This window comes from Temnothorax americanus, unplaced genomic scaffold, assembly GCF_048541705.1.
Source record: "Temnothorax americanus isolate GAGA-0224 unplaced genomic scaffold, ASM4854170v1 Scaffold41, whole genome shotgun sequence".
Lineage (NCBI taxonomy): Eukaryota > Metazoa > Arthropoda > Insecta > Hymenoptera > Formicidae > Temnothorax > Temnothorax americanus.
The window spans coordinates 140,966-213,054 of record NW_027509559.1 but is presented as its reverse complement, the minus strand read 5'-3'; the positions used below and the strand labels follow the sequence as shown (position 1 = coordinate 213,054).

At 38.6% G+C, this 72,089-nt stretch overlaps 4 protein-coding genes and 1 long non-coding RNA gene across 6 annotated transcripts in view; 3 read left to right on the top strand and 2 right to left on the bottom strand.

The window, feature by feature from the left end:
- Positions 1–3,664, bottom strand: part of LOC143902886 (uncharacterized) — a 25,902-nt gene extending 22,238 nt beyond the window's left edge. Inside the window, exon 1 of the mRNA XM_077416097.1 lies at positions 723–3,664. Within this exon, the coding sequence (XP_077272223.1) occupies positions 723–2,399 (1,677 nt within the window). The 5' untranslated portion in view covers positions 2,400–3,664. The remainder of the gene's footprint in view (positions 1–722) is intronic.
- Positions 3,665–5,881: 2,217 nt separating this feature from the next.
- On the bottom strand, positions 5,882–17,251 carry Gycbeta100b (guanylate cyclase soluble subunit beta-1-like). The gene is made up of 14 exons (XM_077416100.1): positions 17,075–17,251; positions 16,742–16,815; positions 15,113–15,213; positions 14,901–15,019; positions 13,495–13,650; positions 13,087–13,240; positions 12,767–12,921; positions 11,905–12,033; positions 11,736–11,818; positions 11,135–11,305; positions 10,449–10,686; positions 10,065–10,205; positions 9,167–9,324; positions 5,882–6,381 (listed from the first exon to the last, which is right to left on the bottom strand). Exons 1-14 carry the CDS (start codon positions 17,075–17,077, stop codon positions 6,252–6,254), a joined length of 1,812 nt encoding a protein of 603 aa, XP_077272226.1. The 5' UTR covers positions 17,078–17,251; the 3' UTR covers positions 5,882–6,251.
- Positions 6,439–9,140, top strand: Stops (SOCS domain-containing protein stops). Its single transcript, XM_077416112.1, has 2 exons — positions 6,439–6,949; positions 7,492–9,140. Exons 1-2 carry the CDS (start codon positions 6,820–6,822, stop codon positions 8,394–8,396), a joined length of 1,035 nt encoding a protein of 344 aa, XP_077272238.1. The 5' UTR covers positions 6,439–6,819; the 3' UTR covers positions 8,397–9,140.
- A 9,782-nt stretch (positions 17,252–27,033) lies between the features above and the next one.
- On the top strand, positions 27,034–57,467 carry Gycalpha99b (guanylate cyclase 1 soluble subunit alpha 2). Of its 2 annotated transcripts, none has more exons than XM_077416099.1 (11): positions 27,034–27,155; positions 40,604–40,683; positions 41,223–41,305; positions 51,692–52,043; positions 53,573–53,942; positions 54,172–54,351; positions 54,563–54,701; positions 54,999–55,165; positions 55,754–55,897; positions 56,750–56,904; positions 56,993–57,467. In XM_077416099.1, the coding sequence occupies exons 1-11, from the start codon at positions 27,042–27,044 to the stop codon at positions 57,186–57,188; spliced, it is 1,980 nt and encodes a 659-aa protein (XP_077272225.1). In that variant the 5' UTR covers positions 27,034–27,041; the 3' UTR covers positions 57,189–57,467. The 2 variants fall into 2 exon arrangements, with proteins under 2 accessions (XP_077272225.1, XP_077272224.1); XM_077416098.1 differs by lacking the exon at positions 27,034–27,155 and adding an exon at positions 27,385–28,387.
- Positions 57,468–65,599: 8,132 nt separating this feature from the next.
- LOC143902876 (uncharacterized) overlaps positions 65,600–72,089 on the top strand; it is a 113,140-nt gene continuing 106,650 nt past the window's right edge. The window contains exon 1 of the long non-coding RNA XR_013258521.1: positions 65,600–66,478. This is a non-coding gene — a long non-coding RNA (uncharacterized LOC143902876). The remainder of the gene's footprint in view (positions 66,479–72,089) is intronic.

The following is a 72,089-nucleotide window of genomic DNA, read 5'->3' as shown; positions in this document are numbered from 1 at the left end:
CCCGTCTCGCAGCTCGATACCGATTCCGACTCGTCAATACGCACCTCAAGTACTTGCCAGCGCCTGATTTGCATAACAAGTCGACCCATCGTTTACGGGGCTCAGCTCTACTGCCGTGTCGATTGGTCGATATTTTAAGTGCGTGGTACCGCAAACGCGGAGAGGAATGTTACACAGCCCATAAATAAAACATTATTATTTGTTAGTTACCTTCTTATACGGATTAGGTCTAACGTGCATGTATATTCACTGACACGCACATTATTAATACAGTATAACATTTTCTAAATTATAATTCCCATCGACAGCCTTCATTGGAAATTTACGCACTGTTCCTTTAATCTCTATACATTTATACATGTATACGTTTGAAAACGGATATTACTCTGTAAATTGAATATGCTCTTTAGATTTAAATGATTTAGCTCTTTACTGGAGTATACCCGGAAATAAATCGTGTTTTCTTCTTTTGTCGCTTCGTATATGCGTGAAAACTCGCAAATACGCAGTAAACTATTTTCCACTCTTTGAAGTTAAATTATTAATTTAGCTTTTTGTTGAATGGATATTCCTAAAATAGGTCACGTTCCGTTTTTTTTTTACCATGTTCCGTGCATATGTGAGAACTTACGAATCTAAAATTAAGCCGCTAACTGATTCGCGCTCTGTAAAATTAAATCTCGAGAGTATCGAAAGCAAAATTATTCTGTCCCGATTCAAACCTTGGAGGTAGGCGACTGCAGGAATGTTGCGATGCCCGCTCGTACTCTGTTCTTCACACCGCGCACGGTCCCTTTGGCACTTCGTATGGCTTCCTTCTCGTGGATTTTGTAACCGGCGAAACACTCGTCGTTCTCGGCCACCCCGTGTTCGCCGTTCGAGTTCTTATTATTATCGCGCAGCTCGTTCACGTGGAAATTGTAGTACCTGTCGTCCTCGTACAGGTATTTGTGACCGGTCGACCGATTCCGAGCGGCATTGACCACCTCCTGCTCTATCCTCTCCTGTTCCCGTTGTTTCCTCTCCTCGTATGTGCACGCTTTAATTACCGGCGACTGGCCGTTCTGCTCGATCGCGGGATCGGGACTCCTCACCCGCGGCGTCGAGGAGGCTTTCGACAGGGACGACGTTCCGGATGGCGACGGCGAGACGCTGGCCGACGACACCGGCGAGCGTGGCGCGCAACCGAGTTCCGTTATCGAGACCTGATGATGGACGCCGCTCGGCTCCTCGATCGCTTCATCAACGCCGTTCGCCGTTAGCGCGATTCGACCTAATTTCTCAACTACGCCTACCGTTTCCTCGACGTCCTTCGACGTTTCGTGCATTCGATATTCGCTCGCGTCGCCGTTCACCTCGGCACCGTTCAAGGAGTCGCAGCTGATGTTGCTCTCATTGTCGTCGCTGTCGACTTCGGCGCCGCTGCTGGTCAGGCTACCAGTCCGGTTGTGCGTGCTGTTGGACAGTATCACCGTGCTGGAGTTCTTCTTCTTTGGCAGTGGCGGCGGCGTTCCGTCGAGATCGCTGCAAGTGCCGCTGTCCAAAGTGTCGCTGGGCGAGCATTGTCCGCTTGACATCACCATGCTGCTCAACGGGCTCTGATGATAAGAGTTGTAGTAGAAACAGGCGCTCGAACGGCCGCCACCGAGGGTGGACGAGTTCAGGGTTTCCGCGGTACCGCGATGCACCATGTCTCTGTTGTCGCTCCTGATGTCGTTGTCCTCCTGGCCACGCTCGTCGCTGTCGTTGCTGTTATTATTGTTGTTGTTGTTGTTGTTGTTGTTGTTGCGCTCCTGATTGTCGGACTCGGTCGGCGGATCGCCGCTGAAGACACTGATCCTCACACAGCCCTCACCGACACCGGCACTCGCGCAGCGTCGCTCGTTCACCAAGTTTGTCGCACTCACCACCACCGCACCGTCCGAACGTTCGCGCGCGGTACTGTTTTCGATCTCGCGATTCCGGTCGTTCTCGTCCAGGGTCAACCGTACCGTCGATATCACCCTACTGTTCTTGTCGCCGCCATCCGGATTGATCTTGATCTTGACTATGTGCGCGGCCTGCTGATGATGCGCGGGATGCTGCGATGATTGCTGCCACCGTTGTTGCTGCCGCGACTCGACGACGTTGCTCCGCTCCTCGCAGCCGCCGTTCGCCGATTGCACTTCCGGGATTCTTCTCCCGCAGGTTGTCACGGAATCGGCGGTAGGAGCGCTAACTCCGACAAATACCGTTGCTCCGGGCCCGGCGGCGAGAGGCGGCGTGACGGAAGGGGAAACGGTCCGGATTGACACAGTCTGCCGTGCGGCCTGGCTCGCATCCCGAACCTGTGTCTTCGCAGGTAGCGGCGGCGGCACGGTCATCGTGACGGTCTCATCCATACGTGCATACAAAGTCATCGGTGGCTCACTCGATAGGCTTCACCTTGACGGTGGAATTTGGAAAGTCAAAGATTAAGTTGAAGCCCCTCTCCTCACGGGTTTCTCTTTCTCTTTTCTTTCGCGGCCTCCTTCTCATTACGAGATCGAATCGTATTAATGATAACGCTTATACTGTTCTCGAGGGTACGATAAATTTACACGTTATTGATCCAATAGTCGTTAAATAAGAACTTCAATCGCGCGGATAGGACCTGCTTCCCGAAATGGCCGCGTGCGTTTTAAACGGTGCATCTATCGTGAGTTACAGTGATATTAATTCACCATCAAACGCAACGTAGACCGTTCGTCCTGAAACAACTGGCAATTCGGTACAATATAACACTCGATCAAAGTCGAGTGCCGTTGGAACGGACCGCTTTTCATCGACATGTTCGCGAGCACGTTCGCTCACTCGTGCGCTCATAGGGTATACATTGAAATTGAAGCATTGAACTAATATTATTTCTTCGATATTGCCAATTTAAACAGTTAACTAGAAAAATTAATATATACCTTTAACCGACTCTCTTCGAATCGCAGACTTCACATGGCGCAATTAAATCATATAGAATTAATTTAGCAAATTTTGATCGGTACTATTACGTGTCGGTGAGGTTTCCACGATTTTCAGGCTTTCGGCGAAATTAAAACTGTTTTTGTTCGATCGCGGTAAATCACGTTGCACTGCAACTGCACTGCAATTACTACGCAAAAAAAAAATAATTAATTTGTATGCTGAATTGCTGAGATTCACAACTATGACTGCGCGTAACTCCGTGCACGGGCAATCACCGATCGCTCCGCAAAATTGCCCAAATTCCATCAATCGAATGTGACTCGTCGATCGCGTTCTAGGTCCAATCGCGCGCAAGGACGATCGAGTACGGGAGAGCCTGACGAATTGCGCCGCGCGCCGCTCGAATCAGGTCGATCGGCCGAGCAACATGAGGCCCCGCGGCTCCGTTCGTCGAGAAAACGTTAGCACACCTTGCGCACACCTGTGGCCATGCGAGATCGCCGGACTACCTGCCGCGCGCGTGAAAGAGGGAGAGAGAGAGAGACCGATGGAACGTACGGGACTGGCACATGCAAAAAGAGAAAGAGAAAATCGTCCGTGAGATGAAGAGGAGAGGGAGACCGGATCGCGACCGGGACCGTGGAGAAGAAGATATTAGCACCACTTACAGGACCGCATATGTGTATCAAGAGCGGCGCATAGTAAAACTCGATTGCACTTGACTCAAAACGTTAAAGCCGATGACGAGCGACAACGATCAACGACGGACGATCGTTCACAACACGGAACGTCAGTAACTGTACTGAGTGCCGCTGACACTCACTCATGCAGTTTCGCGGTCCGGGTGGGGACTGAAGTCGGGCCCCGGGCACCAGGATCATGGGCACGGCGAAAGCCGGGGAGTGGGAAAACCGTCTACGAAGGTGTGCGGAGCCGGTAAGGAAGGGGAGGGGGAGAGAAAGGCGAGAACCGTGGAAGGACGAGAACGTCGAGAACGGGTTCTCGTCGAGTCGGCCCGTAGTCGCCAGACAGGTACCTGCCTGGAGTGCCTGGTCTAAGGTCTAAGTGGTGGTCGTGGCGTCCTCTACCGAGCCACCCGCCGGATCGACCATCCGGTTCCTTATTTAAATACCTGACTCTTTACCGTTCACCGCCTTTCACGTGGAAACAAGCCGTTTCGCGGCGCGTAGCGCGTAGGTGTGCGTGCGCGCACGATCGTCGGTGTGCACCTGCCGAAATTTCACCGCCGCGCGCCGTCACCCGCCGATGTTGCAGAATGCGCTTCCTCTCCTCTCCCGACGTCTTCGCCGGACCGTTTTCGCCGTAACCCGCGCACGCCTGTACCCTGTAGTGAATGACCGTGTGAATGGAAAGTGCGGTCGCCCGCCCCGTCCACGCTTAAATATCTATCAAACATCTCTTCACGGATAATCGATATTAACAATGTTGCAATATTCATTGTGCGTAGACACTGATGGTAAATGTCGTGAATAAAAAAAAATATTGAAAGCTTGGTTGATTTTACAATAACATTTAATGTTGCCGACTATTTGAACTGTAGCCAATATAGTCCTCTCATTTCCTTATCATTTAGCATAAATGCGTCTTGTAGGTCTAATATTTTATCTTCTAAGAATTATCGTTGTACATATCGCACCCCGAAAGGAATACTATCACAATTCAAAAAAAATTTCGATTTTGAATTAAACCCATAAAAAGTATGTCTAAGGTGTTCCACATATGCTATAATAGTGTTACAAGTCTATGTGCAAAATTCGGGAGTGGAAGTGTCGTTATTCTTTTATAAACCGATTAAGTTACGATGGATGAATAATGTCATAAGTGAATTAACAAGTAAATCAGAGCAGTCTTCAAAAAATTGAATTGTTTCTCTCTCTTTTGAAAATTGAGAATTTTTGAGTTGTGACAGTATTCTTCTCGGAGTGTGATACGCAAAATTTTTTATATCTGTATAGATTTATACATAAATTTATATATAACGCAGGCAAGTTTCAATAGATGCTTTGAGAAGTTAGAGAAAATTATTTCCATGACACGGAGGTAGCTAAAGAAAGTTAAGAAAATCGCACGCAAATTAAGGACACCTCAGAACGTCATATCATTTGGTGATAATAACGGTGCATTCTGCCTACTCATTAGATCATGCTCGTCACGCACTAAAATTGATCACATTGTGCAATGATTAGACATCGGATTTTTAATATGCATGCAGATTAGTGGAAAGAAGCAATTAATAACTAAGATTATGTTATTTATAATATCCAACCATCTTTATACTGCAACATATGTTAGGTATAAATATATGTTGGACATTATAATTAACGTAATCTTAGTTATTAATTGCTCCTTTCCACCTTAATCTGCATATAAAATATCCAATGTCTAGTTATAATTATTCATTTATTGGTTAATATTAAGATACAGCTGTATGTATTAGTTTTAAAAAATCATTTTTATTATCACGCTTGTGATCAAATGCTAATAAAAGCAACAATTTCAAGATCGAACGCAATAGTTATGATCATAATTACTAGAAACTAAGTAATTTTGTAGGAATATAAATGGAATCATTTACAAAAATATTTTAATACTCCATTTTTTAAATTTTATATAAAGTGTTGCATAATAAAGAAATACGCATCGCTAACGCCTCTAAGACTAAATAGAATGTATTGTATAATCAATTAGATCGACCTTGCGACGTGTATATAAGGCTTAAATGGGACTAGAACAAGTTCCGTTATACCTTCTACCTGCGAGTATAGCGTGGGCTATCCATCTGGTTATTCTTGTTCATTTTTTTTCCTAACTAAGAGGGCAGGACATTTCGCGTCTGTGACCTCCTCGCTGGAAGCGGTTATCGATGACCCGTCGGGTGACGTGGGTCGCGCGAAACGGGAAAGGAAATTTTACCGCCGTAATGTCGCCAAATAAATAACGATTATATATTTGATTGCCTTGTACACTCATGATTGCGGAACAGCCGGTCGAGCTCGAAGACGAAGTGTCGACGCTCGATTTTACACTTTGCTTGAAAACGATCGTGGGGAACATCGATGTTCCGATACACAATGAACTCTTTATAAACTTTTTTACATATAATTAAACATATGGTACACGGTCATAAAAGTGTCTTGAACAAAATACATTCATTGCTAAAACGTTCATTGTTAGCTACCTTTTCTTGAATGTATATACGAATTTCATTACTTCGTGGTACATTTAGCCTAATCCTCAAACTGATTTCTCGAAATTATTGCTGCAAAACTGTAAAATTCATTGCCAATAATAATTTACGATGTCAGCTCCCTTTCTCTGGACAGGAACCACACGTTCATAGGCTCGGATTTTCCCTTCATGGAAACAGGACCTCTGTACTCCAAAAGAAACTGCGGGTCTTGATTTTCGGGCATACAGAGATACCTGCAACAAATTGTATAAGCGCATTTGTAAAAATCTTGACGCTAATATAATAGCCATCTTTAAAAGAAAAAAGTAATATGCAAGAAGTATATGTCATCACTCCTTGCGTTTTTCACGAAATATTTGTTATATTTAAATAAATCTTGACTCCCTTCTCTTGTACATATATAAAGTATGAGAAGCCTGCAGCAGCCTTTTCTAACATGGTTGTATAGCTTGTCTCAGGAAGGGTGGATCGCGAAGAAGCCTACAAAATGCGTGTTTTACGTCTAATCGAATTAGGCCTGTCGTGCGCTGGCTTGTTTCTTCTGCTGATAATCATTAAAATGTGAACGTTTGCGACGACCGTTACGCGATATTTACCCGTCATTGAAATTACGTGCACCGTCGAATTCTCTAGACATTGCGTTGCCTTTTAATTAAAGTCACTCGCAAACCATGGAGGTATTGATAGATTGTTATTTCGACAGGCTATTCTCGGAAATGGAACGCAGTTGCTTAGCCTCGCGATACAAACGTCGCGAGTTGGTCAATTATTTTACGGATGTAATAAACAGTTGTGCAGAAGGTAACGAGATTTATGATATCCGCGTTCACATATATTATGCCCATATTTACGCGTGACTAGCGTAAAGTGACAAATGGACCGCCGCCGCGCCGTCGGGAATCGATAACCATTAGTATGACAACGTTATTTTATATTATCCGTGTATCTCCGACAGAAAATTCCTAAATTTCCCTATAGACGATACGCTCTTCGACGATATTAACGACGCGCATAGTTTTAATCCGTTAAATTCTCATCTGTCCTCGCGGCGCTACGAGAATGCCTGAAACACGCCTGAAAGATATCGCCGCCCATTATGATCTTACCGTTACATTAAACCGTGCCTAATCCTTTCTATTTGTCTTTGTTGTTTCGCCAATGCCCCGTTGCAGTAACGGTGAAAAATACCACGCGCCACAAACGCATCACCACGAATTCCAGAATTAATTTGCATCTCCGTCTCGCGCCCGCGTTCTACGCGGAGAAATTCCATGACTTTTTTCACTCGCCCGTTTTACAACCGATGGGGACTATGATTCACGCCCGATGCTTGGTGCTTCCAGCGGAAAATCTCGACAAACAGGATGTGTGCGAGAGGATCGTCTTTTCGGCTCTGCGTTATCACAATATCACGATGATGGAGAACGGGTCGATCTGCCTGCTCGGCAAATTCCACAACGTTCTGTACGTAGCGGCGAAGCTCTGCTACGACTGGAATATCGACAACAACGTGATCGTCAGCCGACTGCTAAACGACATATTCTACTGCGAGAAGACGTTCGAGCGATTGTTGGTCGGGGCGATTTTCGGTACGCGCGTAACGCATTTTCTGTCCGGCTGGAAGTGCGACTTCGACGATCGCGAGGAAAACATCCGGGCACTGGTGTACTTCTTGGATCACGCGATTAGCGGCCGGCTCGAGTACCGTTGCGAGTCCTCGCCGATAAAGAGACGTTTCATCGACGTGCCCATGGAGTCGTACGGACAGGTTCTGCCTCTGAGGGTCGCGATCCAACACGGCGCGCCGGACATCTTGTTGATTATGTTGCGCTACGGCGCGTCGGTCGAGTCCGACAACCTGGCCCCGTCGCCGATGGAGATCATTCTAACGAAACTCAGCGAGTTCGAGGCACATCCCGGCGAGGAGGAAGTGGTTTACCCGGAACACTTGCTGACATGTCTGAAACTGCTACTGCGAACCGTCACCTCCGCCTGTGTCAGAACTCCCGATCACATCGCCGCTCACAGCGGGATCTTCAGCGTACCTTTGTACGAGCAATATCCCAATCTAACGAATCAAAATCTAGTACCTCCGGAACGTAGCGGAATTCGTCCGGCGGAACTCCGGCATCTGTGCCGTTGCCGAATCCGCGAGGCCCTCCATAGCAATTGGGCGCTACCTCATGGAATCAAGAAACTGCAGATTCCAGAGTCTCTGAGAAGTTATCTGGATCTGCTGCAGGATTGATGGAAACTCTCGCTCGCGGCGGTCATAAAACGATCGGCATCGACCGTTTATTTTTGTTCCGGCAGTGAATTTCAGAAGTATTTTATCATACATTCATACGTAGGTATGTTTTAGAAATTCACTGGTGATTCGATAAAATGCGCTTTCTACCGGATTCGGCTGCAGAATTCAGCAAATGCGCGCGGCGAAGTCTTTTAAAGTCACCGTATAAGTTCGAATCTTCGATATTGAAGTTCGGCGAAATATATAGAGAGAAAGTGAAGCGAAACTATATGACGGAGACTTTGATAGATGTGAATCCTATATGTAAATGTATGTCGGACTTTAAGCGGAATTTTTGATGTACGAGAGCGAAATCGCGCGAGACATTCAAGTAGGTCTAAGGTCTAAAGTTTAAGAAAAAGTCAGGTCAAAAGGTCGGGTGACGGTGCCTTATAATAGCACTGTGTTAATGAATCTTGGGAATTAGAGAGATACTTTGTCAGGGACACGAGTACACTCGTGAGTGTGCGAGTATCAGAAACATTCAAGAATAACGGAAAGTATGTCGTGAGACAACGTAATATGTACACGTTCGGGAAACCAAAGTTGCGATCCATTAACAACTTTCTTCAATTTGAGAAGAACCGAATGAAAGAGAGAGTACGGTAGAAACATTTGTATAAAACATAATTATAAAAATAAGAAACCGAATTTTGAATATATTTTATCGTATAAAATAATTTGTATATACACATATTTAAATATTAGCAATATTTTAAGTAAGTTACCTGTAAGCGTCTTCCGAAACATTGATTTTTCCTGGTTGGCCGGTGGTCTCCGTTCGACTCGTAAGATTCACAGTATTTCCGAATAAACAGTAACGAGGCATACGATGGCCGATTACACCGGTAACAACTTCTCCACTGTGTATACCAATTGTAATTTTCTGTAAGATAATAATTAATCAACATAGTATTACTTTTAAGAGGTATAAAAAAGGAATATATGTTTTTCTCTTTTTCCCGTGACACGTATAGTATTTTCTATAAACACGTTTTGTTATCAAAAAGTATTAATTATTTAAATCATAAAAAAGATTGGACACTTTTAATACAAGCGTAAAATATCTTGCAATGATTGTCTTTTTTTATCTATATCACGTGTCTGCAGCACTGAAGTTTAAATTCATTAAAATTGCACCAATCCTTTTTCTCTTGAAAATTGAATCGCGAATTGCACGGAGTAAATTCCAACTGTGATCCGTTGTTAAATATTTAAGTAACGTGAGAATTCCATGGCACTCGACAAGAAAGAAGTTAGTTCTCTTTGCAAAAAGGTACAAAAATAGTAGTGAGACCCTCGAGTCTGTCCCTCGAGAAATTGTAGACGGTTCGCGCACACAAAATATATATATATATATATATATATATATATATATACATACATACATCTAACTATATAAAGGTACGAAGAAAATTTCAAATTTCTACAAAAGTCGACGGATGGACTGTCTCGATAACTCCTTTAACGGCGATTCTTTCGATGTAGCCGTTAGAGCGTGATGCGCAACGTTTAACGTCCAATCATAAATTGATTTATACTGTCAACTCTTCTCAGATCAAAGCGTTTCGCTCCATGGTCATGTAACAAAGTACAGCCAGCTGAGTGCGGACAGCTTGTACGTACCACGGGTTCCCCATCGATCTGCACTTCATCCGCCGCGAGATCCATCATGTCCAACGCTAGACGAGCGATGCATCGTGCATGACAACGACAGGGTTCCGGCAATCCACTCACCGCCATATATTTATCACCCACGGTCTCCACCTAGATCGAAAAGCAGTATTAATGATGGAAACCTGAGATATATCCGAGAGAGGTGTTATCGATATGTATATACCGCGTATTTATTTCCTCTTTTTAAAGGGTTTTATTATAAAGATTCATAAATGTCTTTTTTATGTATAAAAAATTATGTACGATAATTTATTTTATATTGTATCTAGCAGTCTGTTTTCAAGCTACATACTTAATAGCAAAAATGAAATTTATCGCAGATGTTTACCTTACCTTATAAGCGTTAGGATTCTTTTTCGGGTCAGTCAACACGTCGAAAGCCGTGTACAGCTCGTTGAGCATGTTAACGATCTTCATAGCGCCGTTAGAATCTGTGTGAGCGGCGCAATAAGCCCCGAAACCGACTATCCCGGAGAACAGAAGAGTAACGCAATCATACTTTTTCGCCGGTACTGGTCGTGAATGCCTGAGCTCGTTCGCCACCGAAATAGGAAGCACCGAGTAAAGCAACCTACAGTGAATACAAATGATCTTTTATTCAACGTCGCGCGTCGCGCAACTTCCTTCCCGTCGCGCACGCTAGTTTTGCCTAATCGGATTAACATTCGCGAACAGTTCTCGGGGAAATTTCCGCAAGTCGGCGCCGACGGGAGAAATTGAATTTGGATAGTTTCGACGAGGGAGTCTCAATTGCGGGAAATCTCAGGAATGGATTTCTGCTCGCCTCCGAACGCAAGCGGAAGTCGAGTCCCTCCCGTCTCGCGCGGTATCGCGTCCCGTTATAAATCCATTTCCGTTAATTTCTCATCGGAAGGTATTCCCGAAGCGCGCTCCGCGGCGCGGAAAAGAAGTCGCAGATCTCGCGTATAATCGTGTTATCTAACCGATAAACGACGAACAAGCCCGGCGGCAAGGATTCGCTGGATAACGAGGAAACGCCGCGGGCGGAAATCCCCTACCTATCGGTCTTCTGCTTCTCCCCGTCGAGTTCGCGATACGTCTGCTGCAGCTTATCGGTGAGCAATTCCAAGTTGCGCGTCAGTTTGTAATCCGCCTCAAATTGTTCCGACATCAGGACCAGATCTCGAGTGGCGTCGTGAAGAGGGACGTCGCTCAAGTACAGACCCCGCCTGGAACCGAAAGAATAACACGGGGGCGATATAATGCGATATCGGCGGCGGAGATGTTCGTCACGCGCGGTAGCGAAAAACCACTCCTCTCGCCGTATCAAGTGGTACGTCACGTATAAAACTTTTAGTAATGTCAACACAAAACTTTTACCAATTATGCTTAACACGGACGAACGAAAGATTCCAAAGTTGACCGAGGGAAACGAGATTATCGAGACGCATTCCGCAAAAGCGGGAAAAGAAGAAGTTTAAGTCTTATATTGCTACAACGAGGTTGCGCAGAGAAGTTTATGCTAATAAACTATATACTTTTCTATCCTTATCTTCCTGTGTTATATAGTTACCTTATTTATTGCGCGATAAAAGAGCGATAAATAGATTATATAATGATGATTATAATAATAATAAAAGAATCTTACGTAAATCTTACCTAGTTAAATCGTCCAGGTTCATAACACTTGGATAACATAGAAAGATAACCACATCGGTCTCACGTATATACAACATTTGACCCTGGAATAGTTATTAAAAATTAAAAACTGTGAGGAGTTCTCTATTGATTCCATCTCATTCTTGATTCATTTTTATAAATTACTGACCTTTAAACGTAAGTATGAATATTCCTCGGCAGCGGCAACCCGCATAACTCCCTTTTTCGTTCTCAATACATATACTGTATTAATATGAGACAATATATTCTCAAATGTTAATTCCAGATGCGGTCTGACCTATAAAGATCCGAAATGACAGTTAATTAACCCAATTGCATGTAATAATTTATTAAATTGATTTACATAATATATATATCAAAATCTATTGGATACTGCGGTTGTTTTAAACAAAATTACGTGACGCAATATTCGCAGTAATGGCACCACTCAATGTGCCTACGATTTTTTTAATTGCGGGATTATAATGGTAAGCTAATTGACAACGTTACCTTTCGTACGCATAAACAATAACGCAAATTATGTTAAATGGTTAGCTCGGTCAACACGCTCTGTGTCCATCACAATAAGCTGCATTTTGATATACATTCACATGCTTATGGGCATGCATGTAACGGCAGGCGCAATGCGTTATGCGCACTAATGCAATTCCTTTGACAAGGAACAATTAGGCAGGTTTATTGAAAATTATATAGTAATCGATATCGGGCACAGACAATACTTCGCGCAGCGCTGAAATGCTGAAGCGATATTATCGAACAAATTTTCTCTTATTCATAATCCGTAAATATCATAAATTTTTAAGCTGTAACAGTCAGGAGCACGTCTTTAAATAGATCTACGATTAATGATTAATTAGTCTACAAGATGCAAAATGAAAAAAAATATGTGTCACGTACATACAAAATACGTCCGCAAGTACAAAATCATGAATTTGCGACGAAGCGAACAAGAGGCGAAAAATGTTATAGATTCTAACGAACACATTGTAGTTTGATGCTCGTCAACTCACAGTTAAGAGAATGTCGCTTAGTTTGCAATGACCGCTGGAAACCTCCGGTATAACGCGTGTTATGGTACATCCGGTTTGAACGATTGTAAGGTCCCGATTGAACATCAGGTGGAACGGAAAAACTCGACAGAACGTCGTTGGGCTGACCTTCGGCTCTACGGCAATTCGTTAAATATATCTATTATTTCTTTTTTATCATATTAAGATATATCTTCACAGTTTTTTTGACACGTAATATTTCGTGATTTGTGATTTTACTGTCAAATGATTTCTTCATGCCGATGTTTTTTATTGGAAACGAACAGTGATAAACCACTCACCGACAGACAACGTTTCCAGTTCAGCGATCATAGGGTTTGATACGACTCCTGGCCCTGATGTGTCAGTTATGAGGAATTGCACATGATCGCATTCGCTTTTGGTCTTCACTATTTGCATGTCAACGTCCGTGCCGTGCAGTTTTTTTGCGACGGTCTATTTCAAAAATAAATTCGGAATGTCTCCCATTACTTCCATCCAATTCGTTAAGACATTCCCGTTAAATAAAATCATCGCTGCGCTCTTTCTCGTGAAACTTTACGGAGCCGAGAGTTTTTACAGCGTTCAGCGTTGAATATATTTTCAGAAATAAAATAATATTCAAGAATAATTAAATTTCGTTCCGCGAGATTTCGATCTCTCGAGTCTTGCATAACGAATCGCATTTTTACCAGCAGTAAATAGAATACCTTAACAATTCCAATAACGATGTATTCCAAACCAGGTCGATCTGAATAATAATGTAAAATAAGCGCTCCATCCTCGGGTCTCTCGGTACATCTAAATGACGGTGCCCTCATGCCCGGATATAACGTACCCAAATGATCGTGAAGCGCGTCCAAATTCTGCAACGTGACACCGACGTATAATACGTCTATAACCGATATGTGCGCGCGCACATGTATTTTGTTTCCAATATCGAATATGAATTTAAAATGTATATATCTCCGATAAAAATATTCTCGCGATGCTGCAACAATAATATAATCCGTGTAAGTAATATTTGAATAGATTTCCGTTTTTATTAAATACAAGGCAATAAATATTATACAGTTAACGTATTAAAATGAACAAAAAATTAAAGTGTGGGTAATATAAAATGTAAATGTGCAACAGCTGATATTAAAGTTTGAGCACTTTTATGCGACATGATAATTCTCAGTATTGTACTGCAAACGTGTAAACGAAATAATGTGAATAAATTTCTGCAGGAAGTAGAAAAACCATGCTATATTTAATCGCGCTGTTCTCTCTGTTACACGGGATGAATATTTGAGATAAATTGAATATACGTTAATAAAATTCAGCGCATCGCTGTTCAGCGATATAAATCAAAATTTTACTCAGTGTCAAAAAATAATCGTAATATCTATATGTTTATTTTTTATAATGTTACTAATAATTTATCCTAATTTATCAATAATAATTATTAATTTAATTCTATATATTTATTCTTTTTTCTAGAACACATATACAAAATTATATAAACGTAATTCTAACGATAAGGCTTTCTAATTTATTCATATATATTTACCCATGTGTGTGTGTGTGTGTGTGTGTGTGTGTGTGTGTGTGTGTGTGTGTGTGTGTGTGTGTGTGTGTGTGTGTGTGTGTGTGTGTGTGTGTGTGTGTGTGTGTGTGTGTGTGTGTGTGTGTGTGTGTGTGTGTGTGTAGGTATGTGTGTGTGTGTGTGTGTGTGTGTGTGTGTGTGTGTGTGTGTGTGTGTGTGTGTGTGTGTGTGTGTGTGTGTGTGTGTGTGTGTGTGTGTGTGTGTGTGTGTGTGTGTGTGTGTGTGTGTGTGTGTGTGTGTGTGTGTGTGTGTGTGTGTGTGTGTATTCTGCATGTTCTATCTGTGACTGGTTTAGCAAACGGTTTAGCGATAAATTAACGATATACGTACTAGGCGCGGAAAACGTACAATTTAACGAGTATTAAAACTGTCCTTAATGCAATTCTAAAGCGTAAACGGGATCGAGTTGAATATAAGATACACATTCTACTTTTTGTGTCGGTAAACCAGTATGACCAAGCGCACTAATAAACTGTTCATATAAGAGAAATCTGGTAATTGATGTGGGCAACCTTCAAGATTTACCTGCAAAAAATCTCTAGGTGTTGCTCCGAGAACTTGAAGAATCTTGTCGTAACCGGAATCTTGGCAGAACTCGAAGAACGTTCGACCAAATAATTCGAGTATTTCGTTGGCAGGTAGTTCTAAAGCACAAGATGTCTAATAAAATTTTCTGTTATTTACCAAATAAGTCCGCACGACGGACTTATCTCGCATTTTCTCGCAAGCATACGTACTAAGCTTATTGACAGCAGCGGATATCAGATTATACGTAATCTCGTCTTCGTAAATTTGTCGCACCAGAAACTGTCCTTCCATATTAACCGCTGCATCTTTTCTAAATCATCAATGCAATTGTAAAAATTTGATGATAAGAAAAAAATAATTCTACAATAATTATAAAATAATCTTCAATTGACATTTATAAAATTCAACCGTTATTTATGGCATTTCCAAATTCTTCATTTTCCAAAAATTCGATTTTAGCTTAGAAATTGAATAATTGTTTCATAACAGCTTTAAATTCCAAATGTGTTTTATCGCTTTACAAAAATTTTGAAAGCTCGATAATTTGTTAAATACTTTACGCGGTCTTGCTGTCATTCAATTTACGTGTCAAGTGTTCAGAGCAGTTTAGTTCTTTGATATGGATATCATGCAGGTGTCACACTTGAAGCTTAGGTACCTCAGCGTCTTTTGAGAGCTTCTGCAACAGCTTTACCAATATTCATATCACGGAACAACTTAGACTATCTCCCAGAAAAGTTCTTCAGAAAGGAGTATACTTATAAGAAAATAATGACAATAACTACAATAAATAAATACATATATATGTAACTACATAATAAGAATAATAATTGAAATAATATTAGTCATTCGGATTTTAATATTAGTTATAAAAATAGATAATAATTTTTATATTCATCTTCTGATTAATTTTAAACGTATTAAAGTTTATGTCTCAATTATATATAGTTCAATTTTCTTTTAAGTAACATTATTGAAGCTTATGTTCTAAAAGCATGTGTCAAGTGCTATACGTTACTTTCTAATTGTGTTATGATGTTGCTATAAAACCAAATGATACCCCTGATATTACGTAACATTTTGCAACCCAATTTGGCCGGTAATATTACAAACTTCATTTAGGGCGGACAAATTGACTCCCTCATAGGTAATTTTAAACGATTCCTATATTGCTCATAAAATAATTTGTATTTTGAGATATATGCGAATACATATATATACTAGAATATTTTTATCACGCACATTTAGAATGCAATCAATACAGCAAGTTTATGGACTATTATATTAAAATAGAGCGATAATTAATGAAAAAGGTAATTTGCATTTTCAAATTTATGTTCATGAAAAAGTTGAGAACTTGTAATCTTTTAATTCTGGAAAATAAAATATCTTATAGGAGTCAAAAATTATTTAAAAATTGTTTGTTTTAAAACCTTTAAGCATAAGTCAGAAATAATATGTAACATGAATGGGAAAGTCCAAGAGAAATATAATATCTCTATAATTCTCAATATATAAGATAGTGAACGAAAACTCCCACGTGGCATAGAAACTTTGAATGAATACAACAACACTTTGATGTGAATGTAACATGACATGTAATATTGGCATCGTTTAGAATATAGATATCGGTATAGAGCTCAAAATAAAATTTATTCCACTCAATGTACAAACTATCCTCCCTGTAACTGACCTATGTCAATACTTGATTGCCCGTCGGACGGACGGTATAGGGAGCAAAACGCCGTAGGGAGGGTTCGTGCAGGTGTATATAGAAAACCGTGCGAGAAAAAAAGACATGAAAGACAACAGAAACAGGCAATCTATTTTTTACCTACTTTATCGTCTCCCACGTCTCGTTGCCGAAGCTCTTCAAGACCAGGAGCTCGAGGGCGTAATTCACGAAACCGTACTGCGCATACAAGGAGACATGAATGACATATAATCGTAATTCACCAGGGGGCTAAATTTCGTATGCATTTGTCTTCGACGTCGCACAGGTGCTGACAGAGACTCCGCGGGGGGGGGGGGTATATCTCCAACGTGTGATCGGAACCCTCGCGGGTCATCGCCGTTCGCAATTCGAATGCAATCAGTAACACGATTATCAGCACCCGTCGACGTCGCGCGCGCCCGTTCGTCGAGTCATCAAGCGTTCCGCACGGACGTACCATGCTGATGCTGCTCCTGATGACCGGACCGGTGACAATCAGGGGGGGGGGGGCGGCTGACCTCACTTCTCACGCGTCACTCCATTCCGATTGCCGATCCGTGATGGCCGTGTTTATCTCGTGCACACGAGCCGCGTACTGGAAGACGGCCCGTTTCGTTCGCCGGCAAACGATGGGGTATCGATTTTTCGCTCGTCGCGGTTGCGCCACCTAGAACACCACCTAGTTGCTGCGCTCCTCTTGCACGAGCCGCCCTCGAGCGAGGTGCACACTACCACCCTTCGGCTCTCCCAATCCGCTTTGCCACGGCGGAGCGGTGTCGGCGGCGCTATATAACTTCACGAATGAATACTTATAAGACCTTCGTGAGATTTAGCGAACGGGAACGACTTCTGTCAGCTCGACTTGTTATAGTCGCTCGCGTACCGTAATTTCTTCCACGCGGCCGTTAGGGACGATTATTTATTTCTGCGATCTATAAATTTTTCGGCCGACTCGACGAGAAAATATATGAGCGCAGAGACGCTTTTTGCACGAGCGAGTTGATAATATGTAATGAAATGCAACCTCCCGGTGCCATGAATGTCGGGCAATGTCGTTTAGGAAGTTTCAAACTGCAGCATAGGGTGTTCTTACGCGTCCTCTCCCTCTCCAAGTAACGAGCGATTTCTTCAAGGCAATTTCTTTTTCTAGCACTGAAGAGATCGATGCGAAATTTATGCGCCTCGTGACGACGTTTTCCTGATAGCGTTTCAATAAGATGAATGCAAATAACGCGCTTAATTTTTTATTTAATTTAACTATATTATATACGTACGGGGCGATTACGAGCAACCGACTTTAAAATATAGATTGACGACGTTTGGTTTAAATAACAATTAATAACGTAATAACATACTAAAATTTATTCCATCGTGCAAACACTGCACGCGAATAATTTCAATGATAGAATTATGACACTTTACTCTTGTCTATACCGTTTCAACACAAATACGTTGCGTTGATATTTGTACAATATTTTATCTTTGGAAAATCTATTTAACGCGGCCAATGAATATAATTACGGCGATATAAATTACGTCTCGTCAATTAAATCTGCTTTAAATCAGACATGCGGATCGCGTGTAATTCCACTTTGATGTCATTAATTTACATTATTAATAACGTAAAAAAGTTCGTTGCAAAACGTTTACCGGAGGCAATAAATTGCAATGCACATCGTTAAGTTAGTTATAAGATAACGAGTGAGACAGTAGCTTTGTTATCTCAGCAAAACAGTTAAATTACAATAATTATAACGAAGGTATTGGTGTATATGTCAGCAAAGTTAAATATTAAACAAGCTAATATACATATATTTTTTCTTCTTTAAACAGAGGTATAGATTTTTTTGCGAAAACCTTTTGAATTGTCATTGTTATTATACAACTTTATCGCTAATAACAATTTGTATCGTGTTATGTTCTTTAACTTTGGTAAATGTTGATGAGAAAATCTTCAAGTTTGAAATGGTGAAAATTTAAGTGTGCGCTGCAATAGAGAAAATTGAAAAAAGTCTTTCTCGTAAAAGTACTTTAAGAATTGAACGAACTCGATGTTATAAAGTTCCAGCCGGGCAAATCCTTGAGACTGAAATTTTCCGTAGGAATTGTACGAGAGAGTGGTGTCTTCGGCGTTAACTATTCAAAGTGACCCCATTTCATTCAGCGCTATGCTGAGTAATGCTATATAAAACACGTATGGAAGAAGTGACAATTTAAAAACGCTTAGTCACTGCAATATTGCACGGTGCTTCTCGAAAATAGAAAGAAAAGAAGAGCTAGACAAAAAGACAAATTAATCTTAGAAGGCATAATACCTATTAATAATGTTATTTTTCTGTGCAAATATGAATGTCAATGTCAATATATATGCATTGACCGGTCGCGAAGTGTGAATCAATATAGTGTGGGATCGGCTGTCTATTGATAGAAAAAAATCTCGAGTTTTGTCGGATGAAAATCTTATACAAATATATAAATGGCACACTACTACGGAGAACTGAATTACCCGAAATGGCGATTGTCATTTTATTATCGCCGCTGGCAGAAGAAATAGGCAATGTTATATCTATTTCCGTATCTATCGTCGCACTTGGCGGAATGCTTTTATCGCTACGGCGTACGTGGCATTCCTAAGGGAGTTGCAGCGACCTCGTTCCCATTGTGTAAAACGAAAATGGTTCCACTTCTCTCTCTTCTTAGTACTCAATTTTCCAGAAATACGATGAAAACATCGTATTTCTGAAAAATTCGTTCGTCTTCGTTCTTATTGATCCGCTGCCAATCGTATATCATTTTGGCGCGTAGACGATGTGTGATGCACGAGCCCGAAGAAGTAAGAGTAAAAATTTTCGCCGATGAATAACGTGGCGATAAAATGCAATCGATAAAAGAGCCAAGTGTGCACAGAAGTTAAAAAAAAAAAACGAAACACTTAATCCGACACCACCGCATTTATTAAGTCCACGTTGAAATTATCAATGACGTCCGGTTTAAAAAATGTAAGAGCAATGCGCGATCTATAAGTGGATGGAGATGCACGGCTTCCAATTTCATGAATTGCGTCGCGTCCGAGGGAGCCAATCGCATCGACCGTCAAATGAAACGCATGGCTATCGACCATCAGGATTAAATGGTTCGGAGTGATTCACGGGTGATGGGGGAATCTGTAGGTGCCGAAGAATTGATTCGGAACCGGTTATTATATATAAAGCTTAAAACTAAGAGCGTCATTTTGGAAATATGTAAAGAATGTCGTGAGCTATGCAATAAAGTCTCATCCAGGCATGAGATTATCCTATATATTAATTTCTAACTTGTAATATTTGTTCTTATAAAGGAATTTAGAAAACTTGCATATGAGAGGTACAATTATATATTAATATTTATTACTTGTAAAAAAATTAATTTATTAATTTTATATTTCTTTAGTTTCTAAAAATAGTAATCTTGACATATCAAACGATATTTCTACAACAGGACCGACGTTGATAAATGATTCTGTCGAACAAGATGAGAAAAAATGTGTATCTCAAATGCCTTTTCAATACTCGCTCTTTTATTAGAAACTTTCAGTCCCACTTTAAATCACAATATAGCACTAAAAAATAACAAGGACGGTGACCATGATCGTTAAAGTTCAAGTGATTTTAAATGATCAAGTATTTACTTACAATTTATTAGTATGTCAACAGAATAAGGAAATAATACTCAAGCAGCTTGAATAATTATCGAACCGCCCACGTCTGCGGTATAAATCGCGTTGAAATAGGCTCTCGTGACGGTGAAGGTAACACCTGATATTTTGCCACCAACTACTCATTCAGGCGCCTCGTAAATTTATCTGCCGCCCTCATATAAGTGCATGTTATATAAATAAACACGATTCCTGGAACACACGGTTTCATTATCCCTCGTCTCGTGACTCGATAGCCCTTTGAAATAAACTTTGCTACTTCCGAGATCTTTTCGGAGAATAATTAAGCCTACTGAGAAATTAACAACAAAACGATGAAATGAGAACAATATTTCCAGAACGGTATTTTGTTAACGAGCATCTCTGCGGCGAAATGCTCAATCACTTATTACATGAAAAATATAATTCTGTAAATATAATTTCAATAATTTATCTGTATATGTGTTGCTCATGATAAACATCTATTATCTGTAGAATTATGTTAGAACATTATTTTCTTGTTTGGAAGGATTTTTTATAAAAATAAAATTCAGTGCAATTACGTGTATACAACTTTGCAGGAGTGCGACGGCAGCGTTGATTCGAAAAGTATCTTAATTCGAAAACTTTTGGACAATTTCATATATACGACAGTCGATTAATCTATCGTTATCACTTTCAGCCGCTCTCTCATATCCGAAAGCAGTTAATCAATGACTTTCACGTATAGATCCTTCGGTCGACCTCGGCGATGATAAATAGCACTCCGGACTTAATTAAAAATACCGTCACGTGTCGAATATCGATGACCGGGGCCTTCCTCTCTGCCGAGGGTGATCGAGAAATGCGTGTACCAAAGCCGGAGCTCGTGCTAATGGTGCCCATAACACAGAAGCTGACTGACGTCACCGGATGCCTCCCGATGACCTGCATTATCGATTTTATATCGTCGACCTCCAGCAGATTCCACCCTGTCCCTTGTCGATTTTTATAATGAAACGGCACTTCGGGCGAAGAGAGCGCGGCGATGCTTCGCAGGGCATCCCCGCGCAAACCATCAATTTCCCTCTTTTCCATGATCTTGCCGGAGGGCGAAGATTAATGCCGACTTACGCGATTTTTGCGCTTGTGAATCGCACGATTCACGGACTGCCGTACGAAACGTACCGTACCCATTAACATCACTCCAATTAAAGTGGGATAACTCGCGCGCGGCGCGCGCAAGTCAACGGTATATTAGGTACATCGATTGAAGACGATCTTGACATTTTCGATAAAGTGACCTCGTTTCTATCGTGCAAAACTAGAATTTCAAGAAAAATTTGTATATTTATATACCACGTGTATTCATACGACATGTAAGCTTCGTCTAGTTACAGCACCTGACAAAGATAAATAAAAACCATCGAAAGGTAAAGCTCCCTACGTCTAGATATTTGCCATTGCATCTGTGTGCGTTTAATCAATGCGTCCCGTTCAATTCGAATATCGGTACGAAGAAATATTTCCTGCCTGGAAGTGACGCGAAGAGAATATACACGCTCTTGCGCGCTCTTGCAAAATTTTGGTAAACAGATCGACATTTGGAAAACGGTAAACGTAAATTTACAAAGAAAATATTGCGCACATGGAAATGTATGATTTTTTTCGCAACTTCTAACGTATAGTAATGAAAGTAAAGTTTTTACATTTAAATAATCCGATAGAATATATGTGACAGGATTTTATTTATGAGTGCAATATATAAGTTCTGCGCTACTATAATCTAAAGAAAGGACATAAAAGATATGTGTTTTACACGTTGATTCATGTTGCTAGGAATAAGCATGTGTATGTGTGTGCGTGTGTGCGAAAACAATTCTAGAAAATAGTATATCATGCCTTGAGGAAAGCTATCAGATGCACGCGCGTGGAGTAAGCTGGAAAAGAAGAAATAAAAGGGAGCGAGAATCGCTTTGTTTCGTTCCTATCGAGCTATAAAATCTCCGAGAATGCGTACAACCAAGGAGTTTTGTAGCAGCTTCAACGTGTGAAATATGGAGACTTATACTCTAATAAAGATATGAATATGAGTATCATCAATATCTAAGTCCCCTCCAGTCGTATGGAAATTCAGTAATAAAAAAGGAAGATGATAAGAATGGACAATTTTGTAGAATACAGTATACTTATTAAATTTTTTAAACGGCGTAATGTTTATCCTACCGTAATTATTGCAATTGCGGTGCACAAGAATTGCAGATAAGCGGTAGGGATAGTAGGGATAATCGATTTACGCTTTCGCGAAAGTATCATTCGCATTTGCACGGAATCTTGGCCGGGGCCACCGCGTATCAGACCTTTTTCTTCGATATGCAGCAGTAACCATCAGTTCCAACGCGACAAGAATACTCCGGCTATTTTCCGGAAAGCTGCTCCATGAAATTCTGAAAAGGTAGAAAGTATACGGGAAACTATTACACGGAGCAGGGCGGCGGTATGGTCTAGTGGTAGAGCGCCAGACTCGTAATCTGAGGAACCAGGTTCGAGTCCACTAGAGCCATGTAACATGGAAAAGTTTTTTGGCGAAAAACCGCGCCCCTCCGTGCAAGATGCGGAGAAAACTGGGTTCCGTCTTTCGGAAGAGACGTTAAACCGTTGGTCCAAAACAGGAAACGGTAAAGTAGTGAATGAATTGGAGGTTAGGGTTTGGTTAACCCCTTGAGGTATATAAAGTAAAATTCTTTATCTCTTTATCCTATTACACGGAGTATTTCTCCCACGAACTCACTTGTCAGCGAGGTCATAGCAATTTGTATCATGGCTATATAGCTGGTGATTGATATTAACGCCGGCTAGTTTTTCAACAAATAACTCGCATTTTTCTACACATAAACTGTAATATATAATCCAGTGTTTCATTATTCAGCAATTTTATATTAAATTAATTAATTATTTTTTATTCTGCAATTTTACATTATATTTCCAAAAATATTTCTGTTTTTCTTTCTTTTACTAAGAAAAATCTTGATGTAACAAGTATGAATCCAAGCTGCTAATAAAAAGTCGCACCTCCATCGCAGTAACGATGCGTCTTGATAATCTCACCATCACCGCTCGTGTAAGTTATTGATCACCAGACAGTTATTGATCACCAAGTTTTATAAGTCTCTCCTTAGGGTAATGTCTGCGCTTATGTGAGCTTTTGCCACTAACTCACTTACACTCCCTTTTTCTTTAAACAGAGCGAATGTTACCAGCAAACATTAATTAATTTGTTTACTAATCTGCTCGTTAATTCCTCTTATTTATCTTCTCTAATATGCATTCCGGTCATGAGAGCTGCAGCGTTATAAAGACTTAATTGTATTATGATCCAAAGCTTTGGGATCTCGCCAGGAACTGTCAAGAACTATACATACATATATGTATAATACGTGTATGTATATGTATGTAAAAATATTTAACATACAATCGAGCACTTGATCCCTATTATTGTCTGAAACTTTTTATACGTATATCGAGGCAATAAACCATATAATTAAAAGAAGAGAATACGCTATAAGTTTTCAAACAAAATAGGATAAATCTTCTTTCTCTCTAAAAGAAAAAATACGAAATGATCGGTAAGCTTGAATAAGTATTACTAACTCGGCTATACGATGAATTTCAACTGATGTGTCTCAAAATAAACTTTAACTCACTATGATCCAAAGAAGGTGCAAAATTTCAACGAATCATGATCGCATTATGTTTGAATAATACACAGGTATATTCGTGAGTTTTAATAAAAAATTAAACCCTTACTGCTACGTAAATTGTTAATGAAATAACAGCATTGAACGAAAAAATATATAATCTATTTTGTAAATAAATTGCAAATTTTTTCAAGTTTACATTATCACGCATTAAGAGAATCATATATAAGTTATATTTTACACTTAAAGAAGTGGAATTATGTAAATATCACCTTATCTCCTAAATGTTACAGATTGTTTTCGAAAAAGGACAGGTTTTAGTTTTAAATGAATGAAGATCTCTCGTGTATATGCGCGAGATACATGTAAATTATTCTAAAATTATATGCCAGAAGGGAATATGAGATCGGTGCGATATCGTAAGCGCAAACTCAGCAAGTAAAAATGTAGTCTTTACGATGAATAAATTTACTAGGCAGAGAGAAAAAGAGAGAAAGGGACGGTGGGGAAGGGAGAAGGTAAGAGAAAAAAAGAATGGGGAAAAAAAATCTACGCTGAAAAAGGGAAACCGTGAGACTATAGTTAAATTTCTTTCATCTAGCGAATGGAGATAATCCGGGTAAATGGAAAACACATTCCACAAATCGTATTTTCGCATTCGCGGCGTTTCGATGCGCTGCCAAAAATGCAGTTTCACTCGCTAATGGTTATGATGTAATTCGATTTCGAATAGCGGAGTGTTACAACGTTCCTTTGACCATCATGCGCGGATCAGTTGTCTGTGGCAGTTAATGGAATGCATTATATGTACATACGGCCATACACGGTCTATGCATTAATATCACGTATGCATGTTTACAAACTTGCATAATATTTTCGCACTCGTTTAATTAATTAAATTTATAATCTCCGCGACATACGCATTGTTACTGCAGCTGCATATTATATATAAATGCTTATATTATAACAAACTGACTGCGATAATGCGAAGAAGAACATTTTACGTTATATATGTATTTTATATTTTTTTAATGCACAGTTTGATAACAATACCATTTCAAAGGTTATGAATGGAAACACACATAAATGTATCTCGTTATTGTAGCGATACATAATCCCGAAAATATAAATTAAAATGAGTAAACGCCGCAAACACAAAAAATGCTTATGACTTTCCTAATGACGCGTAACATTATTGCCATGCACGATTTAATTCATTAAATGATGAAAGACGGACAGAAAAGACAACAACGGACGGAAAAGAGTTGTGGTTTTATTTTCCTGTGAATAATTCAAGAAATCTGAACGGAGCACGAATCGTTGATTAAACGTGCTAATTCTGCAATGTTCGATATGCGCCGCTCCTGAGTGATATTTATATCCTTATTGCCCCCATTTTATCACAATCGGGTGATTATTTTCTCAACAACGCTCAACGTATCGATGCTTATATATTACAGAAAAACATTTTATCGCAAGAGATGCTGCGTATTTTTTTTTTTTTTTTTTTTTTAATAAATTATATTTAGTCGACACCGTGAACATTCGTGCGTCTTTGGTTTTCTCTCTTTCTGTCAATATTTACACAGATCTCTATATGTCTCTCTATAGTGATCGTACTTTATGGCGTGTTTCCGTCGGGAATATCTTGAGCAATGACCGTACCAACCGACTTCCTCTTAGATAGACCACTGACATTCAACTGCGGCACGAAGCAATGTTCCTCGCGATAATGGTACACATCGATCGCTCTAAATTGTCGAACATCGAGATTAATACCCTATTCTATCGCTTGTAGGATAGACACGAGGCAGAAAAGTGCAGGACAAATTTTGTTACCAAACTCATCCGTTCCACTGTCCTTCGCTCTCCGCTTGTCTCGTCGATAATCTCATGCAGCCCCCGTTTTAAGGGTTTATCATGAACTATATAATTGAGAGGACATTTCAGAGAGGATAAAATAAATAAAATTACATTGATAATTATTGGTTATCGATGTTATCAAATCACATTAATATGGCGTTTAAGCAATTATGTTAATAGTGATATATTATCGATGTTGTCAGTTTAAATTCGGAAGTACTTACTGAAGCATTTCGAGAAGAGCTTGGTTCACAGTAATATAAAAGCAGCGCGGAAGAACAGTAGTACAAAAGTATATAAAAGTAATAGGATCTACTACAAATACCTCGTACTACTCCCGGAGGAAAGATGTGCCATTAACTTGGAAGATGTTAGGCGGTTTAATTTCGTACTGTATCACTTTCTTATCCCCAGATCGTGTGTCTGTTATTTAGATACCGTATAAATCTTTGCGATGAATTAATTTTTATTCTACGCTTTTGTGTGTGTGTGTGTGTGCAAGTATTTTATTATTGTAGATATTGCATTAAGAAAATGAAAATAAAATTCTTAAAAAACTTGTTTACCGATCGTAGAGAATTTATTTTGCTATTGTAATTTTGTCTAGATGTACAATAATTATCTATTGTGAACGTGCAATAATTACGATAACGTCACCGGTACTTCCGCAGTAAACGTTGCCTGACATGAATACATAATATCAACTTAACAGACTACCTCAAGAGTTGCAGAATAATGGCATCACGATCTTGATTATGAGAAAATGAGAATTATAATAAAATTCTAAGAAAGAGAGAAAGAGAGTGAATAAGATAATTTAAGTATTAAATTCTATAAAATTGAAAAAATATATATCTACTAATGGCAGCGATAATTCTTCATATGACAAATTTTCTTCTCACTATTTTATTCAATTGGATCGTCGCTAAATTTGTTTATAAATTTGTTACCTCTTTTCTCAGCAATTTTAATAATTTTGAAGATTACGATTTGCATCCCGCTCATGCAATACATGTTCTATTAATTTTATTATAAATGCGTCTGATGTTCATTAAATTACTAGAATACATAAATAAGGATACATGCTCTTACATAGAAAGTTTTCATCTGTCAGCTACAACTGTTGCTGCCGCTATTGCTGCACCTAAATTAGACAAGTTAATAATAAATAACGAGACATGTTAAATTTCTTGAAAATTTCAGGGAAACGTATGGAAAAGCCAGCCAGGCAGGTAATTACAAGGCAGGCCGACCAGGTAGGCAAACAAGCAAAGCGAGCAAGGCAGGCAGGCAGGGTGCAGGCAGACAGGCAGGCAGGCAGGCAGGTAGGTTTTCTCCTCTACGACCTGCGATGCGGGAAGGACAGAAAGCGCGGTAGTTTGATATAGGGAGGATGGAAAACACGCGCAGGCGTCTCCGTTGCCCTCCATCGTGGCGCCTCCACCCTCCGCGCATCCCCCTTATGCCGTCGGACTCACCCTCGCTCGGGTGCCTTCCTCGTCGCTCTCCTCTCCTCACCGCCGCCTCGGAGCGTTGCTCGTTGCGCCTCGGTCAATCCGCGAGCAGTATGGCGCTACGCGCTCTGGCACGGCAACGTACGTAGCCGTTACGTCGTTCGCTATGTATCCGTGTACCCGTCGACGATCTGCCGCATCCCCGACAGAGTGAATCCGCGCGCGAATTACGGTTGTCAATCTCGCGCGATTGGGGTGTACTATTGGCATCCCAAGGGAGCGAGATCGCGGAGTAGAAAATAAGAAACGACGGAGGGCCACGTAGCGAAAACGATTTTGCAAAAGCCACGGTGAAGAGAAAATGTTCTAAAAATGCGATTTTGAGGGAGCGAGTTTTAAAGGGCGACGCGAGTTAATATGCAACCGCGTGCACCGCGTCCGGCCCGACGGCGGCCGTAGACGACGCCGGATAAACGTGAGCAGTCCAGTGAGCGCGTTGCGGTGACGAGAGAGGCTTCCCTCTCACAACGTGCGATAAACGATAACTGGCGATCGAGGATGACGGGCCCCGCGACGCTCGGCATTGACATCGGTACCAGCGACGCCAACGCGGCAACGATCGTGAAGACAACGACGAAGGCGGTGTTAGTCGCGAATTTTCGGATTGGTTTCACGTGTTCGCGTGCCGCTTATAACACCGACGATATGACATTATAGGGCTGCAAACAGACTTATAAAAGAACGTCACGTTTATATATGAAAAATTCGCTGGCAAGTGCTGTGAGAGGGTACACGGACACGGAGGTTCAGGCAGCACCAGCTGATCGCCGATAAACGCAACGAGACGCGCGGGGCATGTCCCTGATTAATTAATACCGCGTGTTCACGTCTCACGTTGACAATTTGTGGGTGATCCATCCCCCTTGGACTACAATATAGAGCAACGAATTTGCAAGATGGCATGTCCATTCTCACGCTTCAAACAAACGTCGGTTCAGATAACGTCGTCGCTTTTAGGAGAAGATGGTGACGACCTTGAGGACACACAGACACTTAACTTGAAGCACCTAAGAGCCGCGGTGATCCTCTTGACTAACCCTTCGGTATTAAATAAACGACAACTTTATTCCTTCAGCTTTCGCTATACCGTCGCATTACACACTCCACACCTCTGATCTCTCGTCGCAGCGTTGCGTTCACCACTGTTCAGCATGTACCTCTTTAATATCTTGTTGACGTCGTAGCAAAACTTATACAAATAGATGTTGCATGCATCGTCCCCCAAGCTTTTAGATGAAAGCGGAAGGACCTAGAGAGCCTAGAGACCGCGTAAGAAATAGTTTTAGCGCGCAAAGGATCAGCTGGCTCTTATACGGCTTTTCTCTCGATGAGTTCAAAGTCGGATTAGTGCAGGCGGTGACACGCAATTGGTTCAAGCTCGTCCAAGGTTTTATTCCACTTTGCCGTTTGTGTACACTCCTCCCTGTTTGCGAATTTCCTCCTTCACCGTTCTCCCGCCTTTAAAGCCGGTATAACCGCGGATTTGGATTGTGACCGAGTTCCGTTTTCAAAGACAACCATATGCACAACCGATCGTGATAAACGAGACGCCGAATTGAGGTCGTTTTGACGTGCAGTACCAGAGCGTCGGATAGTCGAATTTATATTTATCACATCGACCCAAATGTCGGCGCCCTAAAGAACGCGAGATAAATTATTATGAGAGTCAACAACGTTTTACGAGTACTTTGATCCTCCACCCTTCCTAATAGATCAGCAAAATTACTTTCGCTGCCCTATTACGGGACATGTACACTGATAATAATGCGCATTTTTGTTAATAGTTAATTAAAATACTGCACGAACTCTTAGAATACTCCCACATCCTCTTCTTCTTGTAAAGAAACCGCTATCAAACTTTCCATACGATAAACGCGCGCGCGGTTACGGAGAATCACTATGGGAATCGGGACAGTTTTTCATTGAGAACTAGGTCAGAAATATGTAATAAATCCCAACGAAAAGTTTCCTGCCGCTGCCGTTAGAGAGAAAGCAGGAGTTTCCAAGTTCCTTCTCCGCGCGAAAGCAAACCGCGTTAGCGACTCACGCGAACGGCCAATGTTTTCGAACCTTGTCTTGCAGAGGAATAGAGCTTCTTCCTAAAGCCTTTTGCATTAAACTTGGCACGAAAGTCTTGTCTCTTCCGCTAATGTGTACTTCTTTCATATAATGCTTTCATAATGCTCTCCTCGCAGCTTTAAAACATACGTGATGAATTATTACGCAGTAAGCAACTTGAAGGAGATATGAAACATATTATTGATGTTTATCACTGATGTAGCTGCAGTAATTTCGTTAAGCCATTCGTGATAAACATAAATAATAGCTTCTTAACACGAAACACAAATCGATGTTACTTCGTAAATAATCTCTTTACGAAAAGATAAGATTAGTTTCTGATACATTTTAAAGAGTATATACGCCCCGCTGGGTTAGGTCGTACTGGTTTCATCGTCGAGATAATATCAGCCCCGATTATTGAAATGCGGCAATTCGACGAATTTTCCATCGCTATCCAATCACGTTGGATCGATTCCCATCGCATGATCGTACCTGTAGTTGGCAAATGTCATTGGTATTTCAGTTAATGACGTTTGATGGCAGATTAAGGAAGACGAGAACGTGGCACTTATAGGATGATAACGGCGTGTGCAAATCCAAGAGGTGTTAAGCCATGTACACAGGTCACTATCAGCATTCGATATACAACGAGTGAAGTAGAAATGAATAGTTCCTCGCAAGAATAGGCACGGAAACGGAACGTGACGCGAAGTTCATATTAACGGATAAAATTGAACGCGTTCGAAACGATACTTGTTGACTACGTTGTATTATATTATAATTTTGTGCGATAGAAACCGTCTCCTTTCGTAAAAAAAACAGATTTTTTGTTTTTCTCAAAATTCTCCTGTTAAACAGACGCAAAATAATCAATTATTATAATAACTAAAAATAATTATAATAATTTTAAACACAAAAACGACATTTAAAGGTACCAATTTGACAAATAGATATAGAGTTTTCGACAAATTGGACAAATATATCAAAGTATATAAAAATTCAATACATCGTAATTCGAAAAACCACGTATACAATAAAATGCACAGATTGCGAAGGGTCATATATAGACTAAACTAAGCGGCAATTAACAAAAATGACTGAACATAAAAAAATATTCTCAAAGATTAAATACTTTCCATCAGCTCTCTTAATATTTCATCACAGTCATCACAGACCACATTTTGAAATCAAACCACATAACATTGACTAATAAAATATGGAATTTTTTAAGGAGTCATCTTATCACAAGTGCCTATATATAATACTCCGCATAAAACTATAAAAAGACGAAGTAAACTTCAGTTTAATTCGTTAAAGGTCAAAACCGGCGTTGAAAATCGCAATCAAGTACAAGTATAACTATTTGTACCATAGAATTTGATTAATTGCATAAACAGTCGCGCCCCAGATTCCTACTGGCCATCGATTTGTAAACTGCGACATAATAATTAATTACTTTACTCACCTAAATAGATAAAGTGTCAAGAGAGCTAAAATAAACGCAATAAACGTCTTGTGTGGAAATGTCTTTTTGTCTTCTTCCTCTTTCTTCGATTGATAGCAAATAAATATAATTGGAGATTTTTTGCGGGATCTAGAATAAATGAAACTCTGCGGTTAACGGCTCATATTGGATTAAAGCCGCTCTGGATAAATATTACTGATTGTGAGACTAAGACTCGAAGGAACAAATCGAAGGTTTCATTATTGCGGTTGAACTTTCGTGAAAGTTCAAGCGAGACAATGGACTGCGAAGCGTGAGTTCCGTTTAATTCACGTGATGGTATATATTACGTCTACTCTAATATTCTAATTGACAAGTGCAACAGAAAATTTCCAATGAGACTGAAACTTTCGTCTTCAATGCAGCGAACGGCGGCACGTCTCTCCGCGTGTCCGTGGAAATTCTATAGTCGTTCTATTAAATACCTCGCTTTCGAATTCGACGTAACAGCGTAAACTGGAATTCCATTAAATATATGGCTATTTGAAAATTACAACCGCAATTTTAGAATCCGATTGCCAATTCGCATGTAATGCAGTTACGGCCAGAGTTTCAATTTCAACGCTTGTGATATTCTGCCGGTGCCATGAAAATCAATGAACCATACAGAATTCTAAATGAGACTGTTGAAACTTTTAACACTAATACAAAATATATATAGGTAGCGCGGCCATCAGGTGTACGTTTGCATAAAAATGTTATAATTTCGTTAACTTGAGGGAAAACCTTCGAGAATCTAACGTTTTTTGTTCGCGCCCGTAAGTACTATATAAGTCTTTGGAATTGTATTCGGATTTAAAAAAAAAAATGGCGAGCACGTACTTCGAGATGACGTAGAAACGAGTATTCGGCGCGCAGCTTCAAGCTAAAAGGGTCAAGAGCAATTAGTCTGGAAGGATGGAGAACACGAGATTGCTTTGCAACGTGTATACATAGCCGAATATTCCTTCGTTCGTCGCAAACAGTGCTTGATGTGCGGCAAACAGTTTCCCGAAAGCGGATGAATAAATGACCGCGAAGGGCGAATGTTACGAATCGCTAATGTGCCGTGGAGAACACGGCACTCTAAAGGGTGCAGGTGAACGCTGTAGATCCGAAGTAAGGGTTAGGTGCTATTAACCCAGCAAAACGCAGCCTGGCAGTGCGCGACGTCTTTCTATCAGCTTCCGTTTTAATCTTTCCAAATGAAAAGAGAGATCTCGCCAAGGACGCCCCAAGATATTTCTGGTATAAATGGATGTCATCGCGCACTTTTCTTTATCGACGAACCGATATTTTATGATAGCTTCTCACCAGCTCGACATGACGCGAGCATTAAAAAATAAAATCCGTATATACCTTCTATATATGAACCATTATATATCGATACCAGGAGAATTAACACAGCGTATAAAAGCAGATCGGATATATCGGCTGGATATATCTACCGTATACGTGTGTACGTATGCGCACGCGTATATGTGCATGTAGATAGAAAGAAAAGGTGCTGTAAAATCGGAATTGGATTTTACGAGTACAATACCTGCGCGCAACGCAGCGTATGGCGGTGGAAAAGGCGGATTGCAAATTCCAAATGCAATTAATCTAACAAGCGCGGTATCAAGGTATTGTTTCGATCATCACGCTCTGCCAATTATTATTATTTTTTTTTTCAACGTCGTAGAAGGGCGCAAGACGAACGCAAATGCGGTGCCGTCCAACGAAGAGAAGTCGACGAGGAGAGAAAAGACGAAGTATATAGTTACGCCGGAGAAGTACGGTGCAACCACTATTTCTCACTTGTCAGAGCAATTGAAATTTTTACAGTGGAATGTCGAGAAATTCCTTTGTGCGCTCTAAAGGAGCTGCTCGTAAACGAGCATTAAGTAGATTATCCCGCCTAATGCCGGAGCGAGCGGCGGTATTAAACGAGCCATTTCTAACGGCGGCTTCTTAAACGCTGGCTGGGGCTCTGTGTCGTGAGAAACGCCCGTTCGCAGCCCGCGAGAAACTTCAGTAGCACGTATAACTTACTTATCGTGCTTGACCCAATAATGGCGTACCTCGATCGTCCGTTCGGTGTTTAGAAGCACTAGGTATTTGATGTATCATGCGGCTTGCGTTAATCGCGAGAGATCGGGAGCTGATACCGGGGCGTGGATTTAACGAGCGTTTTACCTCACGCGCCGGGAAATTTACTAAAATAATAACGTAGTATCGACGATTCGGACATTAATTACGATTTAATAAACGTCGTATCGGAGGAAATGACGGGCGAAATATAGATGTATTCAGATTCGATGTCCCGCGTTTTATTAAATTTCACCCGGATGCCAGATGCGCGGAATATTTTTAACACAATATTTCTGCGTCGAATCATATCGCTCGTAACCGATGCGTGATATTAATATTTCAAGCTTTCTCCCGTCCCCCCAGCCTTCTTCCCCCGCGCGAATGGCTACCGCGTATCCGACGACCGACGCAAATATTGCGTATAAATTTACGGGGCCATAAATGCAGTCGCGCTACGATAACCGACGCGCCGCGCTACATCATGACACTTTTGAACTTTAAGCACAGTCTCGAAAGTCTATACGCGTACTACTACCTGTCGCATGCACCGAGCTGAAATTTACGTGCACGGTAGAGGAGGATCGAGATAAAGCGCTGGGAAAATTTTAATTACACGTGCAAGCTTGAGGCGCATTTAGTCGGAATTATCGGATATTACTTAAATGAAGATTAACGTACAATTTTTCAATCAGTGGCTTAAGCTTCGATCGGAAGATTACTCTGGGATGGTACAGAGATAATCACGTTGCAAAGCGGTATTATTATTATTATTAATTACAGACCGCAACGCGATCCGATTATGAAGAATTATAACTGTCTATTTGGTAGTATAATTGGTAGTATATTAAATGTACATATTTTTGTATGATTTTCCCATCGCGATTAAATCGAATAGCTCGTATGGCAACAACGTTTCGCATCTGTAGCTTACCCGAACTTAATCGTGCGTTCGTTGCAATGCAAAATACCGCTCTTCACGGGCGATCGATACATCCGTCGTTTCTAACGGCACTTCCAACATCGTCGGGTGAATCGTAAGGGTCGTAAATGTAGTTCCGTCGTATATACCACGCCACCGTCTGCCACGCTATCGCAATGTTATGGAAATACCGCGATCGATTTGATAGATTTGCATAACACGCGTGTTACCCTCCGTACGTTTTTACGACGGGCCACCCCGTGATAGATGATCCGACGTTGCACAACGCTCCTCGTATGCGGACGAATGATTTTCTCTGAGAAGCGCAGTTCTTCGAGGGACTTAGCTGGGGGTGCTTTCGGGGCCATTACGGCGAGAAATATGCCAGATCGATAAATGGTCGTATAGATATACTCTTCCGTATATCTCTTTCTCTCTTGAATAGTTTCGAATGGATGTAAACGGAAACGTGAGGTCGAATAAAATTTCCGGTGACGCCTTGAAAATTATGTTACAGAAAGATGTTCTCGTGGGAAATTTAATAAGAATTTTTTTTACCCGCATAAACATCTTTCTTAAGCCGAATTAAGGCTTAACTGAATCTGTACTTTATTCTAGTTTCGTACCTAATGCCCAATCTAAAATATAAATATGTTTGTATTTTCTCCGCTAAAAGGCGCGAACGTAAACATTATTGTACGCGAGATTGATGGATTTGAGTTAATTTATATGCTGGATTCATATTTACCTTTATCGGAACATAAATACTGAAACTACGCCAGAGAGAGATTCAACTTTTATCAAATCGACGTTGCAATATGTGCGTGTATCTCGTCCTGAAAATCCAAACGGGCAAACAGTCATATCTATTGCATTGTTTTTATAAAATTTGCTGCAGTTCTATTTGTAAGCGCTTGATGGAACGGAAAGTAGTTCATAGAACACTTAATGTTGGTACATTAATATATTATACATTATTGGAAAATTTTTGTAGTTTTGTTAAAAAAGGTCCTTGTTAAAATTTTTGTGTAAAATAATCAACACATACATGTGTAGATTTAACATATGCTTGCTATGTTAATTGAGCTTAACAAATTTATAATGTAAAATTATTAAAATAATTTAAAAAATATATTAAAGTAAAACAATTTGAACGTATTTATTAAATGTGTTAAAATTTACAGAAAAAGAGTGTTAATTTTATCTTAAAATCTTAACTTTAACATGAAAGTTATGTTAATTGTACACATAAATTAACCTCAAATTACAATTCAGAATTACATTTTCTTTCTGTCGAATTATTTTAACATAATATCGGTGTTACCATTTAAAACATCCATATTATGTTAAATTAACACAAAAATTTGAGTGGACCATTTGGGAAATGTGATTTATGTTATATTTAACACAAATTTTCCAGCAGTGTAGATACGGTATTAATATATCGTATGTATATAACAATGCTAACACGTACAAATGATTAGACATTTCGGAAGAATAGGATCTATCCTTTTGCAAACAAAACACTCCATTCAAAGACTGCTATTCATTCCTACAATACAGCCCCTTTATGTCTGGTATCTTTTGTGTTTATCTTATTGTGATTATTCTTACACAGAAAGTGTTTCATTAAACTCAGAAGTTCATATAAATTGTCTCTATTTCAATTCGACATACACATGCACATACGAAAGTAGTCAGCTATTACGGTTTCATGACTCTGGAGAATTGCATATGATATCTTGCTTGACATGAAGAAAACACGCGCCAAGAAGCAACAGAGAAATACCGTAATCTTGTAACATCTCTCAAAGTTGGCCAGAAGTCAGAGATAAACCAGCAAAATAATGCTCGATAAGTTTGGCATCGTATCTCCCGCAAATGTAAAGATGCGCGGTACCTCGTAAACATTAATAAAAAATCGTAATTTTGTTTACTGCCCTGTATCTATAGAGATTATATCCCTTTAACGCAATAGTGCAGAATTTTTTCGAACATTACGGAAAATAAAATTTTGTTTATTATTTCACAAATGTGTCTTTACTATTGTCTGCGGTATCTCTTTCGTCTCTCGAGTGTGCTAGTTTAGCAGTATATTCAAGAATTCTTTTCTTGATAAAAATTGCCGCTAAAAGTATCGCGCGTCGGTCGAGTTTAAAAATGCGAGCGCGCGCGCGCGCTTCGCAAGACACAATTATTTCCACAAAACGGAAGGACATTCGGTGTATCTTACTTAACCACGTAGCACATGTTCTTACCAAGCTGTCGGCTATTCAAGAAACGTAGGTACGTTCTACGTTAAGGACGTACACGAGATTAATCTTTTTTCTCGTCATTCTATTTTTTCGAGTACAGCGTCCCTTTGCGCTTTGTAGTACAAACTCAAAGTCTTTATGAGAAGCTAAGGTTACGTACAACGAGGAACTATCGTTTGTAAAGAGAAATGTTTAATGATATAACAAATGTAACAAGGTATCCCGCTACAATGTTTATTTCGAGAACGGAAAAGAGAAAGAGGAATATTATATTTATATAACGAGATATGACTATGTTAACATTTCTTTAAATAATTAGGGATGTTGTTACGACCGGTGGACGTTAAGATGTAAAATAAAGATCGCATGTATTTCCGTATAATAATAATAATAATATATAAATGAGTTTGATTATAGCGAAAGGGTACAACTGGGTTACTCGAGCAATCTGCAGTAGCACGAACATTCAGTGCGCCGCCAAAAGTAATTAAACTATGCTATTCGACAGACGGTACCTATTACATGGTTTAACATTTCGCAGATTACAGTCGGACACAATATGGTGAATTGTTCCATCCGGTTGGTATACTCTACTTTAATCCGTGCAATTCCGCCGCGTAAATACGCACAAGAACAAATGGAAATTGTAAAAACGCGTTGCATTTGCATCATGAATTCCAGGGGAGGACGCTCGTGACTAATCATTGTTACCGTGAATGACACATCGGTATATAGAAACAAGCTTTATGGCGACAGGCGACCCGTTCGACACACGGGGCTCCATTTCACTCGTTGAATTGGACGGACGCGACAGAAACTTCGTTACTTAGTTAAATTGACGGAAATCAAGTTTTCCTCCTACTTGCGAAATTGCGTCGATACGCATCGTGACGAAGGCGCAGCCGTATATGCCTGTATCAGTATGTGCAGGCACCATGACTCAACATCAGCGTGATTGCAAAAAGTTGTGGAGTTTTGCAAGAAGTTGCTTAATGCGTAGTATTCGTACAACTTCTAAACGCAAAAAAAAATTTTAGCATGAAAATTATGTATACAGAAGTTTTATTGGAGGTTCGCGAAGTATGCGTGTGTATTGGTTGCGACGAAACATATGTGTATATGACATTGTAATTTATACGCCCTGTCAAAAGTGAATAGATGCGTGAAACGTAATTTTATACCTTTACGAAACGATGAATATGGCGATTTATAACATATTTCCCGTGGCAAAAACATTAGGCAAACATTTATGAGAAATAAATCGCATATTAATTCGAGCACAAGATTTAATATTGTTTCGTCGCGCGGGTACGTACGCACTTTTACGTATATCTCCATTGCTGCGTCAGTAATTTGCTTCCCATCATTTATTTCCTTTCTCTTACAGGCGACGAAGCTTTATGAATATTCCTGCCGTGCGAAAGTGCCCGATAAAATAGTAATATTGGCTGTAGCGATAGCGGGGCAGACGTCGCGCGCGAATGCCTCTCGTTGCGACAGCCATCGCGTTGTGAAGTATTTGAAATGCAAAAATAAAATGGGATCTCTACGTATTAAATCACTTAAAGTATCTCTCGCGGCGCACTTACTTTGATTTCCCGAAGTCGGCGTGAAATAATAGATGGCCGACGTCCCAGGCTATAAAAATATTAGCTGACGACATCTCGCAATTAATAGCGCAGCTTTCTTATCTAAGCGCTATACTATATGCTATTACAAGACAGTTATTTAGAGATGTCATTACTAAAGCTGTTTATTATTTTACTTCTCTTCTTTTTCTGATAATATTGTAATAAAATGTAAAATAATCATGTATCGCAATAAAATCTTGTTTACGCGAGAACATAGATGCATAAAATGTTAATCGTTCTCAGTTGCCGCAATAGTAAAAATAGTTGATGCAACTGAGTCTCAAATAGAAAATATCGAAACTTATTCACAGTCATTTTTAACGAAAACTGACGTACGAGTAATACTTCCTGCGACTGCATAAACTGACAAACATGTCATTTCGCATGTCTGTTTCGACTGTCCTCCCACAAGTAGTTTGAATGACCTTCCACTGCCATTCCAGAGCGACCTTCTATCGATTTTGGCTCCAATCGGTATGACTATCTAGGCGTTGCGTTGGTTGAACAACAATATGCATTTGCCAAATTTCTATCACACTTTCTTCTTTCGTCTTGCGTAAAAAATATATTTGTGAAATGTTTTTATAGCTCCCGTACTTTTAGACAAAAAAACATTTTTGAAAACGCTATTTTATACTCCTTAATATAAATAAGCTAATCAATTCATAATTGAATTAAAATATTCATTGTATATTCTTTCGCTTTGCCCTTTGACATATTAATTGTACAGGGTAAGTCATTAAATTTTATATTTTCCATTAAGAGCGCAACTGTCTCTGGAAAGTTAGAAAGTAATTTAACTACTTATACGCGAGGTACCTAATTAAACCGCTTTTCCCATTTTCCTTCTTTTTGTGTATATAATTTCATTATAGCAGTTCGTTTGTATTATATTATCAGACGAGTTGAAAATTAAGATGCGGTAAATTTAACGCGGCTGTGAAACAATGCGCCTGGAATCGGCGGCGTCACAATACGTAGCTCGCTGTATGTTAACATAGCATCTAAAGCATAATTATCCTAATCTCCTGTTCTTTGTGAGTATACATTTAATTCGCATTATTATGATTCCCACGTACGCACATGACAAGAAATGTTAATACGCAAAGAAGATTAGCTTGTTATCCTGATTTTCCGCAAGATCATCCCTGATTTAATTCCCAACATAGACCGTAATCAATTATTAATGAACGCTGGTACATATAATTCATGTTTCGCTAAACTAACCAACATTGAGGATTTAATTAATTATATGCTCTAATAGATTATATTAAAACTTTTGATGTTATGATAATCTTGGATTATAAGTAATTTGCATCGATAATGTCGCTCCATCTAATTTAAAAATTTCATATTGTTGCGCATATTTTAAAAATTTTGTTTTGCGAATTGTTAAATATATCGGTAAATCTAGCAAAATTGTGGAATGTAATTGATTATACTCGTGCGAGTTATTGATGATTACTTTAGATGTTGTTTCTCGTGATGCGCCAATACAAATGGATATCATCTGTCAATGTTAGTGGATAATGTCATTTGTCGGATATTATTTTGACAAATTGTTATGTATCGAGTGAATTCCGTTGAAATGGAATATCTAAATCAAAGAGACTTTCTTTTTCTCTTCTGCTAACATCAAGTTTCGTGCATGGTATCATTTATACAGAGAAATATACGTGAATTTCTCTCAGTTTTCTTAAGACGCAAGAAGTTTCAGCAATTAATCAATCTATTGATATTTTCTCTAAGTTTTTTATTAACCCAGCTAAAGATATAATTCGTTTAACAATAATTATAATAATAAAAAGCACACATCTCAAAGAGAATAATTCATCGTATCTCACCTTTTTTGTAATTTATTATGCGTTATGTTACATAATAAAGTATCGCATTATGTAGTATTAAAGTTTCTCGTATACATAGTATTCAACATTACTTTGCGCATTTGTTAAGTGTTGAAACAGCCTTGTGGAAAAGCCATGGTATTATAATTTCCCTATTTCGCATAGGCAAATTTCCCAGGGGTAATAGTTAGGATATGTACATATAGTTAGCCACTATTAATTGCCATTTGACGTGATATTAATCGCAATTCTGCTCCTAACAACGTTATGCAATGAAGGTCACGTGGCTGAAGTAATGTCCCATATGAGTGCCCCAAGCGCGCTATTCTCTTGAGAAGAATTGCCCATATGAGCGTTCCAAATGGTGCCATAATTCTCGTTGTAAAATGCAGGTCGTAATTTACGACGAAAATCTAGACACCGCATAATAACTATCGGATTATTACTGCACGATTGCCGAATTACACGCACACGTCGTTAAATCGGACTTCGTATAATTTAGTCTGACCACATTGATACACGATTTGCGTGCATGAAAATATCCATCTTTCAAATGCGTTGAAAAAAGAAAATTACGTACAGCCTCCACCGACAATGTTATTCGATAAAAGTTCGGTGTTAATACACAGCACTGAATTATGTATGTGCACGAGTAAACTTTTTTGCGGCATGCGTTAAATGTTTTTAAATTGTAATATGTTGTATGTAGTTTTATGATTGAGTTTATAACATTTGAGAGAACTTAATATTGGCTTTTATCACATCTTTTTAAACAAAATTTTGTATATTATTTTCACAATTTGTGGAATGTTACTATTTGTTAACGATCTACGTTATAAATATTTCAATCATTTCAGCTTTTTCATTAATTTTTGTTAATTTAATTGGATAACGCAAAATGACTGTGGAATGAAAAATAAATTTATTAGAATTAATACAACAATTGACTTTGTTCTTCCATAATTATTTTTGAAATTCTAATTTTCATTGTAGAATGAAGTGGTGGAAGCGGCGCTAGAAGCTCTATTAAATAAACATGAAGTACCTCTTCCAACGTCGACAACATCGTCTTTGTAAGTATATTCATTAAAAATGTTCTCTATTATATGTGTTATGCAGATACCTTTCTGCGGAAAAAAATAAAAGAAATTGAGTGGAACGTTGTCATAAAACAATTTTTAATATTGTAAATAAACTTTTTAATTGTCAGTCATTTAATTCATTAAACTCACAAACTTTTTAGATGTACTAATGAATACAGCTATGCTTTAACGTTTTATTTTTTAAAAAGTATAAATATGATACAATACACCTTTTGAGAGACATTATATTTTATACGAGATTATTAAAAAAATCCATACTAACAATAAATTAAAAAAATCTGTATGCCATGTAACCATAACGTAATTCAATTTAATATAGTAAAATTTGTAAAATGTACTCATTAATGTAAATTTTTATAAAAATTCTATATTTGTAAAGAATGTATAAATCAAATTTTAATTACTAACAACCCACAAAGTAACAGTCTTGCAAGTTCTCATTTAAATTTTATGATTAAATATATATACGGTTTTTTTAATAATAAAATATATATTGCTTTATTTTTCAGAGAAAAACTTCTCAATAATGTTGGGAAAGAGGAAAACTATAATTTACTAGAAGACATTTACGAGACACTAAATTACGATTGTGGTAAGATAACATAATTTTTATAATTAAATAATAATTAAATAAGAAAATTAGATATTTGTTTCAAACTCGTTATACAAACAGAGAAGATTATTTGACCCTATAATGTTGAGTAAATTTTAAAATCAAACTGCATTGATTCGTTTTCACGATTCGGTAAACTGTTATTTACCAGTTACTTCGTAACAGAACGTTACGAAGTTTGAAGAACAAACAACTTGCTGCCGTAAGGCATCGTTCGCACTCATTATTGAAACAACTTGTCCATTCGTGTTTGCTCGCGCTCGCTTGTGCTTAGTTTAGATCTGACTTTAAACGTTGAGACGATCATCATAAATCTATCGCAACCAAATTATGAAAACTTATCACGTCGACACGTTGTTTGCTTGAGAAAAAGCTCGAGACGCTAGTTCCAAGAATATGCAATTTTGTCAGAATCGGAAAAAATTCGAATTGAAAAAAATTAAAAGAATTGGAAGACACACATAATCTTTTACGTGGTCAGGATGTTTTTATGTAATATTTAAAAGTGCACAAATAAGTTTTATTCTATAAGTTATAATAAGATGAGACTGCAGAACGCGATTATTCTTATTCTACGATTGACAGAATAACTGTAATAGAAGAGAAAAATATGAAATTTTATAAAGTTTCCTTTAGTCCCGAATATTAACCGATTTTTAATCGTTCTATTCAAATAAGTGGAAGCTAATTTGGGATTATTCTCTGTCCAGCGCCGAACATTGGCACAAACACGATAACTGGTGCCCCTTGATTTGACTGTGGTTTCTGGTAGTATTTTTTACGCTGAACAAAAAATTATATAGGTCTTATAGGGCTAACTGCTTTAGTTTTCGAGATATGCAGTATTAAAGCTCAAAATAAATATAACTTGGTATAAATGTCAGAGATTAAGGGCGACCTCACCAATTTCAATGACCTTGATATATGTTGTCAAGGTCATGACCCCGAGTGATCTTCAGAAGGTTTTAGCCGTCGCTCGTTATTTGTTAAAAAATTATTAACAAAAAAAAGTTTTTAAAATATAGCAGCTATTTTGAGTATTGGAAGGCATAAATAACTAATATACTTTCTATGCGAAACGAGGTGCCACATGGGTTCGTGGCGTGCTTTAAATACTTTTAAAGCGCGTCACTAACCTACGTAGTAAACTATTTCAACATATATATTAGTTATTTGTGCCCCCTAGTCCAGTCATTTTAGACGAAAATATGGCTTCTGTGCAAAAAAATTAGTAACCACTATTTTTTTTTAATCGCTTTATTTCGTTGTTTTAAATAACATATTAAAAATTGAGAACGATACCGGGTGTGCTAAAAAAGTTATTCAAGATCAAAGGTCACGAAAATTAGTTTTTTGCGAAAATCTCGTTTTGTATGGCTCGGAGGTCAATTAAGGTAGTTACAAAAAAGAAAGATCATGAAATTCTCTACAAAAATGGTTCTATTCATTTTTCACATACGATGAACCGTTTGCGAAATACAAAGTGACGAATGTGTACGTCGAGCGTTGTATCCATTTCCACACCATCTTTGAGGTAAGATACAAGGCGCATAAAGCTAACTTTACACTAAAATTTATTTTGCTAATAATAATTACATTAATGACCAACAAATGATTCGCATAGAGAAAAATTGAGAAAATAAAAGTATGCTGGGAGCCAACTTACTGGAGGTGTAAAATATGAGTCCCCTGTGTTGCCAATGAGAAGTACAGTAACCTTGGCCACGTTCCGTAACGCCCATATGCCCTCATTTTTTATAGTAAACGTGACGTATGCTATAAATAAATGGGTGAAGGTGGCAGCTGGCTCGCATTGTTATTATTATTACTGTAAAGCCAAATAAAATGACAATAATATGTTTTCGCGATACTCAAGCGGCTCTACTGGAAAAATTCGCTGATATTTCTTTGGATAGTGGTGAACAACATGTCGATAACAGAGATTCGCGTATTAAAAGAGATAACGAAGACGTGCTAAAATTAATTGAGTGGTTCAAACATCACAATCCGTTTCTGGCTATGAAGCAAATAATGTCCTTGGCAACTGGAATTATCGGTAATGATGAAATAAACTGTCATAATGCACGTAATATTGGTCTCCAATCATTGAATAATATAATTGAACAAAAATTCGATAATATATTAAATTGAAACGATCTAACAAGGTTCTTTCACTTTTATTTGTGAATAGTTCTGTGAAAGTCCATGATTGCAAAGTTGCCATAGATCCATTATTACTCTTCCAGAGAATCAGTGTAAATAAAAAACTCAATGAACATCTTAGTGACTATTTACATTATGAATTAAGTCCATATCCTACCTCACTCTTTGATAATTCCGGTATGCGTAAAACAAAAAAATCTGTACTGTATCAATGCCTTCAACCTGTGGATGTTGAGATATTTTCTGACACCTTTACATTTGTCATTGATGGCGGATTTTTCCTTCACCGAGTTATATGGCAGCAACGTGATACATTTCTCTGTGTTATTAACAGATATGTTACTTATATACAACAACATTTCGGAGCTAACGTGATTGTTGTGTTTGATGGGTATAACGACAATAATAAGAACGTCAAGGCAATGGAACAGTCACGAAGAACCGCCGCAATTTCTGGATCTCTCGAAGTTCTTTTCGATGAACGTATGCAAGTGCCAATTTCTCAAGAAAAGTTTCTATCAAACCGCTCTAATAAAAAAAAATTGATTTCAATGCTCATGGACACATTAAAAAATGTCAACATCGCAACAAAACAAGCTCGTGATGATGCAGATGTGTTATAATTATTGAAACAGCAATGGAAGAATCAATCGTTAACACCACTGTCGTATAAGTAGGCGAGGACATTGATCTTTTGGTTCTTCTCATAGGGCATAGTCATTCACAGCAACAATTATTTTTCATGAAACCAAGCAAGGGAAAGGTCAAGACGCAATTTTATAATTCTTCAAGCTTTGACAAATATCCTCATTGTAAGCAACATATTTTATTGCTACATGCAATAACCGGATGTGATACCACTTCTGCTTTATTTAATAAAAGAAAACTTAAAACAATAAAAATCTTTGAAAATTGTCCTGATTTATATCAAACTGCAGAAGTTTTTCAACAAGAAAATTGCTCTCAACAACTTATATTTGAGAACGGAGTACGGATAATTTTGGCGATGTATGGAGCTCCTAAGTCGAAAACATCTCTTGATAACTATCGGTACTTGAGTTTTGCGAAATCGACTACGTTCAATACTGCTGTAAAATTACAATCGCTTCCACCTACAACTGCAGCAGCTTAACAACACCTGTACCGTGTATATTACCAGGTCCAAACATGGCTGGGAAAAGATATAGATCCACAACACAGTGGGGCTGGATCTTAAATAACAATATTTTGGAGCCCGTTACAACGTTGTTACCACCTGCGCCGAACAGTATTCTTAATACTATTTTTTGCCATTGTACAAAAGGATGCGGTGCAAACTGCGGATGCAGGAAAATCGGATTATCTTGCTCCATTGTATGCGGCAACTGTCATGGACAATCATGTCTTAATGCCATGCCTGAAGCTTCTGCTGCTAATACGTCCGATAATGATTCCACTGAGTATGATGAGATTGATCCTACTGATCTTTTATTAACAAACACGAGTGAAGATGATAAAGATAACGAAGATGTAGAACTAGAAGAACCTATTGATGAAATACATGACATTCATGAAGAAGATGATAAAAAAATTTTTTTAAATGATAAAGATTAAGATTAAATGAAAAAAAAAATTAAAAAAAATTAAAAAACGTAATTTTTTTACATTTGACATGGATTAGGCCTACTGGAGACACCATGTAAAAAAACGCGCCTTGTATCTTACCTCAAAGGTGGTGCGGAATTAGATACAACGCTCGACGTACACATTCGTTACTATGTATTTTGCAAACGGTTCATCGTACGTGAAAAATGAATAGAACCATAGAGAATTTCATGATCTTTCTTTTTTGTAACCTCCTTAATTGACCTCTGAGCCATACAAAACGAGATTTTCGCAAAAAACTGATGTTTGTGACCTTTGACCTTGAATAACTTTTTTAGCACACCCGGTATCGTTCTCGATTTTTAATATGTTATTTAAAACAACGAAATAAAGCAATTAAAAAAAAATAGTGATTATTAATTTTTTTGCACAGAAAACTTAAAATGACTGGACTATTCCAATACTCAAAATAGCTGCTATATTTTCAAAACTTTTTTTTGTTAATAACTTTTTAACAAATAACGAGCGACGGCTAAAACCTTCTGAAGGTCACTTGGGGTCATGACCTTGACAACATTTATCAAGATCATTGAAATCGGTGAGGTCGCCCTTAATCTAGACATTTACCAAGTTATATTTATTTTGAGCTTTAATACTGCATATCTCGAAAACTAAAGCAGTTAGCCCTATAAGACCTATATAATTTTTTGTTCAGCGTAAAAAATACTACCAGAAACCACAGTCAAATCAAGGGGCACCAGTTATCGTGTTTTCCCCCAAACATTACTTATTATGCGATTTTGTGTTACTTTTTTTGAATTTTTTGCAATTATATCTTAAGTACCATTGTCTGCTTCGGTTTTGCGCAGTTGATAACGCGAGAATCCGTTAATACAGGCTTGACCGAGTTTTTAATTGAATGAATAGAGAAAAACTAGCGCGAAAAATCCGATCGATATTTACCGCGACTCAAATGAAATCCAGAGTAACCAAGACATTAACAATGCGATCCATTAATTAAGCAATTGGTAAAGAATATTTTTTTCTCGACCTGCGCTTTTATTTCTGTCGAAAGAATTAATGGATCCTCTCCAATAGGAGAGAAACAAATTCGGGAGTTACGAGAATTAACAAAGTTACCTACAATATTAATGCAAAAAAATTGCAAATGTGAAATAATATAATACTAAAAAAAGATGTAGTCATTTTTCATGCACACTTGCAATGGAAGTTAAGGTGGTCCTTTCGCGGACCCAGCTAGTCAAGTAACAGTCCGTCATGAGGTAATTGAAAACAAACATAGTGACAAACATTACACAACATCCCAATAATTATAATAATATAACATGATTTTACACGCACGATTTAATCGTATTTAATTATTTACTAATTAAAAAAATATCACAATAGTAGTGCGGTTGGACTCGATTTAGGTTAGGTCAGGCATGACAGTACGAGTAAAGCAATATGCGCGTGGATCCACTACTTATTTAACCTCATATATCAAAGCAAAACATTCGGCAAGCCCTTATTTTCAAGGTATGTACGAAATCCGGAAACTTCAAGGAATATTTTAAGACATGAATAATGTATTCATCTGATCGCTAAGTACATGTATTATTCGTTGAAAACCTCGGCCGTGGCGATTTGCATCATTTTATCTTTCTCGTTCATTAGATGTAAACAAGGATAGAATGACAATGGCACGCTCCGCGAACGCACATTTAGAATGACTTATTTCTTGTAAAGTGTCGGTAACCTCACTTGATTTTTCGTACACATGTCCCTTATTACTGTATATTTAACATATATCAACGTTAGGTACTTATCTAATACTTGTTCTCACGAAAGGACCACCTTACCGTGAACGTTGCTGTCGTTACAAATAAAGCTCGGGGCGAGAGGCAGTCGTTCTTCTTCACATTCAAATTATTTAAGCTTTACTAAATTTGTTCGTCCCCGGACCCTTGGTTACGCGTTCTACTTTCCCTAGCAACTGCATAGCGACGTGCAATCTGGCGTCGTATGATAATATTTTAATTTTGTCCTGCGTTTTAATTCCGTCTGTCACATGCATTTTTGATTTCAGCTTGAAATGCAACCGCGAGGATAATTTGTGTAAAAAAAACTAACGCTAATATTATTTTTGAAAAGTAACGCCGATGTCAATCCCTTTTAAGTTGTACATACATCAAATGTACACACTTTTAAATATGTACAGTGAGGAAAATAAATAAAAAAAAAATAATTGTCTAAATTACGCTTGTTGGCACACAAATAATGTGTTATGTTATAACGAGCAAAAATTTTACGATATCTTTTTCTTCTATATTCGTTTTGAAATAGCTTGATCGCACTTCATAAACTTGTTTATTTGCTATCAGAGATTAGAAACTATTAAGTGCTCTGATATACCTTTATCAATATTTCAATCACACGATTCGATGCGATTTTAACAAGGACGCGCTGTTGCGAGGCAGATATAGACTACATAAATAAGCTGTGTGTGTGCAGGTTTCCTGGCGTTAATGAAGGAACCTCCGGATAGATAATACGTATACTCCGAAAGATTAATGAACTAGATGAGCCTGGCCTCGGAAAATCATGCCCGCGATGGTATATACCGATCCGCCATCGTTACACGGCGAGTCCTATCCTATGCACGCTCAAGCAGCACCTTATTGATTCAACCTTACACGCAACGACAGAGCGAAATGCTTTTTCCCTACCCGTCAAGATAGGAGAAATGTGTGAGTTCGCCCCAAATTTGTTTTGTCTCTTCAGAGTCGCGTATATAAGGATAATCTTATATTATAAATGGACCACCCGTAGGCTGGCGAACTCTGCCGAGACTGCCGAGTTTTCCGAGAAGTGGAACGAGAGACGCATGGAGCGCGACTGAATATTTCATCGATTATATATAGAAAAGCCGTGGCAAAAAGAAACGAAAAATTATTCCGCCTTACAACTCGCCCCTGAATTTCCGTGTTATAAAAGCTCGTTCCATTGAGTACTATTGTCAGTACCGACTTCGAACAATGGCATTATGTACCTCAATGTTATTGTATACATTGTATTACAATGCAATCGTACGGGTCTCACATTTATATTCCGCAATTAAATTAACTTCATCCCTTTCATCTTTACAAGTTGCATTAAAGATTTTATGATCTTACACGCTATATAGTTTATGTTTTTATTTTGCTAATGACGCAGTATGTATACAGATTATAATTGGAAATCTTCGTATCATTAATTATTCCTAGATAGTACATCCTCATCCTGCGCTTCTAATAAATTACAAACACGCTCATTAACGGTAATTATTAATTTCGTGTAATATGCATGTGCAAGAAGTGCACGGTGTCTTTGAAAACTTTGGAAACTTTGCAAACTTGTTGAGTTTCTTTGCGATCAATTTGAAACGTCGACGAGCGCGTAGCCCACGCGGTATATTTCAAAATGCTAATTGAAATAAGCAAGCCATACTCTTTGGAAAGAAGTAAGATTGTTAAAGTCTCTTCAGAAAGTTGTTACAGCTGTCACTTGGAACACTCGTCTGTTGCTGGCAATCATAACCAGCGGTATAACAGACTTTTCAAGTGTTTTCGCGGATTTTACGTACATAGAATTTTATTTTAGTATATTCAAGATAAAAGAAATATGTACGCCGCGTTATACAAAATATAATAAAAATGTATAAGCATATTATAGAAATTTTAATTGAAAGATTAATACCCTCTTTAAATATTATACACACGCTTCATGTACAGTTGTTTTCTGTTCTTAATGCATTAATGAATTAATATTTCATGTGTACTATGCTAAACATGCTCTTTTCATTCGCAACATATGTAGAAGCGCAGGATTTCAGCTACTCGAAATTATTATTTGAGAAGTTTCGAATTAATAATTTTATTGTATCCGAAAGAGTTAACACACTATATATGGCCGCGTACATTTTAAATTCAATAATGGGCAGACATAGAGCTCGATTATTCAGGAGACTCAAGGATAATTCTGTTTGACAGCGGCGTTGTTGTCAGATGATTTTCCACGATCCTTCATCTTCGAGCGCATATTAACCCAATTTACTTTCGGCCGTAGTCGAGTACTGTAGTTACAGTGGAGTACGCTTCAGAAACGTCCCATTAATCATCATGCACGGACAATCGATGCGCGCATGTAATGTATTCGGATCTGACTTCCTCATCGGAACTTATGAATGGGGTCCCCAGTCCCCAGTCCCGCAGTCGCGTCCGTTTGCCGAAGACAACGGTCGTCGTTCAAGTAATGCGCCCTTTGTGACTAATAGTCTGGTACGTGGAACGCATCGCGGACGGAATTTAGCACCCGTAACTTAGAAATACGGTGTACCCTAACGCAATAAACCCGACGCGCGATGTTATGTAACCGCATTAGAGAGAACGCGCTTGCACTATGCTGCGAGCACGCTGTGAGAGCGATTATATGAAAACGCCTGTTTACCCGCCATAAAACATGTAACGCGCCATGATGGTTTCCCGTTAAATATATCGCCAACTTATATCCCCTGCGTCAAGACGCTCCTTTGACGACGGTAGCAGCATATACGTATTCTCGGTCGAAGTGATCTCCGTATCCAAGCATGTAATCCTGAAAAAAAAAAGACAAGGGTAGCGCGTAGCGCGGTACTTTCAAGTTCAAACAAAATCGCCCTGCGGTCTCTCTTTTTTTTTCCTAGCCGTACACCGTAAAGGCGTGCACCGTGAAGAAATTGCCATCCTGGTGGAATCTCTTTCCCCCCGCGTTAACAATTACGCCGACCCTTGAATATCGAAGTTCACTGATAAAAGCGCAGAGCCGCGCGTATATTTTAATGCAATTAATGCGATTCGGTAAATTGCACATGTGAGCATAAATAAGAATAGCTTTGGAAACGTTTGACATGGCACGTGATTAATAAACGAGATTGCAATAATGAGTTAACAATTTTCTCTATTTACCTCGCAATATTTGCGCCACTAGAAAATCATCGAACCATTAAATTCTCCCCGTGCCTGCGCAGTCTATTAGCGGCGATGAGCGATGCGCGTATATAAACCGCGCGTGCTTATCGCCCGGCGTTGACAAATACCACAAATACGCACGGTCGTTTATCAAGCAAGCGGAAAACATGTATTTTTGTTCATAAGGACTAGTAGAGAGACAAATCGTCGGCATAAGCCACACATTATTTCCCTCCGTCGTGACCCAGAACCCCTTTTCGTCCTTACGCCTCGCGCCTCTGCCAGCGCGATCACTTCGCATTTCGTATACACGACAGGAAGTGGTTGTTGCTGTGGTTACCAGAGCATAGAAGATACTTCCCGTACCAACGTAATGCAATCTCGCGAGAGAAACTCTAAGACCTCGGCTGTCACCAAAGATATACAGGACATTTAAGCCATTTGCAAGATTGACTTACGAAGAGTCTATACGGCCCTACTGTACGCCCGACAGCTCGCGATGTCGAACAGTAAAATCGTTTACCGCCTGAGAATTTATGATATCACGAAAATATGTATAAAAGAAAGCATCCGACGCATTTATACGGGGGAACAACGCAGACAGACCGTCGGCGTCGCTCCTATTTCGCTCGCGTATCACCGTGACCCAGAAAGTTCTAACCGAAAATTTCTTTGTCCGCGCTTCCGGGTTAATCGCAGCGTAAATATCCACATAAATCACAGATAACATTTCCATTTCCAGACAACATATTATCCTATATCGTTGATCGCGAACAAACATTTGCAATATTTCATCGCGTGATTTATCATATATTTATCGAGCTAACGGCACACGCGATTACCGTAAAACTTTGCGAACATTATTAGGTCGATGCTTGTTCGCCAAAAGCCCGTCGATTAAAAAAAAAATGTCGATGATAATACCACGTAAACTTCATCGATTCGCTCCATCGATTCTGGGGTCGCATATATAATAATATGACGGAATATCATGGGAGCGCGCGGGATGCGATATAATCCGAAATAATTAACCGGGGAGTATCACGTAGCATCGCACGACCATACAACCGCTATTATGATTATTGCGCGTTTTCGTACCGACATTTGATGTGAAATAATACGAGATCGTTTAAAGCAGCCCTTGCTCACCGCATCTATTTCCGGATTTGCAAGGGACCCGAACATGCCAGGCTTAACAGAGTTATGAAACGCAGCATGTATTATCGATCCCGCGAGATTCACTTGCAATTCTCCAATGCGTCGATTTGCAGTATTCGACATTCATGTTGAGCATTCAATGGATATTTTCCATAAAAGTTTAAAAGAGATAAATCCTTTGTAAAACGGAAGAAAAACTTTTAAGAAGATACCCGGCCGTTACTGATGCGTCCTTAAGATAAACGTAAAGCATTTTTTAACAATTAGAGTATCTGCAATAAATCTATTTTTCGTGTGTGAGGTTTTTGCGTTATATTACTTTAAGACCGACGTACCGTATATTGTTCACGCGCGCGCGCGCGCGCGCGAAACTCACTTCTCTGAGTATCGCAATAAAGAGAGAAATAAACGGTTCCAAAGTGACTCGACGAAATTCCCTCGAGGTGAATTCATGTTTGCGGAACTTTTGCAGACGTCGACGTGAACGCGTTTTTCGATCATCTCGGACAGGAGCTGATCAGATCGGCTTGCGTGGGTTCGTGTCTCTTAGAACGGGCTTTCCGTTGCCTTGGGAACGATCTGACCGCTTTCCTGACCACACTCGACGGCGTAAACGACGTTGTCCAGCATCAGTCGGGATCGGATACCGAGGCGGAGTTTGTGTGTATCGCCACACCGGAAGCGCTGGAGCTACACTTCACCACCGACCACCCTTCTATCGCCTATCTTCTGGTGGGCAGTCTGAAAGGCATAGCCAGGCAGTTCTATAAGGACCAAGCCGATGTGTATATACTGCCGGATCCCTACAACACAAAATTTTTTAGGTAAATCTTTTTACGAGGTTTTTTGCCCCCACTTTATCGCGGCCGACAAGCTCGATTTTGTTTTCTCGCATGTCATGTCGTTTTTATCGAGGATACCGGCCCCAAGTCTCATGCAGAGATTTTTAATTTCCGTTTCTTTTCAGCCCGATTTTGAAAGCGGTAGGCGTAAAAAACGCTATATCGGAGCGTAAAAAGCGAAGAAAATTTTCTAGGCTGTCTCAGCGTTTAGCGAAGAATACAAAAATTGTTATCAAACATCACGCGCGAATGAGTTTTCCGCGGCAACGAATACAGAGGTCCGTGTTACTTTACTTTCAAGCGACACAATTCTGATTCAACGACAACTCGTGAAACGTTAAAAAGAGAACAAGAAGGGGAGAGGGAGAGAGAGAGCAGCAAACAAAAAATATGAAATCAAAACGATATACAAGCTCTGGAAATACGATTTGGAGAAATACGGCGGAAATTGGTGACGCAACATCACCTGTGCAACACGATTATGGCCTCTTCAATATTCCCTAAAATTTTTCAATTCAATTGCGATTAGATCCCTGTATAAACGAATGTAAATGGTGACTGCAGAGATAGATAAACGCGCGAAATTTCAGAATTGTCGATATGATCAACACGAATACGCTGTGACATAAACTCCAATATATAAGCGTCATTTTTCGAATAACTTTTGCGACACAACAAATAATATTCCTTGTGCAAATAATTTATATGCATTTATTTATATATTATCCATTATTTTTATGTAAATAATTCATGTGTTTATGTAGAGTTTCCATTTCGTTTCAATCACGCGACGCGACGTATGTATTTACACCGGTCACGTATTAAAAATGTGGTAGCCCGAAAAAAAAAGAAAGGAAATGCAGATTTATTATATCGACTGTTATTACATCGCTCGTACGCTTTTGCATTACGTATTTAATGTTTGTTCACAAAATCGCGTGTATATTGAAATAATGTCACGCGAGTAGAATGTAATTCGTGCAGATAGGCAAAGGCGCAGAGCACGTGAGAGTACAAACCTTTCGTTTGAACAAATATTGATTCTCCTCGGTGGCAAATATTTGATGATAGGTGCGGTACTACCGAGTCGCACGTTAATTCTGAAAGGATGAGATCGACGCGCGATCATGTAAATGACGTGCAAAACATTGTCACCGCACCATCGCTTACATTTCCGAGTTTAATTAAACGTTTCATCGGTTTGGTTACATTTATCCGCGCGATGGGATATCGCGAAGAACGGCCAGTAATTACCCCTGGTTATATCATCGTAAGAAATGTTGACTCTCCTACGAATCACATCCGCATGTAAAAATGTAGGAGTTAAGTATAAGCTCAATTCCTATATTTATACGCGGCAACACTCCACGATATCGCTGAAACAGCGTTTCTAACGCGTTTATTGCTTCGTGATGTGTACGGAAAAAGGCGCGACCGGACGTGCTCCCTTATTGAATATTTCTTCTAGCAAAAAGGACAGCACCTGCAACCCGCTTCCTTGAATATTACAGATACCGGATTACTCCGGAGCGTTATATCGAACAGCTGGGCGTAGACGACGATTGCGACGTGGTGTCACCAAGTTTCCGTCCACTCTCAACTGAAGCAACGGACCTTCGTATGGGGGTAGCGTGCTTTTGCAAGGCGTTCCCGTGGCACTTCGTCGTCGACCGTCAGCTGGAGCTCGTTCAACTCGGCGTTGGTTTCATGAAAATTTTCGGACACCACTTGAACCGACTCGGCAGGGAGATATCGACATATTTCGCCTTCACACGACCTCACGGCGTCACTCTGACCTTTCACGAGATCTTAAAGCGCGCGAATACACCGTTTATCCTGACCCTCCAGAGACCGCACGACGTCGATAAATATCCCGCGGAGGTATGCTCATAAAATGATATTGCTATAACGATGATTAACTTACTACCCGCGAACTCGGAGTACTGCGTAAAACACAAACATGCAAATAAAAGCAGACTAGACGAGGCAATCATTTGATTTCATGTGACTCTTGCCGCGCGAAGTGGATTACTAATATTGTTCGAACACACGCGCGTGGTACGGTGACTACGGTGAATTTATAAGAAAAACTCTCTACTCTTTATTACAGGGCCTGGAAATGAAGGGTCAGATGGTACACTGTCCAGAATCAGACTCGATTTTATTCGTAAGCTCACCGTTCTTGAACGGTCTCGAGGGCTTAACGGGTCGAGGACTCTTCATTTCCGATATCCCACTTCATGACGCTACAAGGGACGTTATACTCGTTGGCGAGCAAGCCAGGGCACAAGTGAGTAAATTCATGGCTGATTTTATGTGGCCACGAGTCGAGAATCCGTGTTATTTAACGTAAAAATTTGAGTCATTTATATTTTGTGTCATCAATGGTTTTGTAAGATAGAATAATATACAGCGATTGCATTGCATTTAATATGATTAAAACAACGAATTGACGTTTTGTATTATTGTATTCTGATATCCGTAGTGTAATCTTTTTTCAGGATGGCTTAAGGAGACGGATGGATAAATTGAAGAGTTCTATCGAAGAAGCTAACCTGGCGGTCAATGCGGAAAGAGAAAAGAATGTCAGCCTTCTACATCTTATATTTCCGGTGGATATTGCGAAACGTCTGTGGCTGGGTAAATTACAACAATCTATGTTCGATCACAAGATATAGCTATATAAGCAATACTTTTTTTTTTTTTTTAACATTCTTTCTCTTTACTTTTCAAGTGAAATCTAATGTAATAACTTATGAAAATGGGAAGAATGAATATAAAGAATTAACTATAATAAATCAATAAACTATAATTGCAAATATAATTATAATTTTATTCGATCGTTTGAATATACTATGGCTTGAATATACTATTATATTTTATGAGAAATTCTTGATTAAATATTTTTATCTAAATTTTCATATATCTATCGTTTAGGAGAGACAATCGAAGCAAAAACGTATCCAGATGTCACGATGCTGTTTAGCGACATAGTCGGATTTACATCTATCTGCGCTACAACAACCCCGATGATGGTCATCAACATGCTTCAAAATCTCTACGAGCAATTTGACCTTTACTGTGGTCAGTTGGATGTGTATAAGGTATGTTATAAGTCGGGAATAATTGCATAAGGACTATATATAGACTGGTATATAATTTAGATAATTACTAATTTATTAAATTATATTAATCAAGTGAAGCTATCCATAGTCTTCACTTTCTGAAGTTTTTAATTGATAAAAATTCAAAGATAAATCACGTTTAAATGTTCTTTGACGTATTAGAAAAATAATTATTAATTTGTCGTACAAAAGTTTTCTAAATGATATATTATACTATATTTATGTCGCTTCGAAATATCAATAAAAAATTACAGTTTTCTCTCGCTACTCCCGCTAGGTTGCTGAAATGTATAATGCTGCCATCTGTGAGACATCGCAAGAATTAAGTTTAACATACAATTTCTTATCATTATCGGCATTTTCGTTTTTTAACAATAGCACAGATTAATCTGTGACAATAGCAAATAATTTAGTGCCAATAGAGTAAAGAACATGTTGTTTTACAAGCATCAACTTAATTTATCGAGGAATTCTAATTACATCAAACATGGTCTATAAAAGTAGTTATTATATGCGAACATGAATGGAGGCTGCATTGATTTTACTTTTCTTCTTGTATAAACACAGGTAGAGACAATCGGCGATGCCTACTGCGTTGCATGCGGCCTTCATCGAAATACCAATACACATGCACAACAAATTGCTTGGATGGGCCTAAAGATGATACAAACGTGCTCTCATCACTTGACTCACGAAGGCAAGCCAATAAAGGTACATCGATGATTACGTACGATTACAGATAAGATCATGCAATGGTTACATGCAATGCAATTTTCTTTTAGCACAATATCGATGGTTAAATATTTGCAGTTTTATTGTTATTTTATGCACTTTGGTATATTACAATGTTTCTACTTCCATTACTCTAAGCGAGAAAAACACATTACGAGATAGGAGTATAAATATTAACAGTGGCATGGAAATACTGTTTTTAATGCTATTCATGGCATCGCGTTTCGTGTTTGAATGTAAAATATTAAAAAAAATGTAAAATTTTGTAAATATGGTATTTTATTCATCCACATTGGTATTTCATATATGTGATACTAGAAATATTACAAATATGATGTTCTCTACAACATTCGCCAAATTTTTTCCAAATATAATTTTCATTTGTATATGAATAAATCTTTTTTTTTTGTATTTAAAATGATAATCAGTACAATATCTCTCAACTTTCAATTCTCAAATCCTTAACTCTTTGCCTTTCTCAGAAAATGCCATATTTCTCGCAAAGTTTTTCAATTAAGAGCTATTTCTGATTATTAGATACATATCCATTCGAGCAGACAATCCGTTGTTTATTATTCTCGCCTTGAATGCTATTAAAACTTTTTCCATTTAAAGTATTTCTTAACTACGACAACAAGCGGCCGGTTTGAAAATACGAGAAAACGCAAACCATCCACGGTTGCATTAACATTTAAAACAAGTTACGTTTCTTCTTCTTGTTGATATTTTCTTGCGATTGTCACATCTAACTTTTATTATGTTCGTCAATATACGCCGTGCAGAACGGTTATCGAAGAACTCACTAGATTGTCCTGCTTACTGTTCTATCAGATGCGCATCGGCATTCACACCGGGATGGTGTTGGCAGGCGTCGTGGGGAAGAAGATGCCAAGATACTGTCTCTTTGGACATAACGTCACGTTGGCGAATAGATTTGAATCTACGAGCGAGCCACTTCGTGTCAACGTCAGTCCAACTACGTACCTGTACGTTTTTGTTTTTTTTTTACCAAATATATCTTCTTGTATACGCTTACGCCGCGTATCGTTCACGGTGCTGCAAATGTGCTTACAGGTGCTTAATACAAAAATCGGGATTCATATTGGAACCGCGGACCAAGGACAATTTACCGAAGGGAATGCCAGCAAGCGAATCGGGCACGTGTTACTTTCTGAATGGGTATCAGCATAGCGACGTCAGCGCGAGCGAACCTCTCAATGTGCATATTCAAGCTGCAATTACGGAGCTCGGAATCAGTAGCAATATGTAGATACCTTCCGATACGGGGACGTTTACCGTTGATCAGTGTGTTACTTTAACGATATTACCGTCGATAATAGCGACGGCAGACCCGACACTATCAGATCGATCGATGTATATGAGCTCTCAAAGCTGGCACTAAAGGTACATTAAAAGCATGGCGCTAATTGTGTACGAACATATTGAAAGAGAATCCTGTGCGGATACTATTTATACGCAGAGTCTTAGATTGTAATCATTATATACCTACTAAATATAAGAAGCAAGTAAAACTCTATCATGGAATCTATGCTCGTGTGTTATTTAAGAAATATCCTGTCCCAAATATATATATATATATCCATATATCGAATTCTTTGATCTCTATTTTAAATTATTACGAATGTAGATTTATTTTTATACATAACGCAATTATAAAGAAAAATACAGATCAGTCAAGGAAAAAAGAGCAATTGAGCCGCAACAGGACTGATTTTTAATTTTATGAGCCTATTGACATATAAAAAATACAGATGTTTACCGACAGATTCTACAAGGCAATTCTGCCTTATGCGCATTCGATTCAAATCAATAACAGACTGCCAATATCTTCTGTATTATAGAAACTATGTTCAAGCTGTTTCTTCACAAAACAGAGATTTCATTTCTCTTTTCGCACAGCTGTTACATTTATTAAGTTCCGCTTTTTGTTTCAATAAGTATTTATTTTCCAATAAGACTTGAATCAAATTAGCACTTTATAGCGATTTATTTTTATACGCACATAAAGGGTACGTTTATTTCCAGAAATCGAAATAAACGACTTGTGTTGAGCGACTTGTTTTTTTTTCTTTTTCAAACAATAAACGGTAAATAAAATCAACACTATATTCAATCTTTCTGATGAAAAATAATGCGAAGTTCTTTACAACACAGCCACATTATGCTGCGTTATTAATGACTGATGTGCAATTTTTCGTATAAAGAAAGCAGCGAAATTTACGAGAACCGCTAATATTTCAACTTTTCGCGGAAGCGTTTTCCCCCGAGGAAAACTTCCGCCCGTTGTACGAAGTAGCGCCTTTTAAGATAATAACGCCGGTTTGTGGATCACGGTAATAACTAATTGTGCCGTTCTCTCGCGGCGAGACGGTAGCGGCAGTCCGCTTATTGAAAAGCGCGGCCTCTTTCCGTTTTAACGTAACCGTGCGCGCATCGTTTTACCGGGAGGTATACAAAAGGGGGTGGCGCGTATTGTAAAACTGAAAGCTATAGGAGGTGGTTTTAACAAAGCCACTGTCACTAACGGCCCCTTCGTTCGCTCACGCACGTACGCTTATATATTTATTTGTGTATGTGTGCAGATCTGTGTGTGTCTGTGTGTACGTGCTTGCGCGCACCCTCACTAACAATCTGCTCGTGTATCCTTAATGTTTCTTATAGGAGCATTTGTGCAGAGAGGCGAAGAAATTAAACATCATCCCTTTCGGCTATGTCGTCTAATCAAACGCTCGGCGCTGAGCGAAGTAATCGGTAAAGAGTCTTGGAAACAGAACTGTGAAACGGTACAAATATTAAAATATACGAAAAGATAAAAAAGAAAAATCAGAACAGTCAGCCGGAATAATGAAAATAAGCGACTGGAATAATGAAAGTCAAATCTCAATAACAAGCATTACTGTGTACGAAGCAAAGATTATATATTCGCGTAAAGTTATTAAATAAACTCGTTAAAAGTATTAAGTAATTGCGGTAAGTAAGTGATTTTATAATTAAAAGATTAAATTTTATCAAGAGAACATTTATCGAGATGAAATAAATGGATAGAAAAGAAAAAAAAACATTAAACGCGCAAGCGTAAGAAAAATATACTTGGACTGTATTCAAAAGATAGATTATATTAATAAGACGTAATAAAATTTATTCTCATCGCAAACTTAGTTCCTAAGGTGCTTAATATAATGCGATAAATTTATTTTCATGATCTCGTAAAGGAGTAGAATATAAAGATCGAATATGTTGAACATAAATAGTAAAATTTTACTAGTATTTCTTCGTGAAAATTATACTGTCTTTATATACTCAATCTTGAGATGCTCACCAAACCCTCATTGAAGATTTTTATTTTAACGTGAGATTAGTTTATCTATCACCATCGTTGAAGATGGCTTAAAGTAATATTGAAACATATTATTTATTACTTTGTATTGAATTGTTAACCCTTAGCTGGCACACAGAATCGCATAGCGGCACATTGAAGCCGTTTCAGACACCCCACCACTAAAATGCTAGCTGCGAAAAAATTATTGATCTTTTTAACTTAAAAAAAATTTCAAGATAGTCTTCGAATGTTATTTTAACAAATGTCATAGGTTATTTTGATAAAATGTAATATTAAGTACGAAAAAAATTGGAGAACGTAAAAAAACAACGAAAAAAATGACTATTTTCACTAAAAAATTCATAACTCTTCTTTTTTAACTCTTCCATTGTTTAGTACCATTTTCGTACTATAGGGGGGCTTAAATTAGAGCTGAAGTAAGGCGTTTAATACCCCACAGTGCCAGCTAAGGGTTAAATTAAATTAACGTTTCTATAACGTAATTGTATTTTCAAGTATACCTTACTGTATAATATATTATTTTTGCTTTATTATCGGCGCTGGTTCTTACTTGCCTTTATCAATTTAATTGTTAAATTAAATGTTACATAACGTTATACAACTCACGCTAACCTTGTTTGTCCTCAAAGGCCACTTTTTCCTTGTTACTGCTAATTTTAATGTCGAAAGTCTTTAGTTAATTATCCATTTAAATAATATATTTGTTTATTATTTAATAAGTTAAGCCTATGAGACATTTTAAAAATTAGTAGATAATTCTAAATAAGTAAAAATAATTTTTTTATATCTATATTAATGTATCTATTTAGTATATGTATTAAAAGTAAAATCAGATAAAATTCACTTGTTTTATTTGCTTAATATTTATTCATATATATATATATATATATATATATATATATATCCATTACTACATTTCTAAGTTTTATTGTTATAATAATGATGCGATGAGAATACCCGGTAAAATTTTTTTTATATATAAAAACATATCTAAATATATATATATAATCATATAATATTATATAAAATATCGCAAATGTAAAAAATTTGCTTATATATAATTATATACAATTATATTTTATATATATTATTACATTTATATATATGATTATAATTATTATATACTGGCAAATAAATAAACAATGCAAAAATTATCTTTTTAATTATTTTCTAGTTTTTTTTCTTATTATTTGTACATATGAACAGAGATTATACAAAAGAAAAAAACATAGTATGGACATATATATATGTAGGTCCAGAGGGGTATGTATGTTCCGGGACTGTTTACGTTTTTTGAAATGTACAGTCTTGGAATATAACGCATATATATGTAATCAGATTCAAAAAACTGTACCGAAAATTGCCGTAGGACATCAATTTTTTCCAGGACAGTCCTGGAAACTGCCAAATGTCCCGGAATATACCGATATCAAAAATAAAAGTCCCGGAACATACTTCCGGACCTACATATATATATATGGACATATTTTATATAATATTTTATAATTATATATATATTTAGATGTTTTTATATAAAAAAATTTTTACCGGTGAATATTTTCATATCAATTTAAGAAAGATTCTTAGAAAGTATTGCCATCTATCGTATATCGTTACATGTTAAAGAAATGAAGTCAACGCTCTCGTAATTTTTAGAAGTCTAACCAAACACGACAAATATATCTTGTCAAGAAAAAGAAGTATGATATTTATTAAAGCAATTTAATTAAACTACACATTAAACATGATGTTTATGTTGCATTTAGAACAACTCGTTGGGAAAATGCTACATTTGCACAAGGTTTAAAACACTGCTTTTTCATATTACAATGTATATTATATTTAATACTCTGTCATAAAAAAAATAGCTGTGCACTCTTCTCAACACAATTTAGGTTACTTTATTAATCTAATAAGTCAATTTTTATTAAATTTAAGAAATTATATACATGTTTAATGTTTATACAAAAGAAGATGAGATAAAAAAAGTATTTCTCTAAATTATTTGTTAAGTTCTATTAAAAATATTACGATTATAGATAAAATATAACAGCACGTTTTTAAATCGAGTAAATATTTTAATAAGATATGCGCATCGTTATAAGCATCCTCACGGTAGGTATTTCGAGTGCCTCGAGTTTAATACGCGTGACATAATCCACATTCTCCGCTTAATTACATTCTCTTGATAGTTCCGAACAGTGTGAAGTAACTGGAATATTAGCTCTATAATACAAGTTTAAGAAACCACCATATTGAGATCTACAGATAGGATTATCAATTTTATAGAACTTTGAAAAATATTTTGAATTGAATCTTCTTACATCTGTCGTCAGTATGTTTGATGCAAATATGTTATATTTTATCAACTTTATTAATTTTGTTAATAAAAATAATATGATATATTACAATGTAATGTATTATATTATACAATAACATTGTTACATATATATATTAAAGATTATTGGATTATGTGTGTTACTATTATATTAATAGATACTATATTTATATCAACTATAGGCATATTTAATTTTCTCTAACATTTGATTTAGTGTGATTATTTTTTTCTAAAAATAATAAAACTACCTCCAAAAAAAATTCCGTACGCCTTCATCTTGAGTGCTGCTTCCACTTTTCACACAGAAGTACAACTATGAGACAAGCTTGAAAAATTGTCGTAGCTTCTTTTGCTACAAAAGTTTCATTACAGAACAGCTCATTATTTACTTTCCCATCTGTCGCACGTCTCCACCACATTACGTTGAATCATCCTTAACGAAGAGCCAGTAATTGGTTAATTAATATTGACTGACGCAAATGGCACAGTTTTGTATCGATTTCATCTGTCAGTAATGAATTCTCTTAAGCGTTATTAATTTAATAATAATTTTAAAAAGAAATGTGTTATTTTTAGTATCTCACGTCTCTTCTGGCAAATATCTAATTTTTACGAGTTTCAATTAATAGATGGTCTTTTAGAGAATAATTAAGTTTGCTCATTTCATTTCCGTTGAATTCTTTCGCTTTCTGCACATATATAATATAGTGGATGATGTAACACGTATGTCTTGTAAAAGCTATTCTGAATTATACAACGTGCGTTTGCTCGCTTACGGCTCTCCTCTGTCATATTTCTGCTATCACAAATCTATTATTAACTTACTCGCATATGTGGCATACGTGCATATTCTTTGTGTCGCAGCGTCCAACTATCTCGCTGGTTCGATTAAACTGTAATGACGTATATCGGTTTACTCGACTACAGAACTGATCGAAACAAGTATTAAATATACTAAGCGCATGCATACATCAATCACGTATTTTTTATTAAAAAAAAATCAATTAAAGAAGCAGACCAGATGAAGGAGGTTTTTCTCGCAATGTATACCTATGATGTTCCTCGATAATTTAATGTTGTGAGCAGTAAGTGTCAAAATTGTACAAGTATTTAAATAACAATTGACAATATTGTTAGATTAAAAATATGGTATATTATAGCAGAGGAATCTTCCAATAAAATTATAAAAAGTTAGGATTTATATAAAAAATACTTAAAAATTCACCAACTTAATAATCTAGATTTTTCATCTATAGTAATATTAATCATGTTAATATTGAAATGGAAGAACTTCTTGGTAAAATATAAGATATTGTAGCTTTCTTTCTATATCAAATTTTGTGCGGTGGTGAATCCATTTGAGATATGCGTTTCGATCCCTCTTATAAGACTGGGCATAATAAACCGTACCTTTAATAAATGTTTCACGTAACGCGAAATATCCGATAAAGCAAATTCTATAAATCTCATATTTAGCTCGGTATCAATTCATCTAAATTGTTAAACATACCTAATCCGCAATGTTTAAAATAATGCGATTTATAATAATTAAATTAATGTGCATGGCGGAAATTTAATACATTTATTGATTCCGTCGCTGTACATTATTTCGTTTTGACATGAGTCCATTTATTGTATGATGTATAAATAATATCTAATTAGCTTTCACATAAATGTGTTCACGCGCGCGCACGTGTGTGTGTGTGTGTGTGTGTGTGTGTGTGTGTGTGTGTGTGTGTGTGTGTGTGTCATATGGATATTATTTATTTTTTTAATATTTTTTAAGATAAAATAAAATATAAAAGTTAAGCGATCATAAGAAAATTAACAATTGAATAAAATTTCTTAATTTTTGTAGATAATTGAATGTAAATTTAATTCAATTTGTTATCACCTGCACAAAATAATATCAATACGTTTCCTTATGCACTGCAAACGTGCGATTAATTTTATTTTTCTTTAAATTGAAACACACTTTTGATAGTTTATCATCCCTTACAACAAATTACTGCATGCTTAAAGCGAAAACGGAGAGAAGGCAAATGAGTGAAAAGGATTGAAAGAGGATGATAGAAGGGCAGGAGGATGAACGGTGCATGGGAATGCGAGCGAACGGAGGGCGCGATGTCGAATGAAACATAATTTATTCAATTGGTACTAATAAATGGTATTTATCTCGCCCACTCTCAGTTACGTCAGAATAAAATTTGTACATTGTCGCAGCATTGTTATATTGGAAAGAGGGCATTGTTGCGCACCGTGATACATTAACGAATAATACGACGACTTAACATATAAATTACGGAAAAAAAAAGAATTTTAAGTTTGTTTTAAAATCCCATATTAAGAATTATAAAACTCACAAAAGAGAACCCCTTGTAAAAATTCGTCCGAAATCCATTCTCTAACTCGATCAGAATTTAATGAAAGAAAAAAAAGTGGAAACATGTAAAATTTCCGTAATTGATGTGCACTCAACATATCAATTACTGAAAATGTGAAAATCAATTGCTAGGGCATTGTTCTCTCTCCACTCGCCTCTCTATATTATTCAATTTTCATATCATCGTTAAATTGGTTACATTGTATTTTCTGCAAATTGATGGAGATTTGATTGTTGAACCAATGTGGAATTTATTACTTTAATTAAACAACTCTTACATATCTCAAATCGACTGCTCATTAAAACTTCATTTAGCAAAGAAATTTATATCAGTGGGGAAAAGCGCCAGGCAAGACACGTAAGGCGAAATTTCGAAAAGAGGCCGATAAAGTATTTACACGGTGCTGTGTAGCGTCGCTATATTTACCTGCCTGCCACCGCAACATCCAGAGATAGTGAGGTTATTTTATTTACTACATCTTTTTAATGAGATAGATTCAACGCAATGATAAAATATCTAACTTGTTATTTTACCGTCGGCAATGCAACCGTGCGGCGCATTGTATTATTCGTTTGCCAGGAGACTCGAAGTTTAATTAATCGCTATTACATCCGCAACTGCAATGGAATTACGCTTACACACGAACTTAACTGCATTGTGATATATATGTAAAGTCTCATAATAAACGTTTAACATTGTTCAACGTTAAAAACGTGGCCGGCTGTAGGCCGTTTTTCCCGGCACGCTAATTGATTACATTTCTGCGCGACTAAAGATATACACATACGTTTATTAATGAATAGTTTTGTTTTATGCGAGGCGCGAGGCGTTCGTGAGCCTCCGGTTTACGTAAATATACGTTGCCAAATAAACATAAATTATATTACAGACAAATAGCGCAACATGCGTATTAAAATATTGAATCTAAATGTATATATTACGCTCAATATCGAGTTTTGATCGATGGAATTTACTCGCTCCTTCTTTGACGCGCGTGTTTTTGTTAGAACAGCGTTGAGATAATTCCTGTCGTAAACAACGGAATATTGTCAAGAAGATTTCCAGAATTAATCGACTTTGCGTATAGGAATCGAGAGAAAGAGAAAGAGAGAGAGAGAGAGGGAGAGAGAGAGAGATCCGTAAATGCGGCTTCATTAAGCGATTCGCGTTCACCGAGATAGATTACCCCGGCATTCCCGGAGGGGGAATAATCAATTCGGAATTCAGCGAAAGAGTTCCATTACGCCGGATATGGATCTTTGGATCACTCTCGATTGTAACGCGCGCTCGTCCCGACACTCGGCGAGTGTCCCGTCCAACTGCTTTAATCCGTTATCCTTCGCGTTCTCGGAGATATCAAAAAAATCTACTCACCCTTGGAGCTCGCCGATCGTAGTACGTACGTACGTTACTCCGAATATCGCGATGAGAATCGGGGAGTCCGGAGATCGGAGCATTCGGAGCGCGCGAGGACCGGTCGCAGGACTCGACAAGTTCACAGGCGCGACGTCGCTCGCGTCGCCATTGGCCGCTAGGAGCGCGCCGTTCGCTCGCGCGCACCTCGGCCGCGTCCCGACGCTCAGTCCGCCGCCGTCAGTAGCGCGCACGGGTTGCGTCGTTGCTGCGTCGCGTCGCGCGTCGCGTCGATCTCACCTTCCTCCTCCCCTCTCTCTCCCTCGCTTCGACGAGAGATCGCACGAGCTAGATAGATCGTTGCCGTCGTTGGATTCGTTCGGCTCCGTGTATCAGTGCTCGAGAGAGAGAGAGAGAGAGAGAGAGAGAGAGAGAGAGAGAGAGAGAGAGAGAGAGAGAGAGAGAGAGAGAGAGAGAGAGAGAGAGAGAGAGAGAAAGAAAGAAATATCGCCCTCGTGGGAACGCATTCCTCGGAGTACGTTGCGTACCGCGGTGCACCGGCGTGCGACGGTACTCTGTATCCTGTTTCGCGCATTACTTCACTCACTCGCACGCGCGCGCGCATCATACGTTAATACACAAGGATCCTCGCGCCGCGCATATCCTCGCGCGTAACCGTCCGGTGTCGACCTTTCCCCGAGGGTCCTCGAGTGTCAACGACGCGCCCGCGGCCTATGTGTGTGTGTGTGGTTTTCCAGTGCGCGGGATGATGTGACGTCGCGCGCCACGTTTTCGAACGACGCGGGCCGGGAAACGCGCGCTCGCTCCAAGTCCGAGAGTTCGGGAGTGCCGGGGGGAGGGGGGTTTGTTGGTGCCGAGGGCCGTAGAGTATTCTCGTGGTATATCGTCGGCGGTGTGTCGCGCGGCCGTGCGTGCGGCGTCCTTTGTGGTCGGCGCGGGAGACAAGGGGAGCAACGAGAGTAACGCGAAACGAGAGGCGCGGCGGAGGGGTCGAACGGAAGGTGGCCGGAGTCAACGGCGTGAAGTTGCCGTCGCGTCGCTTCGATTAAACGGATACACGACGACCGCCGACCGGAGCTAGCCGTCGGACGGCGACGCGGAGGGTAAGAGTGCCGATCTTCTTTTTCTTCCCGCTTCTACAAAGAGCTTATCCGCTCATCTTGCAGCCGTTCTTTCACACACGACGACGTGCGTGTGTGAATGCGCGCGCGCGCGCGCGCGCGCAGGTACGCTCTCCCGCTCGGATGCACGAGAGTGCCGATCGGAGCCGTCAGCCGACCTAGCCACGCTCGCGTCCGTGGCACACGAGGCGGCGCACGCTCTGCGATCGGCGCCGCGCGCTCGTTTCGCTCGGGTAACGCGGTCTCGGCCCGGAATGGAATCCCGTCCGGAGCGGCCTCGTGCGCGATCTCACGGGATCTCCGTTGTCTTCGACTCTTCCGATGGCGCGGCGCGATCGAGCCGAGTTCCCGAGCTCCCGGCTGCTCGCTCGGCTCTCGGCCGCGCGCGCGACGACGACGACGGCGACGGCGACGACGGTACCGTCGCGTCGCGATCGCGCCTCCTCGCTCCGCCGCGCCGACTCGCGTGTCCTCCTCCTCCTCCCCGCGCGCGCGCGTCTAATATTATAAATGCAACCGTCCGGGTTTTCTGACATTTCTTTGTCCTGAAGATTCGAATCGCTCCAGAAAGAATGGAATGCGAGACGGAGCGATGAGCGAGCGAGACGGTATCCGAGATTACCGAAATGCAATTTTGCTGATGCTGGAACATTGCGACTTGACGATAGAACGCGCGAACGGCATCGACGCGTGTTTATGATGACGTAATGACGACAAATACTCAGATGCGTTTAATGTTGGATGAGGATATGCGATTGTCCAAATATCAAACGCGTTAATTTGGGGCCGTCTGCGCGCAGAAATAATAATTGCATTCGTGAATCTAAATTACCGATATCGCGACTGCATCGTTGAATAACAATAGCAGCGCCACGATACTCGGGATATAGTTTTCGTATTATTTTACGGAGCACATTGAAAGTATAAAATAAATTGATAGTCTTGGGGGCATTCGAATACAGTAAACCTCATGTAACAGGGATTCGTATAACACGGAAAATTTTAATATTTGTTTGTTTTAAAGTGAAAAATATTTTGCCATTTACATTGCATCTTTAATATTAGGGCTGCGGTTTCGATGCCGAAAGCATCGCTCTATCTTCGTTTGATATTCGATGCGCAACGAAGAGAGAATGATGTTTTATACAACGCGTGTGAGCGTGAATCGGACCGCAGCCTAAGTTTACATTTTTCTTAGCCCGTTCCACACTCTCTTTAATTTACATTTTTCATAATAAACCCTTACTACATCTTTTGTAAATATGTGATTCCATGTGCACACATAATCCATATATGTATAATCCGTGTGATTCGTATAACACGGATTCATATATTGTGTTATACGGGGGTCTACTGTATACATAAGCATATACGATTGGCATTAGCATGCGTCCCTAATTAAACATAATCCAACGTTGGGACTTTTTCGAATATGTTTACAAGCTCCAACCATGAAATCGCTTCGCGATATAATTAGTGACTTGCGATACAATTATGCGATATAATTATAGTAACAAACTTTTTCGATACTTTCATATCTTTCGTTCACTGAGAAAAAAAAACTGTTGCTTCAATTAAAGTGCTATCGCGGGGTGTCAAAAACATAAGTAGTTTATTCAATTGTATTATTATTAGACAATAATTATTATTAGACAATAATTTAATTATTGGTTTAATAATTCAGATATTGGGTCTATATAATAATAATACAATTGAATAAACTTATGTTTTTGGCACCCCGTGATAGCACTTTAAGAAGCAACAGCTTTTTTTTCTCAGTGTTTGAATATGTAATGCGAGATGCTAAACTCGTATATCTACTTACTCCGCCATGCAATCGTTATCGTTTTTTACACATATTTCTTTTGTTAGGTGTCTAAGCCTAATTCTGAGAACGGTATGTTATTTCTTCATATGTAATCCACTCTCCACGTTGCTCTCATTTTGTAACAACAAATGTATAAATTGTAGATTTGTTATATGAACCATATGTATGTTGTCACGAGTTGACGCGTTTTATTATATGCTTATTAGAGTATTAGGTAACAAAGCTCTGCATTTCTGAAATTATTCTCGTTCTCGGCATAAAATGGAAAGCATTAGTGCATATTTAATTTTGGAGGATTTTTAAATCCATAAACCCAATAAAAAGATATGCGTATTTTTAAAAATTCGGTATTACCGACGGCTTTAAGGTCTCCCTAAAGTTTCGAGGAAGCTCGCCGACATAATTTCATTATTACCTTAAAATTGACAAATGGGATTATTTCGGGTAACGTAAAATTTCGGAACTTTATATCTATATTATAGAATATAATTTAAGAAAAAAAAACACGGGATAAGAATAAGATTCAGCTGCGCTTTTCGCTTTTATTTCACCTGAAACGAACGTGCGAAAAATAACACGCTTTGAAAAGTTATTAGAACTTAATACTTAATAAAAAGATGGGATCGGTGAAATAAATTTGCCTTCCGTAAAAGGGTCTCTCGGAACGCACTCTCTTTCAATGTTTACTCTACATATATCAATCTTCCGCAAGTCACTGTTGTTCAGAGCAACAGTTTCCAAGTGAGATATCAATTCTTTTGCGGAAACGATCAATCTATTGCAGCCGACGTGAAATAAGATATCAAACTTCGGGAGACCGGAGTAAGAATCCGTTTCGATCATCGTTATTTTACTATCTGCTTATATCGCGCGTTTGCTTTTTCGAAGATACACAAATTTTTAATTCGGAACAGTGTCATTTTTCCTGCCAAGTTTTCACGTGGCGTTGGAGACTGTTTTAGTCTTTTCTTTTTTTTTTTTTTTAAATTAGAGACATACAGTTACTTCGATCAATACGTATAATTGGCGAGAAGTTTACCGCGCGTTTTGTAAATAAATGTCGTTATTGCTTCCGGAGATGACAAGAGCTGCTGCGAGCCAGTTTGCCGGCATAATTGGTGCGCGTTTGTCGATTCCGAGTGTGCGTTATTATTAAGTTCGTGAAACTTTCTCCCGGGGATGAAATCCGCTTTGCAATATTATAAACGCAGTTATTTGTACGGGCCCTTCCTTCCCTTTATTGAAAGTCGAGGCAACCGAACCGTTCTATTAAAATGACAATTGAGCCGCTGAGTAGCGAGCAAGGGTCGACAATTTCGTAGAGCATTTAATTATGTGAGATCTCATCTCGCAATTTAGAAGATTTTCGAGTGCGAGGAGGAAAGTCAATTTCTTCGGTAAAGAGCCTTTTGTTTGTCGAAGCACGTCAAAAATAACTGGCGGGAGGAGGTCGTTGAAGCGAGTAGTAGGACACTGATTAAATGTGTACACTAATTTCGAAATGCTGATTAGGTGATAGACTCGTGATAATACTTGAGTGAACAGCTTTAAAATGTAAAGAGCAAGCTGAAACTTGACATTGACAGGAAAAAAATTAATGAGTATTTAATGGAAATTAATAGATGTATAACTCAACGAGCAATGGCTGCTGCGCCCTGATGGATTTTGTACCTCAGCACAATGATTTATTCCTCGGGCGACACTGAACGAACGGACCTGAAACGCTCATTTCCGTTTCAATAAACGTTCCAACGGATGTATGTCATTTCGGTGCCTGAAAATTTGAAATTCGCAGTTTGATATTTTTATATGCGCCGATCGTATCCTGAACGGAAATGCATGAGGCTTTTTTATTTATCGATTTCATCGTTGATATAAAGCCGTGCTATATTAACACACGACCAATTCGTTTTCGGGGTTCGATATTTACATTGTATTTTTTTTTTCAAGGTTAGTTAAATATACTTCACGGAATTGTTTTCACATTTTTGCGCGCGATCGAAGATACTGACGTTCGCAGACGCAGTGCTAACAAGCGGAACGGAATTGATTGTTCGATGTATTTTTCATGTTTGTAATAATAAATACTCATTGTGTCAGGGTGAAAAATATTGTGTGCCGAACATATCTATCCGTAACTGTTTGCCTGCTACAGTATACTATCACGAGTATCACGATATTCGTATTTGTGTTTTAACGTACACTATCGTTTATATTATGTTATTTGAAACATAATAGAGTATGTATCGACCTGTTTTGTTATTACGTACAGAGGTATCGGCACGATACACGGCTATTCGTTTCAGCCATAAATCGGCTACGTCATTGAACTCTTTTGAGCCCCCTCGTCGCATTCCTCTACTCTCCCGACAACCGTAGCGACGCGCTAGGAGACGCTCTCTGATAAAAGTTACTCATACCGCGTATATGAATCATGCGAGGTATCGAGTTTACCATTGCCCTACCTCGAGAACCATGCGTGTCCTGCAATCGTACGTGTCATCGTGACCTTCCAGTGATACCGCACCTATGTCGCCATTCCGAAAAAATGTGTTATAGGTGGAAAATAACTGAGGGACTCAGAATATTTAGGTATGACGTAACCGTGCCATCGGTCACGGCGATTTTTAGAAGTTTCAGTTTCGAAACGTAATGGAATATCGAACAAAAGGGTAACAAGAAGGGAAATCATGTTTCGCTAAAGGAACAGATATCTGTAACGGAAGGCGAGAAAAAGTAAAGAATAGAAATAGATGCGGCATGAAGTAGACCAATAATTTATGTCCAAAGTTGAGATTTTTTTTCTCGGGAACAAAAAAAGGTTAAGTAAGTTTTTATTATATTTATATATTTTAGTAAAAGAGAGAAGATAAAGAAACAATAATCACTATGCGCGAGCAGATATTTCCACTTCTATTTTATGAACTTTAAATTCAAGTTTAACGTAGATACATGTTAAAGATAACTAGACCCGCTTTTAGCGCGAAACATGGTCTCCCTTTTAGATAATAGGTTGGTTACCGTCTATATAACACAAGCCAGGAGCTATTGTTAGAAAATACAAACTTGTTACGTATAAATAACAGAGTTATTTTCGTCACTTCTCCCTTTCGTACGTTATTATTAAAATCTAAGCTTTAAAATGAGATGTTGGCTTTAAAAAGTTCTGCATAAGATTTCTCATGCGAAGAAAAATGTTAAAATCAACGAGATCATCGATGCAAGTGTTAATATATAAGCAGCACGTTTTCACTTTAGCACGCGTCTTTAATGTTTAACACTGCGCGGAAACCGTGGGCCTTTTAAGGCACTGTCGATTCTTTATTTATGATTCCCATGGAAATGGCTTTAGCGTTCTTAAAAAAAAAAAAAAAAAATTGCAACAATTCCGGCCTATGTAAGTATACAAATCACACTTTTTGAAACCTTAAAGATGATACATGAATTTTTATAGATTTTTTGTAACACAGAAACGCTCTTTCAAAAACCTTTTGGGCTTAAAAGTCCCAGGTGTCCGGATGAGTGATCCAAAAACACTGATGTGTCCGCGCAGCGTTAACATTGTTTATCCTTTGATACCCCGCTTGCAAATCTGACCGCGCGATATCATTAGTCACATTGCTTCACATGGCGGCTGGCGCCAGTTCCGCGTCACTCGTATTAAAATAGTATCGACCTTCCGAGAAGAGCCTGACTCATGGCGCGCTTTGAAAAGTCATTCATGAGACTTAAAGAATGCCCGCTCACGGTATACGCAATTTTGCC

Excerpts from the sequence above, each read along its gene's own strand:
- Gycalpha99b (XM_077416098.1), top strand. The coding sequence starts at position 28,241 with ATGGCATGTCCATTCTCACGCTTCAAACAAACGTCGGTTCAGATAACG. Across the intron at positions 28,388-40,603 it reads TCCTCTTGACTAACCCTTCG|AATGAAGTGGTGGAAGCGGC; the intron begins GTATTAAATAAA and ends TTTTCATTGTAG. Across the intron at positions 55,898-56,749 it reads ACGAAGGCAAGCCAATAAAG|ATGCGCATCGGCATTCACAC; the intron begins GTACATCGATGA and ends CTGTTCTATCAG.
- Stops (XM_077416112.1), top strand. The coding sequence starts at position 6,820 with ATGGAGGTATTGATAGATTGTTATTTCGACAGGCTATTCTCGGAAATG. Across the intron at positions 6,950-7,491 it reads AATAAACAGTTGTGCAGAAG|CGGAAAATCTCGACAAACAG; the intron begins GTAACGAGATTT and ends TGGTGCTTCCAG.
- Gycbeta100b (XM_077416100.1), bottom strand. Across the intron at positions 15,020-15,112 it reads CGCTGCTGTCAATAAGCTTA|AACTACCTGCCAACGAAATA; the intron begins GTACGTATGCTT and ends CTTGTGCTTTAG. Across the intron at positions 11,819-11,904 it reads ATTCATACTTACGTTTAAAG|GGTCAAATGTTGTATATACG; the intron begins GTCAGTAATTTA and ends TAACTATTCCAG.